Consider the following 72,089-nt stretch of genomic DNA (forward strand, 5'->3'; position numbering starts at 1 on the left):
CATGTACTTTTCCAGAATAGTCGATAGAACTGTATATAAACTCGTTCTTACCAAATAAAAAGAATAAGAGCGAGTATTGCCTTAGTCTCTTTATTCCAATCAAGTTCTTTTTATTACATGGTACCAGATCATACATATGTTGTATTTCTTCTCTAATCCTATTTCTTCTCTAACCATATGTTGAATTACCCAGAGAAATAACTTCAGAACAGAGAAATAACTTCAGAAACTGTGAATCAAAACAAAAATAAAAAAGAGAATAAGAGTGATTTCCTCATACTTCAAAACTCAGATAATCCTGAAATGCAACTGGTTAGTGCTCCTCTTATTGGAAAGAATTATCTTTCATGGAACAGATCTATGATGATTGCTCTAAGGGCCAAGGACAATCTTGGTTTTATTGATGGTACTTTCGAAATGCCACTCGCTGGATCACAAAACTTAGAGAAATGGAAGAAGGTAGACAATATAGTTACCACATGGATATTAAGCTCACTGTCAAAAGAGCTAATTGATGCATTTATATATGCACTATCTTCTCAAATACTCTGGGAAGAAATTAAGAAAATATTCGGACAGAGCAATGGACCCCTTCTTTATCAAATAAGTTCTCTTACTCAAGCTAATACCTTTATCATAATTTATTTTACCAAACTGAAAAAATTGTGGGAGAATTAACCTGTTTAAAGCCTTTACCTGATGTGAATGCGGTGTATCCAAATAGTTGGATGAGATTTGCAATGAGAATAAACTGATTCAATTCTTAATGGGTTTAAATGATAGTTATGATCATGTTAGAAATCAGATCTTACTTCTAGATCCTCTCCCAACTATTAATAATACTTACTCAATGGTAGTTAGAGTTGAAAAACAGAAGGAAAAATAGAAAGAAATACACAATGACACAATGAGAGACTTCAACTTGGTCATGATGATCAGAAACCAATCATATGTCGAAAGAATTAAAAGCAAGAAAAAGGAATGGGACAGAAAAGAAAATAGAACTTGTGATTATCATAAAAGCAAGGGTCACACAAGAGAAGCATGTTGTAACCTTCATGGGTATCTAGAATGGTTCACCGAGTTGAAACAGAAGAAGATGAAAGGAAAAGGAGTGATTGCTGCAAATGTGCAGGAAAACACGATGGAAGCTGATGGTAAAACTGATGGCAAACAAGAAGGCAGCCAAGTGAGTTGGGCAAATCTAATCTAGCAAGAGGTGGCAAAATACATGCAAAACCAAAATCCAGTCACAAATGAGGCAAGCTATGTTAATTTCTCTAGATTTGCAGGTAAGAATACTAGTGTTATCCTACTAGCAGACATAGTAAAAATTATGTATGGATAATAGACTTAGGTGCATTAACTCATATGTGCAGTGACCTATCTCTATTTCATACTATTTCTAAAATACCAAATAAAAGTATCATAATACTACCCAATGGAACATCCAAGCATGTTCACTATTTTAGAACCATCAAATTCTCATATAAAAGAATACTACAAATTGCCTTGTATGTTCCCCATTTTAAACATAACTTACTTAAAGTTGGTAGCCTCTCTAAATTATCTAAATTAACAGTAAAATTTTCTTTTGAAACCTGCTTTGTATAGGACCTAGTGACTGAAGAGGTACTGGCTGAAGGGAAACAGCAAGGGGGACTCTATATTCTAGTAAATAAAACTCTTATTAGCTATGGTATAGTTGCCAACTCTAGCACTAATTCTACCAAGTTAAATCCCATGTATGAAAGAAATGAAGTTTTTCATTTATACTCCTGTCAAAATTTCTATGAATTATGGCATTCAAGACTTGGTCATACATCACAGGCAAAATTAATTCGTATCTCAGCCATTTAACCAGAAATTAAGGAGAATCAAGTGTGTGAAATATGTCCACTTGCAAAACAACAAAGGCTAAGTTTTCATAAAAGTAAAATAATTACTGAAACTGTTTTTGAACTAATTCATATTGATTTATGGGGCCCGTATTTAACTCATTCAATTTTAAATGCAAAATACATTTTGACTATAATGGATGATTTTTCAAGAGTCACTTGGACATACCTTTTGCATGATAAATTTAATATGTATAACATACTTCATAATTTCATTAACATGATACAAACTCAGTTTCACAAAAATATCAAGGTAATAAGGTAGGTAATGGAACAGAGTTCATAAATAAACACTATGAAACTCTTTTTAAATCAAAAGGAATTTTGCATCAAATAACATATTCATACACTCTATAGCAAAATGACATTATGGAGAGAAAATATAAATATTTACTGCAAGTGGCAAGAGCTATAATATTTGAATCTAAGCTTCCAAAATTCTTTGGGCAAAAAGTATATTAACAGCCACTTACATTATAAATAGATTGCCAAGTTTTGTTTTAGATTGGAAAATCCCTTATGAAATTCTTTTTGGGCGGATGCCAACCTACAAACATTTAAAAGTCTTTAATTATTTATGTTTTATTATAAATACAAGGCATAAAAATGATAAGTTTGAACAAAGGGTTTTTAAATATGTTTTCATTGAGTATGCCTCAGGTTTCAGAGCATACAAATTATATGATTTACATCATAAGAAAATAATAATATTAAGAAATGTAATTTTTCATGAAACATGTTTTTCCTTTACAAGTGAGGACATCTCGACACTTGATACTACAGTGCCGTTACCTATCCTTGACATTTTCGACCTGCACCGACCTTTTTCCGATCTGAGTTCATCACCTATACTTGACAATTCTAACTTGCGCTGATCTCATTTTGACTCGAATAACAATTCATCACCTATCCGTAATAATTTCGACCTACACCGACCTCATTCCGACCTAAATAACAATTCATCACCTATCCTTGACATTTTTGACCTGCAATGACCTTCCCATTCCAGTCTGAATGATGATTTCTACATCCCTGAACCACTCTCTGAATACGTAAATAGCCTGAAAATTGAACCTGTTTTTCAAACAAATTCAGAAGAACCAAGATGATTATCTGGTGAATAATTCTTCACTTGATGAATCCTCAGTCAACACTTCAATAGAAGCTTATCCAAGCCAAGGTAATATCCAAGACTTGTCCAACTTATCTCTCACTTATAGTGAAACAGCCCAGCCCAAACTGACCTAAATAACTTTTGGACCCACTTTCCACTTGGCCCAAAATGGTTAATCCAAGTTATTTAGTAGTTTCGTGCTAACTATTATATACTTCTCGGAATTTCCGTATTCTGTCGATGTGGGATAGAATCCCAAGCAGGTAGTTGGCTTTCACACTCTTCCCTGCTAAATTTGCGACGTCTTCGTCGCAACTAAATCGAGTATAATTGCTAAACCAGGACCGAACCCTCGGGTATTGTGGTTCGCTAGTACTTCAGGCGGCTCCACCTCATCTCACATGGGTAGCCCTTTCCTCGCAGGCCCACTAGCTCCGCACAATTTTTCTGACTCAGGGTGGCTCTGATACCAATTGAAACAGTCCGGCCCAAACTGACCTAAATAACTTTTGGACCCACTTTCCACCTGGCCCAAAATGGTTAACCCAAGTTATTTAGTAGTTTCGTGCTAGCTATTATATATTGCTCGAAATTTCCGTATTACGTCGATGTGGGATAGAATCCCAAGCAGGCAGCTGGCTTTCACACTGAATACTAGTGAACCACAATACCCGAGAGTTCGGTCCTGGTTTAACAATTGTACTCGATTCAGTTGCAATGAGGACGTCACAAATTTAGCAGGGAGAGTGTGAAAGCCAGCTGCCTGCTTGGGATTATACGGAAATTTCAAGCAGCATATAATAGGTAGCACGAAACTATTAAATAACTTGGGTTAACCATTTTGGGTCAAGTGAAAAGTGGATCCAAAAGTTATTTGGGCTGGGCTGTTTCATATAGTCCTTCACACACATTATTTATGGCAAATGTGTCTATTATCCATACACCTATTTTTTACCATCAAGTTAGGAGGACAGTAACTGAGTTCAAGCCATGCAACAAGAGATAGAGGCACTAAAATGAAATCAAACATGGATGCTCACTATACTGCCCAAAGGCAAAAAGACAATTTAATCAAAATGAGTTTATAAAGTAAAGCACAAATAAGATGGGAGCATAAATAAATATAAAGTTAGACTAGTTGCCAAAGGCTATAATCAACTAGCCGGAATTGATTATCATAAAATTTTTCTCCAGTGATAAAAATGGTAACTATCAGACTTTTCCTAGACATTGCCACAAAATTTGAGTGGCTTGTCTATCAGTTAGATGTAAACAATACATATTTACATGAGTACTTAGATGAAGAAGTCTACATGTGTCCACCAAAAGGATATACAAAAGCTAAAGAGGGACAAGTGTGCAAGTTAATTAAAAGTCTCTATGGGTTGAAACAAGCGGGCATGTAATGGAACAAGGAACTCACAGTAAAGTTACAAGACTATGGATTCAAACAGTCCTCATCTGATTATTGTTTATTCATAAAACAAGCAGACAACTCTTATTGTCTATATTGTTGATCTATTGATTACATGTTCAAATGAACAACATATTTTGCATGCTAATCATTTCCTTCACCAACAATTCACAATTAGAGACCTAAAATATGCTAAATTTTTCCTAGGGATGGAGATAAGCTGGTCTCAATAAGGAATTTTTTAAATCAACGGAAGTACATTTTGGATATTCTTCAGGACACTAGTTTGACCAACTCGAAAGAAGCATCCTATCTACTACCAAGAAGCATCAAACTAGATAATGGATGAGGGGAGCTCATTGAAAACCCAGAAAAATACAGAAGACTAGTGGGGAGATTGTTATACCTTGGTCTTACCAGGTCTAATGTTACTTTTGCCATGTAGCAATTCAATCAGTTTATGCAATCTCTCAGAAAGTCTCATTGGAATGCGGCAGTTCAGATCCTTCGTTATTTAGAGGGGTGTCCATCGAAAAGTTTATTTTTTTTCTACTTTCAAAGGCATGCAACTCAGAGCTTTCTGTGACTTTAATTAGGTTTCCTGCCTTGTATCACGAAAATCCAACACAGGCTATTGTACATTTCTCAGATCATCATTGATTTCCTATAAAGCAAAGAAACAATACACAATTAGCAGATCTTTCACTGAAGCATAATACAGAAGTATCGCAACAACAGTATGTGAATTAAAATAGATAAGTTACCTTCTTCGAGATTTTGATTTACAAATATCTCTTCTTGTTCACCTCTTCTATGATAATCAAGCGGCCGAACACATTGCTGTAAATCATGTTTTTCATGAACATATAAAACACTTTGAAATTGACTACCATGTGGTCTGAGAACAACTCAAAAAAGGATTTATTTCTACCTTGCATATTCCTTCCCACACCATCTTGCCGACCTCCTTACTAAGCCTTCGACTTCCACTTTCTTTCATGAGCATCTGTTCAAGATAGGCCTTCGAAATCTGCCTCCATCTTGAGGGGGCCCTGATAGTACTTAACAGACCAGGTCGGACGACTTCTCCAGAGTAGACAAGGTCGAACGACCAATTTAGAGGACCAGGTCGGACGATTTCTCCAGTAGACCAAGTCGGACAACCATTTTAGATGTTTAGGTTCAGGTCTGATGACTTCTCCAGTAGACTAGGTCGGACGACTGTTACAAATGACTGGATTGGATGATCATTCTAGCAGACCAGGTCGAACGATTATTCCAGAAGACGTGCTAGTTACACAAAATAACGGAAGAATCTTTTTCTCTCTCTTAATTCACATATTTTCTACTGTAACAGTAGCTGTATATAATGGCATGCACCCTTCCAGAATAGTCGATAGAGTTGTATATAAATCCATTCTTACCAAATAAAAAAATGAGAGCGAGTATTGCCACAGCCTCTTTATTCTGATCAAGTTCTTTTTGTTACAAAATCTAACCCAAGAACCTTGCCCATCGTAATCCTAGACTAAGTAGATTTTCAAAAGGGAGAGAGTAGCGCCATCTCTTTTTGCTCTCTTTATCGACTCAAGTCTTTCTTAACGAAATGACATACGAGCGATAATCAAGACAATGGACAATATAGATTTAGAAAATTAAATACAACGAAGCACAAATTACACAAAAATAATAGAGAAGACATTAGACCATGAGGTATCATCCTAGAGGCTTTGCAACATCCGCAAAGGGAAATTTGATGTTGTTCTTTGGCGACCTGTCGAGGTAAACCATATTAATCATATTTAATAAATATCAAATAAGCTTTATTAACTTAATAATTTGTATTAATGCATAATGAATGGAGTTTTGTTGGTTTAGATTTTTTTTTAAACTTTATTTTATAAGTGATAGGTTGATTGTTTGGAAACAAGCCATTTGATTTTAGATTGATTTGTATTGGAATGATAATTCGGTCGGTTTGATTTAAAATCGAATCAAATTAAATAAATTAAAATTTTAAATTTAAATATTTATAAAAATTAAAATTATACCGATCTGATCTAATTCGATTTGATTTAATTAATTAAATTTTTTAATGATTTTTATTTTTTATCCGTTAATTTTAATATTTTGTTGTTCAATTGAAATATTTTAATTTTAAATAAAATGTAATCTCTCTATATTATTAAAATATTATAGTATGGTTAACAAATTCATTCAATATGGTTTTGTAAAATTTTTTAAATAAAATCAAATCAAATTAAAATAATTATATTTTTTAAAAATTAAAATAAAATAATATAAAATTAAATGAAAATTTTAAATTGATTTAATTTCATAATTATCGCGGTTGAAACCAAATACCACTCAATCCTATTACTTTTTGCACACGATGGGTAACAAGAAAAAATTTCTATCACCTGGATCATGGGAAAAGTTTTCTTAAATCTGGGTGATCAACCTCATTTAAGATTTTAATATATATATATATATATATATATCCTTACTGCTAGTTTAACCAGCGCTATATATATACTTTTACTACAGATTTAACCTCTGTAAAAATATATAATTTGAAAATTTTATATATATAAAAATTTACTATTTAATTTCTATAAAATAAGAATATTCATTAATTAACCTCTAATTTTAATTAACTCTAAACTTTTCATTCTTATATTCCTTAAACATTAATTTATATCAAACTATTTTATATTAATTTTACATTAAATATTTTTTTATTACAATCCTGAACCGTTTATTTTTAAATTCTCCAATTTTCAATTTATGTCGAAATATTTTATACCAGTTTTATATTAAATATTTTATCAATTTTAATAAAATAAATAATTTTAATATAAAATAATAAATTATTTTTTATAAAATTTATATAAATTTTTATTAAATTTATTACAATTTGCAAATACATAAAAATATATAAATTAATTTTTTAAAAAGAGAGATAAAATCTTTATTTTATTAATTTAGACCATCAAAATTTCAAAAATTTAATATTGATAAATTTTCAAATTAAAATTATTTAGTGAAATGCTTCGCTACCGCATTTACTTTTCTATGAACTTTTACTATTTTAACTTTCTAGTTTCTATCGATAAGATCACTGTAATTTCTCACCAAATTAGAAACTCTAAAAATTTCTGTATTCTAGTTTCTATTAATAAGATCATGGCAATACCTCACCAAATTAGCAACTCTAAAAATTTCTGTACCTCTGCTTACAAGTAAATTTAATGCGAATTGGAAATCCATTTGAACTTCAATCTTTTTCTGCCTTGAATCCCATAGTAATACTAAAGCATAAAGTATTTCCTATAACTCAACTTCCATCGCTCCATAATTGTCCAAAAATCATTGAAAGCCTAAAAATAATCTACCTTTATTGTTTCGAAAACAACATACACAACTTGCCCTTCCTGCCAACAATGACGCTCTACCATTGGAATTCACTATGACCCGGTCTATTTTCGATGGCCTCCACCCAACATATTATAAAAATCGGCCTGTCAATTCAAACCAGCCTGCATTAAAAACCTCCATACATGAACATATTTTTTTTGTCGAAACTGAATAAAGGACACATCAATAATATTTTGATCATTATTTTATTAAAATCCAACAAGTTTATTTCCACTTCTCGGCCAAATGGCTAGTGCGGCCAGAATCTTCCTACTTACTCTTGGTTTGTAATCGAGCAATGTAGCAAGTGTACTTATTAACGAGACAACTCTTTAATTTGATTTTAATTGTGCATTAGAAATAACGAGAAATTTAAAAAAAAAAGAGAAATTAAGAAAAAAAAATTTATTTATCGTTTGAATACCTTATAATAATAAAGGAGAAATATAATTTCTATCCCAATATAATTACTAAAGTGTCAAGTGATGCTATTTTGTTTTTATATTATATCAAGTGTATTTAAGTAATTTTAATATAAATAGTATTTATTTTTGTCCATTATCTCCATTTCTCTCCAAAATACAGAGAAACATTTAATCTTAAATGAAGAAAATTTGAGAAATTAAATTTTATCAATTTTTGATTTTGTAATTTACTTAAGAATATGTAGTTTATTCATTGCCTGCTCTTCCCTGTTGTTATTGTTGCCTTCTATTTCAGCTTCTTCACCAACACTTTTGTTTTTGTCAAAAAAGTTTGGTTGATCCTTTGTAGTAACAAGATTGCCATTCCCTTAGTCCCTACTGCATACAAATACAAAATATTTATTTTTTTAAAAAAAGTTATTTTTATTTAGAAGGAAGTGACACTATACTGTAAAAAATAAAAGATAAATGTTTAATTTTGAATATATTTATTTTATTAATAAAAAAATTAAATTTGTCCATAAATATTTAATAAAGTAAAAAATATTAAATTTATTTTTTTATTTAAATTTATCGCTGAACTATTATAAAAAGACAATGAAATGATTTTATTTTATATGAATAATAGTTGATGAATAAATTTTGATCGAAAAATAAAATTTAATATTTTTAATTTTTATTATATAATTCAAGAGTAAATTTAACTTTTTAATATCATTTTATTGCATTTTCAGTTTTTTTATCTAAATTACTATCTATGTTTCAATTTAAACTTAATTTACCAAAAATAAAAATTTTGAGCTAAATATTTTTATTTATTAATTTAGACCAAAGTTAAGAAGTTCAATTTCATGTTTTTTTTATTAACATTTTTTTTTCTTCATTTAGTTCAAACATTAAGAAAGCCGTTTTTTTAAATTTTCTTAATTTTTAAGCTAAAGTAACACTATATTTTAAAAAATGGCTATGATATAATCGGTTTATAGAGGGTTGATAAAAATTAATAATTTATTTTATTAATTTTTTTATAATTTAATTGGTAAATTTTATATTTTTAGTGAAACTTTTTCCATCAAATTGTAAAAGAAAAAATTAAAATGAGGTTGATTATACTTTCCAAATAAGTACAAGGATGAAATTGAGCATTAGCCCTTTTGCAAAAGTAAATTTTATATACCCAAAAGAAAATTTTAAAAAAAAAAAGGTTTTATTTTTGGCCTTTAGGGGAGAAGAGAAACCGGGAACCCGTAGCTTTCACTTGCAGGCATGGATGTGATTCCCCAATGGTGTATTTGCCTGGATTTTAATCACATCATTGACGTTCCTTTTTAACTAAAAAGCCCAACTCTTCTCCAAAATTTCCACCCAAATACACCACACATTCTGCAAAACGACACCATTTTTTCCATTTTTCCTCTCTGCATTCTGTAGCACAAGCTTTTATTTATTTATCGGAGAAAGTGTAGCACAAGCTCTCTGGAAAAAGAAAAACAAGTGAATTGGGTGCAAGGAAAATGAATGGGAAAACTATACAACAGAGTCTGGCTGCTTTGATAGAGAATAATAAAGCCGGGAAAACAAAAAGAGACCCAAACAGAAAAAAGAAAAAGGAGAAAGCAAGAGAAGAAAGCGAAATTTGAGAGTGAAAGAAGGAGAAAGAAGAAAGTGAAAGAGAGAAAAATAAAAATAAAAACAAATTAAAAATCCAAACCTTTGCTGTGTCTGTCTATCTTCTTTCACCACCTCCCTCTAGTGATGGCGTGGTTTGCTTTTACTTTTTTCTTTCGACAGGAATCTTTGAAAATCCAAAGCATCCCTCTAAAAATTTTAAAGAAAAAGAAGAAAATTTACCCATGAAATAAATCATCGCAATAAAAAATAATAATGAGAAAGGCAAGGAAATTGACGCAGCGGCCCACCCCATGCTGCGGTGTTTTACCCTTTGTTTTGCCGACTAGGTGTTTGGTTAAATTACTGATTGAGGTTTGCAAATCAATCATGGAATTTCATAATATGGTACCATTTAAAATGAAGGAAAATTTTTCACTTTCAATCTGTCTTGTCCAAATATAATAATAAAAATGCTAAACCAAATATCATCTTTATATGCTCTGTCTAATTTATATTCTTAAATAATACAAAAATATTATTTAAATAATTATAAAATATAATTTATAAAATTTTCTAACAAAAATTTTCTACATTTAGAAATTATAAATAATAAGAAATATTAAATGATGTGGAATCGTTTAAATAAGGACAGAAGAGTAACCTAGTGGGCCAAAATGGTTGATTGAGGGAGCGAGCGAGTGCCCCAAGAGCAATGGGAGAGGAGAGAACACAAAAGCAAAAGAAAAAAAAGAAAGACAGGGTCCAGCAAGCCACAGTGTGTGTTTTTCTTCCTTTTTGTTTCTTTTTTTCTTTTCTTAATTTTTTTAAAAAAATAAATTTCCCGTTGCTTCAGTCGTAATATAATTTTTTTTTCTTTCTCATTCCCTCACTTTCTCTCGCTTTCTCACTGTCCGTTGGTACCAAACAGTTTTTCGCTCTTTCTTCTCTCGATCTCTTGCTATCTTCTGAACGCTCTGCGCGCTTCCTTCTATCTCACACCCACTCAACTAATATGAGCAGAGTTCGCATTACATTTCACCTCCGGTTATGAATCCCACCACCGAACCATCACAACTTCAGCCGCCGCAGCCACCCCAGCCCCACCGTCCTTCCACCTCTTGTGACCGTCATCCAGACGAGCATTTCACCGGCTTCTGCCCCTTATGCCTTTGCGAGCGCCTCGCTGTGCTCGAGCCCTCTTCATCCTCCGCTTCCTCTTCCCGCAAACCTCCCATTCCTACCACCAGTACCGCCACCGCCGCCCTTAAAGCTATTTTTAAGCCTTCCGGTGGGAGTGGTAGCTCTAAGTCTTCTTTTTTTCCTGAGCTCCGCCGTACCAAGTCCTTCTCTGCCTCCAAAAACGAGGGTTTTTCTGGAGTGTTTGAGCCCCAGAGAAAATCTTGCGACGTTAGGGTTCGGAGCACTCTCTGGTCACTCTTTTATCAGGACGAGGACCGAAATCCTTCCAAAAGGGACTCCTTCAAAGGTCCTGAAATCGAGTTTGAGTCCAGAATTTCTTCCTCCAGCGTTCGAGGTCCCGTGTTTGAGTTTAAAGAAGAGGACGAAATCGAAACCGACACCGATAGTGAGAGTGCAGTTTTAGACGAGCCCATTTTAACTGCAAGAAACTCCAACGCCAACCCAATTGAAGAGATTATACACGAAGAAGAAGCTATTGTTATAGAGCCAGAGAAAGTGCATGAGGAGGAGTTCAAGCCCATGAAGGACCACATAGATCTCGATTCACAAACCAAAAAGCCTTCTGGAAGGGATTTTAAAGAGATTGCAGGTAGTTTCTGGTCTGCTGCTTCAGTTTTCAGCAAAAAATTGCAGAAATGGAGGCAAAAGCAGAAGCTCAAAAAGCGGAGGAATGGTGGGCCAGGATCGGCCACATTGCCCGTGGAAAAGCCGATTAGCCGGCAATGCAGGGAGACCCAGTCGGAAATTGCGGATTACGGGTTCGGCAGAAGATCTTGCGACACGGATCCGAGATTCTCGCTGGATGCAGGCAGGATTTCGTTTGATGATCCTCGCTACTCCTTCGATGAGCCCCGTGCTTCTTGGGATGGGTATTTGATTGGAAGAACGTTTCCGAGAATGCCCACCATGGTTTCTGTGGTTGAGGATGCTCCTGTTAATGTTGCTTTAAGGTCAGATACTCAAATCCCAGTTGAAGAACCACAGCCGATTCCCATGAATTCCATCCACGAGGATGAGACTGTTCCTGGTGGCTCTGCTCAAACCAGGGACTATTATTCTGATTCTTCGTCTAGGAGGAGGAGGAGCCTCGACAGGTCTAATTCTATTAGGAAAACTGCTGCAGCTGTGGTCGCTGAGATTGACGAGTTGAAGTCCGCTTCTGCTTCCAATGCCAAAGTGTCACCGACAACTGTGGATTACTTCCCTGGACCTAAGTTGGTGGTTCCAGACAGGGATTCATACTCCAATTCTTTAAGGGACGACTGCTCTGAGACTTTTGAAATGGGGTTCAGGGACCAAGCATCAATAGTGGGAAATGGTGAAAGGAAGGAGGCCAAGAAGTCCCGTAGATGGAGTAAAGCCTGGAATATTTGGGGGTTTATACACCGGCGAAGTGTCAACAAAGATGAGGATGAAGATAGGTATAGCAGAGCAAATGGGGTTGAGAGATCATTTTCAGAGTCTTGGCCAGAATTAAGAGGGGAACGTAATGGAGAAGTAAGAGGGGCTTTTAATCCAAAGCTCTTGAGGAGCAATAGTAGTGTGAGTTGGAGGAATTCCAATGGTTTTGGTGGTGGACAATTTGGTAGTGCAAGGAAGAGCAGTGTTGAGAGTAATGGGCATGGAAGAAAGAAGAGAGATGAGATTGTGTTGGAGAGGAACAGAAGTGCAAGGTATTCACCAAATAACATTGATAATGGACTGTTAAGATTCTACTTGACACCGCTGAGGAGTAGCCGGAGAGGCGGCTGGGGGAAGAGCAAGTCCAGTCATGCGCAGTCTATTGCAAGGAGCGTATTGCGATTGTACTGAATTGAATTGGTTGGGAGGTCCATAAAGGTGTTTCTTTGGTTTAATGTTGTTAATTTTGATGCATTTGTTGTGTAAGCACACATGCCTAATCTATTCTTCATGAGTTGGTTGGATTAAAAAAACAAAAAATCACTCCTAAATTTGTTGCCTTTCCTGTGAGTTGCATTTCTTCTTCTCAATCAACTATTCAAATAACAAGATTTTTGTGTTCTTTTCTTTCCTTTTTTCCCATTTTGTCACTCTTAACTATATTGTTGTTTAACAGCTGCATTTTTGCCTTTATGTTAATTTTGTCATGCTTCATTTCTTTCCTTACCAGAACAGGCTAGGACATAGAGAATGTGCATGCTTGGCTTTGGATTCAGTTGGGTTGGGTTCTATTTTCGTTCTTGTCCTACTCCTACAGGTCAAGGCTGCAAGGTTCTCAGCATTTTGCCCCAAATGATTATGTCACATTACATATCCTTTAGGACAAAAAGAAGTGTTGATGTGAGCTCATGTCCCCTTTGTTATTGGTCCCAAATTAATGGGCACAGGAGACTAATCACTTTCAACTAATGAAAACCCTTGTGGCGTTTTGTAACTAGAGATTTTTCTTGGAGCTTCAATGGTCATCTGACTCTTGCCAGACCATGATCGGTGAATATTATTTTCAGCTTATAGTACCTCAGTTGATGTTCTTTTCCTCTGAAGCTATGAACCCATTTGCTTATTGTTGAGCTTAGGGTCATTAACCTTCGCCGAGGAATAAAGATCTGAGATAAAATTTGGATGCCTCTGGTGAAGTGGGGGTCCGATTACTCGGGTAGCAGGAAGCATGCAAGCCTGCAGGGGATACATCAGGCTTGGACATGTACTTTTGTTGTCTGATATTTGGCTGAACGAAGGAAGAAATAATAGTAACATAAGCTACTGATGAGAAGATGAAATCCTTCTGTGCAGAGATCATAGTTCAGAAGGATAAGATCCTGTTTGCTGTTGTGTCGTTTGCTATGAAATCGTGAAATATAGCGTGGAAAAAAGTAGAGGTTCCTTTAGTCAAATGACATTTCTGAGTTGCATCCATGGGTGCTTTATAAGAAAAATTACTATTTAATTTTTATATTTTAATTATATTAACTATTTAATTTATTATTTTTTAAAATAGAGCAACTAAATAATAAATTTATTATTTTATTAGGTTTAAATAGTCAATAATTTAAAAAAACCAGACTAAATAGTAGTTTTATATAGGATTAAATAGTTAATGATTAAAAAATTATGTTTTAGTAAAACTAATTATTTAATAAAAAACATACTAAATAATCTTTATCTTTTTAAATAATTAACTAATAAGTTCTTCGCTTTATTTAAATTATAAGTATATACAAAATGATTAAAGTATCTTTATTTTTAATTAATCATTTTGTATATACTTATAGTTTAAATAGAGGGAAGAGCTTTTATATTTATATATATATATATATATATATATATATATATATATATTTTTCATAACTATTTAGCACAAGAAAAAAATATTAAAAAATATCATATAGTTTTATCAGTTCTTGCACTAGCATCGTAGGATTTATAATTTAATTTATATTTTATTAATAAACAGCGGCAATAATTATTACGGTTAGAAAATACTGACGTAATTATATTATGAGATATTATTTTAATAAAAATTAAATTATAAATTTTAAAATAAAAAATTAATAAAACTATATAGTATTTTTTTTATAAAAATATTAAGAAAAATATTAATTAATAATTATATTTTATTTATCATATCAAAATTTTTCAGATAATTTTTAAAATTATCGTTGTTAGCTAATGGCGCAATACGAATTGAATTCAATTAAAATCATATGATATATTTTTATTTTTTTTTTAATTTTAAAATAACAACTATTTAGTTTTTATAATTAATAGAAGAGGCTAAATAATTTATAATTTGAAAAAAAAAAGAGTATTTAGTATATTTTAAAAAATATAAACACTAAATAATTAATTTTATTAAAATATAAAAACTAAATAATAAATTTTATTTCTTCAAATTCAAGTTGGCTTATTTGAAGGGGTATTAACATTAAAAATTCAATTTTTTTGGTGATTTTATGTTTTAATTTAAATTTTTTTCTTGACATAATAAATTCAAAATTTAAAATTATTTTGTAATTTTATTGAATTTTAAATTCTAAATGAGTAAGTTTGTGTCATTTTGTAAACATGCTTTGTATTTTTTTAAAAATAATTGTCGATGGGAGATATGTAGGATGTTATCTTCTGTAACAAGTAATTCTTTATTAATCTTAATTAAAGTCGTGGAAACATGCAACGATTTTAGTTATTACAAAATAAGTGATACACGTTCACCCATTTGAATTATAAAGCGCGATACACACTCACTCATTTAGAATTCAAAATAGAATAAAATTATAAAATGTTTTTAAAATTTGATTATTAGATTAAAAAATTTTTTGATTAAATTGTAATAGTATAAGAAATTTTTAAATTTTAGTGCCAATACCCTTATTTGAAAATAAGAAGGCTTGTACTATTTCAAAAATCATTCGAATTGGATTGATCGGTATAATTTTCTTTTTTTTTATTTATGGAATATCAAATTTCATTGCTAAGAAGGTCTAAACTTGTTATAATATAAGAGACTAAAATCCCCAAAAAAGCTTACAAATACACTCACTAAGTTGAGCTAAAAATACACAAGATTCAAATAAAATCCAAGCCTGAGTGTCATGTTTAAAACAAAAGCCAAAGCCTATAACTCATTCTAATCCATGGACTCAACTAGCAACAAGATGGCCCAGTTTTCGATAGAACCATGGATCGGCCACAAAATTATCTCTATACTACTAAAAAACTAGAAAAGATTAACAACATCAAACATTACAGAAAAATTCAAAAAAAAGAAAAAAAACAATAGAAGCCCACTGAATAGGTATCTCTAACAATGGTCTTAAAAAATTAGATAAGTAGGTATCGACAGGAGAGATGCCCGTAGTGTTCTCAAGAGTTATCTCAATAAATTAAAACTAAAATACCTCTCGGATCCAATATCAATGCTCCTAGCTTCAACACATTCAAGAAAAATGCCAATTGATACTATTAAAAGTATCTACTACCAAACAAAATATCCTTATTTATATACAACTTCGCCTAGGGGTGGGAATGAAGAGACTACTCTTTACACTTGGAGGAAGGAAGGTCATGTTCTGTCAGGATAGAACTGTTGGATATTTAATAATTATTTCAAAAGAATCATAAATAATTCAAAATATTTTGAAATAAATTATAGATTTTAAGTTTGTTAAAAAGATTTTTTCCACTTTAAATTATCTTAATCTTTATTTTAACTAAACCAGATTTTTAGCTGATATTGTGGATATCTTAATTTTAACTGAATCATATTTTTAGCTGATATTGTGGATTTGAATAACGTTAAGTACTATAAATAGCCGTGCATTTACGTTATTCAGGATCACACAAAAAAACAATCATTTCTCTTTCTCTTTACTGATTTTTCTCTATTTATGGGTAATTAATAATTGCTGCTGTTCTTGCTCCTGGGTTACTTGTAATTCAGAAGGCTTGTTGAATCCTGGAGGATACGCAACCGTCAGCGAATTATCCCTAAGGACAGTGATTATTATCACGCCTCAAGCAAATATTCTACTCATCTTTCATTTAATTTCTATATCTTTTTCTACCATTTTACAACAATTTTAAGGATAATGGCTGAAATTACTTCTTCTGACAATACTTCCATTACTAGACCTATTGATCCTTCTGCCACTGGCATTCCAAGTGGTGTTCCTGCTGCTATGATACAACCTGCCATGACAATGTCCAAGCCATTCCCAGATGTCTCCAAAATTGAACAGTTCAATGGTGACAATTTCAAACGCTGGCAGGAACGTGTATTTTCAGTTCTTGATATGCATAGAGTTGCTTTTGCTCTCACCGATGCGAAACCTGCAGAAACTTCCAACAAACAATTGGAATTATGGATTCATGCTAATAAGGTATGTAGATACACTATTATTAGTACATTATCTAACGATCTCTTTGATATTTATTGCTCTTATAAAGAAGCAAAACAAATATGGGAGTCCATAATTGCCAAATATACTGCTGAGGATGTTGGCAAACAGAAATTTACTATTGGCAAATTTTACAAATGGGAGATGGTGGATGATAAAGATATAAAGGCACAAATCAATGAATACCACAAATTGATTGAGGACCTGAAATCGAAAAATATAACACTTCAAGAGGAGCTTGTTGCTAGTTTGCTAATTGAAAAATTACCGACTTCGTGGAGCAACTACAAGCAGCAACTCAAGCATAAACATAAGCAGCTGTCACTTTCTGAGCTTATCACTCATATCATCATAGAATATACAAACAAGAAAGAGATCAAGAAAGCTAAAGGAAGAGATATCGCTGCCAATGCCAACTTAATCCAAGACAAGCCACACTACCAAAACAAAAGGTATGAAAAGAAATATGATTATAAACCAAAAATTAATAATCCTACTTTTAAGAAAAAAGGTAGTTGTTTTGTATGTGGCAAACCAGACCATCATGCACCTCAATGCAGGAAAAGAATGGGGAGAAATGACAATCCTGCTAAACCAAAGGCAAATTTGGTGGAAGCAGATGACATAATTGCTGCAGTCATTTATCAAGCTAATCTTGTAGCTAATGTGAATGAATGGATCATAGACTCAGGTGCTACGAGGCACATTTATGCAAATAGAAGTGCTTTTTCATCCTACACTCAAGCTAGTGCAGGAGAAGATTATGTATTTCTTGGTGACTCAAGGACTACACAAATTCTTGAAAAAGGTAAAGTGCTTCTTCGTCTCACATCTGGCAAATTTTTGAAACTGAATGAGGTGCTACATGTCCCTAAAATTCGAACTAATATGATTTCTGTTGCTCTGCTTGGTAAAAATGGGGTGAAAGTTGCATTTGGATCTGACCAAGTAGTTATAACTAAAAATAATGTGTTTTAGGTAAGGGATATTGTAATAATGGACTGTTTATATTGAATGTTTCCAAGATTGTTAATGATGAAAATATTGATTCTTCTGCTTACTTGATTGATTCTTTTAAATTATGGCATGATAGGATGGGTCATGTAAGTTTACCTTATATTAAGAAGATGCATGCAATTGGACTTATATCTAATATTAATTATTCATGCTTAGATAAATGTGAAGTATGTGCTGAATCAAAACAAACAAAGAAAACTTGTGCTTCTATTTTTAGAGAAACTGAATTATTAAATTTAATTCATACTGACTTAGGAGATTTAAAACAAACTATGACTAGAGGTGGAAAAAGATACTATGTAACTTTTATTGATGATTTTTCTAGATATACTAAAGTATATTTATTAAGAAATAAAGATGAAACTTTTGACATGTTTCTTGCATATAAAAATGAAGTAGAAAATCAATTAAATAGAAAAATTAAAAGAATTAGATCAGATAGAGGAGGTGAATATGTCTTGCTTAATAATTATTGTGAAAAATATGGCATAATCCATGAAATTACCCCCACCATATTCACCTGAATCAAATGGGGTAGTAGAAAGAAAAAATAGAACTTTAAAGGAAATGATGAATTGTTTACTTGTTAGTTCTAATGCACCAGATAATCTATGGGGTGAAGCCATTTTATCTGCATGTCACTTACAAAATAGAATTTCTTATAAAAGATATAGTATTACACCTTATGAATTATGGAAGAGTTATCCTCATAACTTAAAATATTTAAAAGTGTGGGGATGTTTAGCCAAAGTTATGCTTCCTGAACCAAAGAAAAGGAAATTTGGTACAAAAACTTCTGATTGTTTATTTATTGGTTATGCTAATTGTAGTGCTGCATATAGATTTCTTGTGCTCAAAATTGATGTTTTGGATTGTAACACTATTATTGAAGCTAAAAATACTGAGTTTTTTGAAAATATTTTTTCTCTAAGAAATAAAGTTATTTCTAATGCATCTGTTAGTGAAAATATAAATGAAAGTGAAGTTGAAGAGTTAAGAAGATCAAAAAGACAAAGGAAAGAAAAATCATTTGGAAATGATTTTTATGCTTATCTTTTGGAAGATGATCCTTTAACCTTTTCAGATGCAATTTCTTCTTATAATGCATTATTTTGGAAAGAAGCTATTAAAGTTGAAATTGATTCTATTTTACAAAATAATACTTGGGAACTTGTTAATCTACCACATGGAGCAAAACCAATTGGTTGCAAATGGATTTTCAAAAAGAAATTAAATCTTGATGGTTCAATTGATAAATACAAAGTCAGACTTGTTGCAAAAGGTTTTACTCAAAAACAAAACATTGACTATTTTGATACTTATGCTCCTGTTACTAGAATTTCTTCAATTAGAATTTTAATTGCTTTGGCTTCTATTTACAAACTTTATATCCATCAGATGGATGTAAAAACTGCATTTTTAAATGGTGATTTAGAAGAAGATATTTATATGGTACAACCAGAAGGTTGTGTTGTTTTAGGTCAAGAAAATAAAGTTTGTAAATTGCTTAAGTCTTTATATGGTTTAAAACAAGTACCAAAACAATGGCATGAAAAATTTGATCAAGTTTTGTTAAGTAATGGTTTTTCTTCTATTGAGGTTGATAAATGTGTTTATACAAAACTTATTGGAAATGATTGTGTAATTATATGCTTATATGTGGATGATATGCTAATTTTTGGTTCGTGTCTTGATATAGTTCAAGAAACAAAACAATTTTTATCTTCTAAATTTGAAATGAAAGACATGGGAGAAGCTAAAGTAATTTTGGGTGTGAAAATTATACGAAATGATCATGGGTTAATGTTGACTCAAGAACATTATGTTGAAAAATTTCTAAAGAAATTTGAGAATTTTGATGTGAAACCTGTAAACACTCCATTTGATGCTAACAGTCAGTTAAAGAAAAATATTGGAGATGCTGTATCCCAGTCTAAATATGCTTAAATTATTGGAAGTTTAATTCATTTGATGAATTTTACTCGACCAGATATAGCTTACGCAGTGTGTAGACTGAGCAGATACACTCAAAGTCCTAACTATGATCATTGGAATGCTTTGATACGTTTAATGAAATATTTGAGAGGTACCATAAATTATGGTATTCTATATAGTGGATTTCCCGCTGTGCTAGAAGGGTATAGCGATGCAAATTGGATTTCAGACTCATATGAGATCAAATCCACTAGTGGTTATATTTTCACCCTAGGTGGTGGAGCAATATCGTGGAAATCAGCAAAACAAATTGTTATTGCTAGATCAACCATGGAATCAGAGTTTATTGCTCTAGATTTGATTGGTAATGAGGCCGAGTGGTTGAGAAACTTCTTGGCAGACATTCCATTAGGAATGAAACCAACACCTTCTGTGTCTATTCATTGTGATTGCTAAGCTGGAATAGCTATTGCAAAAAATAAAACATTTAATGGTAAAAATAGGCACATTCGGTTGAGACATAATGTGGTAAAGCAGCTGCTAAAAGATGGAGTTATATCTATTGATTATGTGAAGTCAGAAGTAAATTTGGCCGATCCTCTGACTAAACCTTTGGGAAAGAAATTAATAAACGAAATATCGAGGGGTATGGGACTACAGCCTGTTGGAGGAATTCAACAATGATGGTAACCCAACTTATATGATTGGTGATCCCATGAAATAGGTTCATATGGGTAATAACAAATCATTAATTGATTTATATTAAGCACTTTATAAAGTCCTACCTGTGGTGTTAGTGCTAAAACTGCAAAGAAAGTGAGGTTGAGTTAAAACTCTTAATTATTTCCATATCCTTTATAGGTGGTGTATAAGCTGCAGTATACACTTGATGGAATGAGCTATATGAGAGTGGAGTGGAGCCACTCCTATGAGATTGAAGGCAAATTTCTAAAGCTCTCATGAACTTCCAGGCACGCGCATGGCTTATTAGCGCAACACTGCGTCAAACAGCAGAATAGTGAAAGTACATTGATTGGTGAAAAGTTTAATTTACACTAAGAATTGTTTGGTTCATAGAAGTTTAAACTTCACCAAATATTCAGTAAATTATCTTTCTCTTAATCAAATTTTGGTTCATAATTCAAAAGACACCAAAATTAATACATTGTACTATACCCAGAAAATATTTTACTTAAATTTATGTTCCAATTCTTTTGAAATAAGTGGGGGACTGTTGGATATTTAACAATTATTTCAAAAGAATAATAAATAATTCAAAATATTTTGAAATAAGTTATAGATTTTAAGTTGGTTAAAAAGATTTTTTTCACTTTAAATTATCTTAATCTTTATCCTAACTAAACTAGATTTTTAGCTGATATTGCGGATATCTTAATCTTAACTGAATCATATTTTTAGCTGATATTGTATAAATAGCAGTACATTTACGTTATTCAGGATCACACAAAAAAATAATCATTTCTCTTTATCTTTAGTGATTTTTCTCTATTTCTGGGTAATTAATAATTGCTGTTGTTCTTGATCATGGGTTACTTGTAATTCAGAATGCTTGTTGAATCCCGGAGGATACGCAACCGTCAGCGAATTATCCTTAAGAACAGTGATTATTATCACGTCTCAAGCAAATATTCTACTCATTTTTCATTTAATTTTTATATCTTTTTCTACCATTTTACAACAAGAACAAGGGACAATTGCACAATCAATAAAAAAGCATACTTGCACTAAAAGAGAAAAGCAAGAATGAGAGGGAACAGTCTCTCTCTAGCTGAGACAGGAGAGAAATAATGCTGGGAGGACACAATTATTTCTTTGAAAGGCTTAGTAACCTAAATTCTCATAAGAACATTCATATCAACTTTTTTTTTTTTTTTTTACCAATGGATATAATTAACTTCCAAAACCTTTTCCAACAAGAAAACATGCAATTTAGGCTTTTTTTTTAGAAATAATTGTTATAAAAATATGTTTTTATATATTTTTTAAGTATTTAGGGCATTTTACAAATTATTTTTAGCAAACTATCTTTTTATTTTAAAAAATTAAAATATTTTGAAGTAAAATAGCTGTTTTCGAGACTTCCTGCACTTAAATTTTATTGAACTGTTTTTTCAATTGTAATTAAATAAAAAATAAGTGCTTTTTTAGAAAACAATTTTCTTAAAAATATATAATTTTCAAATAAACAGTTATTTTCTATAAAATAAATGGAGGTTTAAATCTTTATTCCTCTGTTTTTTTGCGCATCATAGACACAACAAAGGCTCTCTAATTATCGTAAACGTAAATTATTATTTTTTGAATTACGTTAACATATTTTTTTTATTATTTTCAAAATGCATTGATTCAATTTAAAAAAATTTATTATTTAGTATATATATAATAAAAAAAGACTCATCAGTTAATGAAAAATATATTAAAAAATATTTTAAAAATTTTAAAAAATTTATTAATTAATTATTTTTAGTTTTAAATATTAAATATTTTATTATTTAATTTTTGTAATATAAAAAAATTTATGAGGGCAAAGTTTCTCCCTGTGGTCCATTTGCGATTCGATACTCTTGTTTTTTCCTCTTCCTTAAATCTAACTTCTTCTTTCCCCTTTCCCATGAAAGATAATCTGCGTCAATTGACTATTGATGAATGAGAATATATTGGTATCCCTATTAAGAGTTCCAGAGATATTCCGATCGTCACTTATGATTTCTGTATGGTGGGAATATTTCTCACTACAATCCAATCAAATTTCAGAATATGCAGATAGATTTATGGCATTCTTTAGAGGGAGATGTTGTTATTCCTTATAAGTTTGATGAGGATATTGCAGCTGAATAAAAGATAATGCTAAAAAAAGGTCAAAAAATACTAAACATAACATTATTATAAGTTTTCTTTCCTCTCAACAGGATGCCTCTAACAACACTCCTGCGAATGTTAATTTGACAGGCAACAGTGAAGTGGCTCATCCCGTCAAAGGTCGGGATAGCCGAAAACAATGATTGTCCTGTATTGGAACTACCGAGGACTTGGCAATTCTCGAACAGTTAATGCATTGAAGGATTTGGTTACTAATTACAAGTCAGACATTTTATTTTTTATGGAAACAAAAACTCTTAGTTCTCGTATGAAATTTTTTCATAATTTTTTATATTTTGATGGTTGCTTCTCAGTCAATAAACAAGAATTGAGAGGAGATCTTTCGTTAATTTGGAAGAGTTCTGTGTCTATTTCTGTGGTTGACTTTTTTTTCAAATTTTATTGATTCAGTTGTTTCGGAAGGTAAGGTTCAATGGAGGTTTACTTGTAATTATAGATTTCTGAAATTGCAACAATACGTCAATTTTGGAATCTTATTCGAATTTTATCTCATAGAAGCTCTCTTCCGTGACTTTGTTCGGGAGACTTTAATGATTTATATTCGAGAAATGAGATAAAAATGAGAATTATTTTTGCCAAATTATCTTATATAGGAGTTTAGACAGGCACTTGAGAAGCATTTTTGTCAAATTATCTTATGCAGGGGTTTGATTTTGAATGATTGTAAATTTTTATTAAACTCTACAACTGATATTTCTGTTAGATAATTTATACTTTTCTTTCTAAGAAAATAATTATTTAATTATTCATTTTGTCTTTATTAAAATTGAAAAGACTATGTTTAAGGACAAAGAAAATTTTAATTTGATAAAATTAAAATTTAGAGATAAAAGAATTGAATTTTAAAAATCGAGAAACATTCTTATTATGCTCAAATTTAAATTCTGTAGAACACGAATTTAATATGAATGAGTTAAAAGTAAAAAAAAAAAAAAAGTTTGGTAATATTGATTTTGACAAAACTGAAAAATGAAAAGAAGTAATTCACTCTTATTATGCTCAAACACATCTAGCTGTTTCTTTTCTCTTCTCTCTTCTTTTCTCCCTTTTTCTGCGGGTTTTCCGTTTCTTTCTGCTGGAGTCTCAGTCGTCTTCTGCCCCGACCGGGCAGAGGCGGTTTTTCTTCCCCCAACCCGGAGAGTAGGTTCTCCCTCCTCATCTCCGGGTGGGGTTATATTTAAATAAGTTTTTATTTTGGTTGGAGATTTGTAGACCGTTGAGTGAGGGTTTTTTTGATCTGTATATCCTTGATTTGTTTGGTGTTTATTGTGGGTTATTTTTTTACCTGCAGGTCAACTTGTCGGAGACGATCGTTGATATTTTGCATGCAAAATCTGTGACCTGAGTTTGAGTAGAGGTAGGAGGTACACAAATATAGTCGGAGCTCTCTTCACGTTAGTCTGGACATCTGGGTCTCGATAGCCTTCTAGGCATGGCGATCTGAATGCCCGCCAACTTTCATGTCTGGTACCCTTGCTATCCTGTTGGGAATGGGTTTCTCTGGTTTCTCCTTAAACCAGTGCTCTCTTCTGCCTCCTTAAAGCAAATGCTCCACTTGGGTCTCTGAAGCCATTGCTGGTCTCTTCCTCAGCTGAGTTGCTTGATGAGGTTTCTGTGTCTTGTTGAAAGCACTAGCTTCTATTGTCATCCTCTTCCTCGGTGGTCTAATTCTTGCAACGCCTGAGATGATCAACACTGGCTGGATAGGAGGCGGCAGTGCTTCCTTAGCTACCAGCTCTAGGTTGTCTAAATCTGGACTTTGTAACTTGATGTATTTGAGGTTTTCACCTCTTCTTTAATGAACCTTATCTTTGATAAAAAAAAAAAAAAATTATCAAAACAGAAATGAAGCAAAGTAATGATATAGAAATATAAATTAAACTTATTGGATATCAAAAGGATATGAATGAGTTGGATATGATGCTTTAAGCTTTTCTGTACATATGCAAAAGCTCCATCATCAACCAAATTTGCTTCTAAAGTCAAAAGGTGACTATAAAAACATCCTAACATGATCCTTCATGGTGATAAAGAAAAGTGAGGGAAAAGAAAAAAAAGGCTTCAACCCCAATGAATACCCAGTTGGTCCCAGTAACCTTCGGTTAAAGTTATGCATGGAATTAAATAAATAATAATAAATTATTACAAGTCTATGAAATTTTATGAATTTTATTTCAATATCACTCAATTATTATATATTTTGTAAAAGAGTAAACTATTATTTTTAGTATTTTTTTTATAATTTTAACTAAATTAAAAAAATTATTAATAATTTTATTTATTTTATTTCAATATAACTCAATTACTATATATTTTGTAAAAGAGTAAACTATTATTTTTAGCAAAATTTTTATTTTTTTTATAATTTTAACTAAATTAAAAAAAATTGTTAATAATTTTATTTAGAAATCAATTAAGGGATTGGAGTATGCTTACGTTGCATGCTGAGTAAAAATATAATTTTTAAATTAAGGAGTCTACCCTATTAAAGATAAACTATATATTTAGTCAATTGTTTTACATAATTTTATAATTTTAACTAATTATTTTTTAATTTAATTAAAATTTTCATATTCACCCGAATCAAACCATAGTAATTTGGCAAAATAAAAACAGTTCAATTAAACCATTTGTTGATAGGATTACACAGTAAAAAATTAGTACCAACTTAGCCTAAAATTGCTAGATATTTATTTATAAATTGGCATAGTTTAATAGTGGGTAAAAATAAGACAAAAATTATCCTAACTAAAATAATTTATAACATGAGGCTTATCTTTTATGTAAATAGTCAATTTAAAAAAGAAGGTTTATTTACAAAATTAATTTGTAAGATCGTGAATTTTAATTTAGAGTGAAAAGAGAATTTATTTTAGTATGGTAATAAAATATTTCTGTCCTATTTTTTAGCATAAGATTATTATAAATTATTGAATTTATTGCATCAAATTATATTTAGATGGATGCATTAGTAAAAAATATATATATTACCTCATAGCATAGCTTATTCAAATGGAACTGAACAGTTACATCAGTTCATATTATATTTCTTTTAATCTTTTGGCTACAATCGACAAAAAATTAAAAAAAATTACTAAAATTGACAATTTACATAAAGATTTGGCTAAAATAAAAATTGCAGATAAGAATCCACTTTCAAATATTATTTTCTTTATTGACTCAGCATGCACATAAGTAAATTCTAACCTCTAATTGACCTATGAATAAAATAATAATCTTTTTAATTTGACTAAAATTTAAAAAAAATTAGTTAAAAGAAAAAAAAAATTACTACTTAGTCATTTATTTTTGAAAAATATACTAAAACATTATAGATGTTTTAAAAAGTCTATTAGTTAATTCATCCCTTAATTTTGTTATTAAATATTTTACTATTTAATTTATATGATTATGAAAAATTTATTAGTTGATCTCTCAAATTTTTAAAAAATATACTAATTAATCCCTTTATATCAGGGACATTTTAATTTTTTTTACAATACTTAATAGTTAAAACTAATAGAGAGATTAATTAGTAGACTCATGAATGTTGTAATGCATTTTACAAAATTAACAGATCAATTATTAAATTTCTCTAAATAGTAATTTTATCAATTGAAAAAGGGGTAAAAGTTTTGCTAAAAATGATAATTTACCTTTTATAAAATACAATTGTTTAGTTTTTCGTTAAAAAATTATTAGTTATATAGAATTATTTATATTATTTAGTTTTTATAATTTTAATTAAATACGTATTATTTAGTTCTTTTAATTTTAAATGTTTATAATATTCAATTTCTTTAATCAAAATAAAAATAAATTAATTAACGAAAAAAATTTAATTTTATAAAATATAAAAATATTGTAATTTAAATATACTAGTGAATTTCTAAGAATTCAAAGATCTAAGAGTATTTTTTTTCTCGATAAATAAATTTCATATGAGGTATTTGAGTTTAGCTAGAGTTATAATAATTTAATACGTATTTTTTTAAAATGAGTGAATGGCATATACATGCAAAAATCTAGGTTAATTTTGTTAACATTCCTATTCTGAACTTTATGAATTGTTAATTTGATTGATATTTCAATTTTGAAGTTTCTTTTAATGCGTTAATGAATTGAGGAAATTGTTAACTCGTTGAAAACATTCATGAGATTTGTCCAGGAATTGAAACTTTTTGTTCATGATGATTTTTCTTTACTGTAGTTTAGGGTTTGCATAATTGAGAGAGAGAGCTGGACATGTGAAAGGATCATGGAGGGTGAGAGAAAATTGGGTATGGAGAGAGGAAGAGCTTTATTACATGTATTCATATTGGAACTCTGAGCTGCTTTAGCCACAGACAGAGTCACAGAGTCATCTGTTTCAAGCACCACTCGTTGATAACCATGTCGCGTGATCCAGCTCAAAGCTTCCATGGCTGAAAAAGCCTTGCCCAAATGAGCAAGATTGGACGCCACACTGTGGCTTCACAGCTTAGATACCAACAGCAAGAATTACAGATCAGTACCATTGTCCCAACCAGCATCTATGCCATTTCAGCTAAGTAGCCATCAACATGCAGGAGGCTGCCACTTTGTCTCAGAACAGGGATGAAACTGCAGTAGACTGTGCCGTTTTGCTGTCAACCCAAGTGAATTATGCATGGAAGGGCCTTTGCAGAATTTCACAAGGAAGGTGGATTTTGCAGTCATGAGGTAAAGTCATTTCATGGTTAAAAATTGAAAATAATACTACTCAAATTTAATAAATAAATAAAATTATTATTAAATTAAATTAATTTACTCATTATTATATATATTTTTCTAAATTCAATTTCATTAATAATATTTCGCACCTTTAAACTAAAAAAAAAAATGTAAATATTATCTCATTAAATTTTGTGCTGGATCCGTCACTCATATTAACAGTTCAAATCAAATTGAATCTAAAGCTAATTGAAAGCGTTCTAGATCCAATGAAAAGTAATTTTGGACATGAAGAATTTCAGAAATTAAGTTTGGGGGTTAGATTGTAATTTAGTTTTCAAGAATCTAATATAAATGTAGTATTATTTTTTAATTTATATTTTTAACTTATTAAAAAAATAATTTAAATTTTTGTGAAAATTCATATTTTTATTTCATCTTTTTAATTTATCGAATAAAATAATTCAAATAAAAATTGTCAATAACTTTTTTTAACTGAATTAGCTAGAGATAATAAAATTTAAATAAATAATAATAAAAAAAAATAATGAATAAGGAAGATTAATTTTTTTAAAAAAATCGTTATCATCACAAAAACTACTATTTATTTTTTAAATTAAAAAATATAATTAATTAAAAAAACATGTGAAATAACATGCGGTAATATATACGTCTTAAAAATTTGATTTAATTATTTAAAATTAAAAATTTAAGATATAAAATGGATGAAAATATTTAAATTAATTAACTTTAAAAAAAGACAAAAAAATTAATCTTAAAAAATCAATTAAAATTACTGGAGTCTTATTTTTTGAATTCAAATATTAAATATTAAGTATTTTTAAAATTTAAAGGAACACTTTGTAAAAATCTGTCTGATCTAAATTCAGATTAATCTGAATTTTAGATATGAAGTATTTTTAAAATTTAAAGAAACACTTTATTCTATTAATAAATCTATCAGATCTAAATTCAGATCATATTAATTGAGTACGGTTTGTAAACAATTAAAAAATAAAAAATAAAAAGCCAAAAAGGGTCATTCTCTCTTCAGTATTTCTTCCATTATAGACCTTAGTAGGCCTTTTTGTGTTTTCGGGTTCTTCTCAACGTGGGCTTTGGTCCATACTAACCTTCCCCGAGTAGTAGTCCCATGCTCCCATGATACGAATTTCTTAATTTTTATTTTTGCAAAAGATAAAAGGCTCTAGAAAAACAATCTAGTCCAACCCATTAAAAAAAAAAAAAAGTTAATCCAAAACCTAAAAACTTTAAACAAAACCAGGTATACCAGCCTTCTAAAAATGGCAAAAAGACAAAATTATCATTAATTATTTAATTTTACCAAATTTTATATTTTAATTTAAATTTGTATTGAACTATCATAATTTTTTAATGATAGTTCACACTTTTAAATGATAAGTAATAATTTTATTTAAATTTTTAATAATAATTTAAAAGTAAATTTCAATCAAAAATATTTTTTTTTCCATTATATAATTTAGCCTTTTAACTTAAAAACCAGAGTTATCAAAATTAGAGTAATTTCATGTAAAATGCTTCATTTTAAAAGCATTGGTTTCACCATAACTTTTAGCCATTATGATGCTATGTTAAGCTAGCAATTTGCTTCTTCCAATAGTGAAATAACCGTAATAACTGCTTCAAATGCTACTAATGATGATGATCAGATAAATGATGTTTTCAAATGGTTGTCTCATTATTTTAAAATATGGCAAACAAGTCTTGCTGATTATATAGTAAGAGGTTTTTGATTGTTGAAATTGTTGCAAGAGTTCAATCATGTGTAATGTTGTTGGGTCTTAAATGCGATAATAACTGAGATGTTCCAAAATTTCTTTAACGTTGTAAGAGATTTTTTGCGAAAAGAATATCTTATTCATTCATGGAGACCATTATGAACCTCATCATAGAAGCTCTGCATATTGTTAGTAAGCATCTGTTTTAACAATATTGTTGGAGTTGCTCTCGAAAAAAACACCCTTTAAATATACTCTTTTCTTTTTTAACAACATCTAAAATGGTGAGTTTTTTAGAAAAAACTTTCTTTTGCCTCCAAATTCAATGTTAAACATGCTCCAAGTTGGGAGAATGAGTATTTAAAAATGTTAGCTTCCTAAATGCTGTGAAATCTTTGGGTATTTCTTTTGATGATTCTTGTGAAACAGTTAGCTCTATGTGCTAATCTGGTATGGTTGAGCAACAATTTAAAGATGAATCTGAAGAACAAATAGAGAAATTTAAAGAGTCTAAACTTCAAAAATCCAAATATTTGGATGCTGATTGCTGAGGCTTCACACATTGAACTTGTTTTAGAAAAAAGCTGGTGATGCCAAGCAACAAAGCCTTGAAGAATATATATCCAAGTTACCAAAAAGAGATTTCAGTGGAAATTGGAGATATTTCAATTTCCCATTTTCCTGCTGAATTGAAAAGTCTATCATTATAGTTTGATTGAATTTATATGATTGTGATGTTTCTAGAGATGTGAAAAAACAAACAGAATTCTTTGTTTCAACTTTTTTGCTCTTGTTTAAGAAGATAAAATTGTAGCATTGTTCCGCAATACTAACCGTTAATTGTTTTAGTGGTAAATAGTATTTAATGAGTGGTTAATCAAATATTACAAAAAATAATTTTTCGTAATTCATTTCCTCACCCACTAAATATTATTAAAACACTAAACACTACTTTTAAAATTATTATTAATTTACTTGTTAGTGTTTAGTGTTTTGACTAAATTAAAACATTAATATTTACAGTTGATGGATAAATTATGATAAGTTACTTCTTATAAAGTTTAGCTAACCACGACCAAAACAAATATCTACTACTAAACTAACTATCAGCTACTACAGCAGCAGTATTACAGAACAGACCCTTTGTTTTTGTGAGCAACAGAGGCCGGGAATGGATAAAGCATCAAAATGAATGAGGAAAAGAAAATAGCTTCATGTATCAAACCCTAATTGTAAGTTTTCATTTGGGGCTATTGTATCTTGCTATATTCATTGGAAAGTGTTATGGCCAAGTATTTTACAGCTTAAACTTCATTAGAATAGAGGGGAAAGAACTCACTTTTTTTCCTTCTCTGTTTCCTCTATACTTTCTAACTCTGATGACAGTTTCTGCTCGTAGGTGAACTGAGTGATCAAACCCACCAAAATTGCTCCAAGAACAGCAACTTTCCGCCAATCAGGGGCAGATGACATGAAAGAATCAGCAATAGCTATGACTATCACCGCCATTAGAGCAAGGTATATGCTCTTTCTGGTTTTGGATCCAGCTTTTGCTTTTGTAAGATCTTTAATCCTCTCTGTTTCCACCTTAGCTTTGGCTTTATCAGTAGGTTTTTTCTGGCCTAGATTCTTGAAGAACATTCCTTCATTCCTGTCGTTCACCATTTGACCTTCAAAATCTGCTACCTTATTATCATTCTCCTCAATTTCTCTTTTGTTTAATTCTGCAGATTCCTCAAAAGCTTGCATCTGGCTTTCTATGTTCTCCATTATCTGCCAAATAAAAAAGAGTCGGTGGATAATCAAAGAAGGATTCTTTATGCACTGTATAATAAAGGAATTGAACAGACCCTGGAACCAGCTTCATCGAGTCCTCTGAGAGCGTCTTCTCCAATTTTATCGAATTCAGCATTGGCTTCTTCGGCAAATTGAGTTAGATAAGCAGATCTCTCGTCTAAGTAATCAGTGAGACGAACTTTTTGTGCTTGAAGCATAGCAATTCTGGCGAGCAGCTCTTGCTTACGAGTATCACCTTCAGCTGGGGAGCCCTCAGAATCAGGATCATTGGACTTGCAAAGGCAGAGGATTGAATTCTTTAGAGTGGTTGGTCTTCCAGTGTAGAAAAGGGCTTGCTTTGTAGGGGCGAAGGAGGCGTTAATGGCTTTGAAGGCGATCATCTTTTTCTTGTCAAAAGAGAGAACAAGGGGTCGGAATTTTATATGGAGCTGTGATGGATTTTGAACCTTTCATTTGGTAGACGTTATCCGTTGCAAGCAACAAGTGTGGTCCTTTTCGAAAGCTAAGCCTATTTGAAGAATTTCAAATTAGCTTTAATCCAAAGGAAACGTTTCAGTTTCAATTTCAATTGGCTTAATTTGAAGCTTTTTAACTGGTTGAACTTCGACTAACAAACATTGGAGTTCTACTACACTTAAAATTTCTTAACATGACCAAGGATATTTACAAGCAAACGACCAAACTAAACATAAATATTGTCAACATAAACATCAACATGAAATTACTAATGGTCTGCACACTGAAGTCTACGAACCGTTCTGTATCAATTGGCGAGGCCTGTTGGCTTCTTGTAAGTATACCATTTTGCAATCCAGAGATATACAAAGAAGTTCAAGAGGCTGAGGATAGCTAGTAGCCAGTAGAAGTAATCAAGATGGCCTCTGTTCAAGTTGTCTGGAATCCAACCAAGCTTCCCATGCCTTGTTGTAACATTTGTCACTATGGTAACCAGCAGAGTGCTTAAGTAATTTCCTAATGCAACTGTTGTAAGAGAAAGCGCCGAACACAAACTCCTCATTGCATCAGGTGCCTGGTCATAGAAGAACTCCAACTGCCCAATGAATGTAAAAACTTCTGCACATCCAATGAGAAAGTACTGTGGTACTTGCCAGAAAATGGACATTGGAATGTACTTGAGATCATAGTAGTTATTCTTCTGGACATATTTGAGGCGAATAACCTCTAACACTCCGGCAGTGATCATGGAGAAAATGGATATGACGAGGCCAATGCCCATGCGCTGCAGCTGGGTGAAGCCTCGTTCATTACCAGTGAATTTCCTTGCATATGGTACAATGATTCGATCATATACAGGGGCCCAGAAGATAACACTAAGGGTGTCAAACAGGGAGAGGGACGCTGAAGGAATCTTGAAATGTGGACCCATATGTTGGTTCATGGTGTTGCCTTGTAAAACAAACATGGTGCTCATCTGACTATACACGGTGGCAAAAACTATTCCACTTGCCCACACTGGAAGCAACCTGACAATGGCCTTCAGCTCTTCAACTTGAGTTACTGTACAGAGTCTCCATGGGTCTGCTGAGCCCTTAATGCTGTCATCTTGAGTCTCCACAGCAGCCTTGTCAAAAAACCTGAAATTTGATAACTTTGTCTATGTCAGAATGAAAATATCAATCAGCCAGACTCTTGATTCAATTCCAAAATACTGTCCCACTTTCATCAATACTGCAGTGCAAATACGAGAGCTAACAACTTAAAAAAGATATGAATTGTTTTTTTTTTGGGACATTTCAAGAACATATCCTACAAGTACCTAACAACAGATATAATGATATATGGATTTGAATGTGAGACTCATCTTGCGTGCCTGCTTGCTTGCCTACTGTAAAAACATGTGTTGATCTAACAATGTACCAGTAAACTTTTTATTTTTAATTAAGGGAGAAGAATGTGGAAGGTTTGAACTTTTAACATCATGATTTAATATATATGTATGTATATATAGATACACACATTTGGAAATGAGTAAAAAGATCGCTGGAGAAAAGCATGAACAGTGATGAGCAAATGGCTATAGTGAACCTGTATATTAGATATAGGATAAGAAACTTTACGTAAGCTTGTCTGTGTGCTCAAGCTTGCGGCTTCCTTGGATATTACTTTCCTTATCTGCAGTCTCATAAAGAATGGAACTATCAGCAGGAACTTGAACATGCAATTTTCTGAAGGATGCAACTATAACCTGGAAAATCCTTGTGAAGGGGCTGCCTCCAGGCTTCTGAAGTCGGTATAATGTGCTTCCTGAGAAGAAAAACACAACTGCAATGGCCATTGCAACAGCTGGGACACCAAAACCCCAGCCCCAGCCAACATTCATTTGTATCCAGACCAAAACAGAAGAAGCTATAAGTGCACCAATATTGATCGAGAAGTAAAACCAATTAAAAAAGGAGCTCTTCTTTTTCTTTTCATTGTCATCAGCTTCATCAAATTGATCTGCCCCAAAAGATGAGACACATGGCTTGATTCCACCAGTCCCAAGAGCAATTAAGTAAAGTGCAACAAAGCATGCTGCACTTTGTGCTGTTGTTGGGTGGCAGGAATTCTTATCACATGCCGGCTTTATACCGGGGACAGAAGCAGAAATTGTTAGGAATGTCATTCCCTACAAGAAAAACAAGTGCTTATGATTTCAGCATCTCTGCAACAGCAAGATTTATAGGGAAAATTTTATTGCTTGGTTCAGTGTCTTTGATTAAATTTAAATGTTAAACCTTGTGAGAGAGGATAGAATGCAGAATATTTTTCTTGTACAAAACTCCAGATGGATTAAAAAAGAAATTAGAAAAGAAGAAAGATTCTTGCCAATTGCCATCTGTATGTAAAAACCAAGAGTTCTACAAAAGTAGAATTCTTCTATGTCAAAAAAAAAAAAAAAGAAGAAGAAGAAGGACAATTGCTATTTGGTGCCTTATTCCCCATGTTAGAAGTTATTTGTGAAAAATAAATTAAGACATTTTCCCTCTTTAAGTTTCGAAGGACTTCCTAGTATGGCCGAGAAGAAAGGAAGAGAAAGTACACACTTGACCTTGATACTAGTCGATAGTCAAGAAATTTATTAAACTTATGTCAATTTGGTTTTTATGTATTCTATAGGTGAGAAAATTGGCTTGAAGTATTACTTACAAAAATGTAGATAATTACAAAAATAGCAATTGTCCAATATCTTCCCAAATATGCATCGGCTAGAAAGGCTCCAATCAGTGGGGTAATATAGCAGGTTCCTGACCAATTGGTCACATTGTTTGATGCAGTGACATTTCCCTGGTTGAGACGGTCCTGAAGATAATTCACTAGATTTGTACTCATTCCATAGTATGCCAACCTCTCACAGCATTCATTCCCTGCAAGGAAATGTCATTGTGATAAACATCTCAGGCTTATAGTGGCACATAAGAGTCTGAATCAGATATACAGCCACTGAAGAATGCTACATATACATATCCTACCTATTTTTTACCACTTGTTCATACTATCAATGTGTTGGTGTTCAATATTATGGTTTTGTTTTTAGCACTACATGATAAAAATTCATAGGTAGACATGGATTATGACAAATAAAACCATTCCATGATATGGAGTTGGTTAAAAAATGCAAAAGCATGTAAAGTTCTTATTATATTAACCAAGAAAAGATAGTCACATAAATGTCATACCAAGAATAAATCGGCATGCCTTCCAGTTTCCTGTTCTCTTTCTATTTGCTGGTTTTCCACTAATATCTACGGTCCCATCCTTTGTATAGAGGTCTTCCTCTGCCATAATTTCCTTCAAGATATGCTCTATGCTGGATATTAGCACACTCAATTAATTTCAAAAGATAATCAGACAGATCCTCAACATGCAAAATTATGCAAGTAAAATACTTAAATCATTGTAGTTGTCCATACTCTAATAGATGGCAGGATTAGAATATACTACAGCAATTAATAATATGTTAGAGAATTATAGTTTCTTCTGTTGCTTTGTCTTCCCAAACAGAGAAGATAGATAGTCAATCTGCAAATTTATTTTCCACATATATATAATTTTTTTGGTTATAACAAGGGAGGCTCCGCAAAGCCTAAGAGCACACACTCCTTGGGTAGGCTATACTCACAATATCATGATATAAATAAAGCATTAGACTGCCCTGCTTTCTGAATTGCAGATCGCTCCTGTGCCCAGGTTTAGAAACAAAACCTCCTACCCAGGCCCCATGCTCATCGTGTATATATGCCATCTCAGTGTTTCAGTTTTCAGTTACCATTCTACTTTACATTTGAGCATAAACAGCTTCTTCCCATGATAAGTCAAATTTTGTGTCCACTTAACATGTCATCTTCTGTTCATATCAGCAGTGCATATGATTTTTGACATAATGGAACAAATAATGGGAATAAGGAAATATTATTAAAGCCTAGGCCGAGTAGTTTGGTTGGTCAAGAGGTATATGCTTGATCTGAGGTCTAACCACACACTAAACTTTAAATGCAAAAAAAAAGAGAGATATTATTAAAAAAGCTAATTTGTTTTTCAAAGTCAAGTAGGGACTTTGAAATGATATGACGGTCTTAAAAATGCAAGATGATAAAGACCTCCACCAATGTTCCATAACTTTCTTTCAATATAAACAGTCATTAGGAAGATCCACAACTAGAATTAAGTTGCTAAAAAGGCAAAAATTTAAAAAAGATTCAAAAAATTACTTTCATTTTTAAAGAAAAATTGATGGGAGAGGTTCCACTTGTATCCTAGTGCATCCCAAAAAGTAGATTCTAAGGCTTTTTCATTTTATAAGGAAAATAAAGTTTCTATTTTCTATATAAAATAAGAAAAAACAAGTGTGAAAACTCATTCACATGTCAATCATAAGAGAAAACACTTTTTTATTAAAAAAACCACGTCTTTCATCAATAAAAAAAAAAAAGCATATTAACCCAAATAATTCAAACATTTTCGTAAGTTCAAGCTTAAATCATAAACTTCCAATTTTTGACAATTAAACCGGACCGCTATGTTATAATTTTAACCATGAGTCCAAATTTATTTTGACAAAAATCTAACATTGGCTTTTTTTTAATTATTTTTTAATTATCTTTTTTATCTATTGGATAAAATAATCCTAACATTTTTATAACACATGCATATCCCAACTTTTCTTGTATATTGAACAAAATAATCCAAACTTTTTCGCAAATTCATATTTATGTCTCAACCTTCCAATTTTGAATAGTGAAATTTCAATTAGTAGCATCCTAGGCTAAGGCTCCGAAGTAAGTGAAAAAGTCAAATTAGATCGACTGTCGCATCCTTGTCTAAGGATTCAACATAAGTGAAAAAATCAAATTAATCGGCAGCTTTCTTTGTAGCTCTAGATGCGACAGAAAAAATAGAACCTAGATGCGACTGAAAGAATAAAACCTAAATAAACATGGTGGCAACAGAGAAAGAAGTAATGGATAAGAGAGGCTAATTTAGAAAAGAAAAAAAAAAAACAGTTTTTCTCCTCTGCAACATCTTTCTAGATGTTTTCATAATTGTATTCTCAAGATATAAGTGTGAATTTCTAGAAAAGTTTGAATTATTTTATTTAATAGGGATGTAAAGTAAATTCAAAAAATGTTTATAGATTATTTTTATCTAATAAATAAAAAATATAAATTAAAAATTAAAAATATAAATTAAAAAATAATAAAAATTCCGATGATGAGCAGCAACCTTAAATTTTGGTTAAAATTAATTTGATGTCTCGGTTAAAATTTGACTTCAGTTTAATTGTACAAAATTGAAAATTTAGAATATAGAGTGAATTAACGAAAATGTTTGATTATTTGGATTAATTGGCTAAAAAATAATTATAAAATTTTAGTTTGTAAGTAAGAAAAATTTGCAAAGAAATTACACTATATAAATTTTAATTAAAGAAAAAATTGCAAAAAAATTACACTATTTTATAAATTTTAATTAAATTTAAAAAAATCAGTTTACGGCAATACAAACTTATATTTTTCAGTATTTATAAACATTTTTTTCAAAAAAGTTTGCAGTTTTTCACTGTGTGAACAGCCTTGAGAATCGTAAGGCAAGTTTTTCCTATAAAAAAAATATAAGAGTGCTACCGATAATTTCTGGAATCCTGAAAAATCTCCATTCAAAAAAGGAAAAAAAAATCCTCAATTATCTTATCTGCTAGACGCCATAACAAAGAATATTAAAAAAATCATATTCAAACAAAACTTGCATCGAGCCAAAAACCTAATCAATGATGCATACAAACTATAAAAAATTTAAAAGAAAAAACTCATCATTCAGACCAAAAATCATTATTAACAACACCGATAGAGCTGAAAAAATCTCAGTAAAAGGTGAAATCCTCCGAAAATCGAGAGGATGAAGAACAGAGACTGATTAGCGAAAGATAATTGAATTTATTAAAAAAAAACTCAAAAATCACAAAAACAAAACGCATTATAAAGAGAAAGCAACGGAGATCAATCGGAGTGAAGTCTCCACATAGAATGCATGCGAAGCAGACAAGCAAAAGAAAAAATAGAAGAGAAGAGAAGAGAAGAGATACCTGTAAGTGTGGCGGAGAGAGAGAGAGAGAGAGAGAGAGGAGTGTGTTTGTTTGGTAATGGAGAGAGCGGTAGTGATAGAGAAATTCGGAAGGGAGAGTAAATAAACAGCCTAAAATAGGAATCACAGTCCGATTCCCACTCTTGCACGCCTGTACATGATGAGATGAGAGATAATGAGGAGACTTTCGCATCTTTATACTTGCCAGCGCTACTCTGATTTTGCAATTCTACCCCTCAACTTTTTACTATTTCTCTTTTCTGTTCTCTTCTGACGTCATCACTAGACGGAGACTTCAAGTCAGTGTATCGTCCCTTTCTTTTACATTTTTTCAACATGGAATTTTATATAGGCTTATTCGGTTAAGGGGAAAAAAAAATTTTCTCTGGATAATTTTAGTGGAGAAAACCCAGTATAAACAACGTGCGTTGAATGGAAAAAATTAATATTTTTAAGTAAAAAAATTGGAAAGTAAAATAAAATTATTTTTTATTTGAAAAGATGAAGACCGAATTATTTTTTTTACTTAATAAAAATTAAAATAAAATATGTATATTTTCACACATTTCTACATAAAGTCCCTCAATTTTTCATTATTTTTTCTTTAATTTAAAGAAAAAAATTGATTTTTATGATAGAGAAAAATAATTATTAATTAATTTATTAATTTTGAAATAAATTTTAAAATGTTTTTAAAATATTTATTAATTAATTTTTTTATTAATTTTAATTATTAAATATTTAAAATAATTTAAAATACTTTTAATATTTAAACCAGTTAATATATATCTTTATAAAATTGATGGATTAAATAATAAAAAAAATTTCATATTATATTTAATCAAATAATATTTTATTGTTCAAAATTAATAATATGGCTAAATAAAATTTTAAAATTAAAATATTTTAATATATTTTTAAAATTAAAAAGTCAATTAATAAAATTTTTTATATTATACTAATTAAATAAATAAATTTTTTAATTTAAAAAAATAAATAAATAATAAAAGTTAATTTCCTTTCTCTGTATTTTCCTTTCCTTTTCAAACAAAGTGAAAATCCTCCTCCGTTTATTTTTTACCACTCCTTCATTCCTTTCTATTTTTTACCACTTATATTCTTTATTTATTTTATTTTTAAAGAAAAATTTTTTATAATATTAAAAAATTTATTAATTAATCTCTTAATTTAAAAAATATAGTAAAATAAAATTTATTAATTAATTTTTTAATTAATTTTAACTATTAAATATTTTATTAATTATATATATAATATAAAAAAAATTAATTAATAAATTTTTTAATTTTATAAAAATATCTATTAATTTAATCCATCTCACATTTTTTTATTTTTTTATCATTTAACGATTAAAATTAATAAAATTATTAATTAATAAATTTTTTAAAATTTTAAAATATTTTAATAAATTTTTTAATATTACAATAATTAAATAATAAATTGACTATATATAAAATTACAAGAATTTAATTTTAATAAAATGTAATAGTATATTAATTTTTTTAAAATATATATAGTAAATTTGATTTAATTTAATAGTTAAAAATATATTAGCCCCACTATTTGAATGCCCGTAAAAAAATATATATTTTACTCTTTCTGGGAAAAAAAAATATCATTGATGTGGCACGCCAGCTCATGGATTCTAATTTCCCTAATTAAATGATTATTTTTGTATATTTATTTTTCTTATTATTATTATATGAGATGCTTATTTCTTTTTATGTACAAATCAATGAATAGCATTCAATATCACAACAACGTTGTCTTATATAGCTGCTGTGCTGTGTCTTCCATTTATATGCTGATTAGGCAAAGCCAGCACGACTTTTACCCAATATATTTCCTGTAAAATTTCCAGCTTATGCAATATAATTTAATAATGCATTTTAAACCACATCTATTATATTTCCATCTGTAAATTATATTAAAACTAATAATTGTGTCCCGAAATTAAAAAAAAAATTAATTGTAACGTATATGAACGAGAACAGTAAAGGATGAATTCTTGGAGAGTACTCATGCTACACTGTGCTCTTTTATTTTTGAAAAAAAAAGATAGTAAAGAATAGAATAATATAAATTAATAATTTAGAAAATAATGATGTGGTTGTGAATTTCATTTCTGGAAAGTTGCTCTCCTGTCAACCTCAAACCTGTGATTTCTTGGCAACTAACATGATGATGACCATGGAGCAAATTCATTAGCTAATGAAGCCACTGAATTTTTTTGCACATTTTGTTAATTCTCTTGCTAGCCTAAATTTTTAGAACGTGATTTAACTATCCAATATTGGTAGTTGTTACTATCAGCTGATACTTATTCTTGTAGCCAAAATAGTTTACTCACATTAGTGGTAAAATTTTATGCAAATCATATCATTCATCTTACTATTAAAATTTTTTGAAAAGATGACAAATTTTTATTTTTATCGTATTGAATTATTCTATTATGTTATTGATATACAATTTCAAAAATTTAATAATCATTTTGGTGAAGTCAATATAAATTTACTTTTATATATAACATGTCTTAATTCTAATAACTCATTCTCTGTATTTGATGTGACTATATTGAGAGAATTTTATTTTTGATATGCATATGAACGAAAAATTTAATGATGTGAAAGAAATTGGAACTCTTGTTTAAAATATGATAAATATATTGTATTTTCCTTGATATATACATTAATTAAATTGTTATTGCTCTTATCAGTTGTTATAGTCGAAAGAGTATTTTTTGCGATGCATATAATTTAATTTTTTTATTAAAAAAGTATTTGTAATTAATTAAAATTTTTTAATATTTAAATATTAAAAAATATAAAAATATTTTTTTATAAAATAAATGAATTCTAAAATCACTAAAAAAAATTATATATATATTGAATACAGTGTTAGCCTTATTATAAAACCAATGGATGATAATTGCAGATTCCAATCGATGATTAAGGCTTGCACGCTTGCCGTATTTAAAGCGTAGCTTCAAACTCGGAATCATAGGTTTTTTTTTTGCCTTTTTTCTTTTCCACCATCGTTTTCAAAATTGCACATGTATCAAGTGTTTTTTGGAACAAAGCCATTGAGAAATGGAGTTATGTGAGAGAGGATGGTGCTTTCTCACTTTCGATGTATTGCTTTCATAAAGGTCAAAGAAAGAATCAACAGAGTTACGACTTCTAATTATATATTTATTTTATACAATTAATTCTAATTAAATTTTAAAAAAAATCTATTATCAATAAATTAAAATGAAAAAAATAAAATATTAATGTATTGAATGGAAAATAAAAATTTTCTTTATTAATTAGAATTCAATTTTATTAGCAAATATTGTAAAGTTATTCATTTTGAATATTATAATACTTGAGAAATTGACAAAATTAAATCAAACCTTTTGTGGATTGACTTAAGTAATAATTGATGGGAAGGTTTGAAGAATTTTTGTGACATCAGCAATTTAAAAAAAAAAAGATTTATTTTAGATTCCAAAGTAAATCATTAATTTGTAGCTCAAAGCAATCAATAATTGTGAGTTAAGTCATGAAATTATTATGATAAAAAATAGATTCAAATGTTCAAAATGAGAAAGAGAAGGTTCCTTGCTAATAAAGAGTTTGCTTATTCCATCATTTCATCAACATGATTCAATTAAGAATAATTTCCCAATTATAACATTTAATTATGCAATTGGATCATTCACTTTTGATATAACTTAATTGATTTATCTATCAGAAATTTTAATGCCTCTTGCCTAGCATAATATTAGATAATAATTTGAAATTATCAGTATTTGGTTTAAAGTAAAAAAAAAATTAAATTAAATTAATTTAAAAATTTAGTTTGATTTTTTATTTATTTTAATTTTTAATTTTAAAATTTTCAGTTATTTCAATTTAACTCGATTTTGATTAAAAAAATCAAACTGAATCAATTAATGATAATAATATATTATTTTAATAATATAAAAATTAAATTATATTAAAATTAAAATATTTTAATAAAAATTTAAAATATAAAAATAAAATGTAAAAAATAAAAAATTTATTAAGCATTTAAATTTATTAAATCATACTAAATTAAAGTAAATTAAATTAGAGAGATTAATTTGATTTAATTTTTAAATAAAATTAATTTAATTAAATTTTTATAAATATTAAAATTTTAATTTTTAATTTATTTAATTTAATTTAATTTTGAACGTAATCGTTTACCTTAATAATGATAATGATGATGAAGACTTTTGTATTTAGTGAGATTCTAGTATCCTATTATGCTTATCATCAAAGTAACAAAAATAATTATTAATTAATTAATTAATTTGCCCAACTTTCATGTTCACATTGGGAACAGTAGGCACAAGTGGATTTGTATTTAGGTAAATTGCACGAATTTTAGTATAATTAAAATATTAATTTTTTAATTTTTCAATTCAAACATTTAAATTTTTATATATTTATTTTATTGGTCTATTTTTTTTAAATAACTGATATTATGGAAGATGAAAAGATGTTTTTTATTTTCATATAATTGTGATATTTTAAAATTAAATATGAATTGATAATTGAAATGTTTAAATTTAAAAAATTTAAAAGAATTTCAACTTTCAATTGTCGTTTATTATTATGTTTCAATCCTAGATAATATAAAAAAGTTAAAATCCTCATAATTACTGATAATCTGAGATCCAATAGAGTAGGGTTTTACAAGGGTTTTGTATTACAGAATGATGGTTAATACAGCTTTCTTAGACTTCCCTCAAAAACTTAGTTTGTCTGGGGAGGGTGCTCCCCTTTTATCCTTTTTGCTTTGCTCATGGTGAAGTGTAAAGGCCTCTCCGTGATTGGGACACGCGGCTCTGGCATGCAGATTTGGGTGTACGAGGGTATCAGCCGCCTGCTCCATGCGTAACGGCCTCTGATTCTCTCCATGCGTACATCCGTGCGGATCTGCCAGGCTGTCTGAGTTGGGTCTGGACACTGGGCTGGGCTGAGAGTCGGGCCAGATGCTGAGCCCAAGAGGAGAGGGCTTGCTTGGCGCGGGTCGGGCCGGCCTGAATGGAGGAGATGGGTGAGCCTGGCCTTTGAAGGCATACGGGTCAGGCTTGTCTCGCGTGTGTGGGCCTCTGCTTGATGGGCTTTTGGCTATAGTCGAGGCCCTGGTCCGGAGTTAAGAAATCCAGCGGTTATCAATTGCCCCTTCACCTTCTCGGCAGTTATTGCTCCGACTGTCGAGGGGGTGAATATCAAAAACCATTAATACCGCGTCTGTTCGTGTTCAGATGCCTCCATAAAGTTCTTTCATCTTTCTGGCGTTGCGCAGTCTTTGAGTCCCATCTGCCTTTTCCATCTCTGGCTTTTCTCTATTCTTTCTGTTCTCCGCTGTTTCTGCTTTTCTGTCATCATTATCTGGGCTTGTCTTTTCTTTCCTTTCCGAGGAACGTCTGGCTTGGCTAGCTTAGAGTCTAGTATAACTCTATTTTGTGCTTAGGCCTCAGACTTCAAGTATATATCAACGCCAGTTTTTCTTCGTTTTCAAACTCTCTGTTGGTACAAGGGTTGCCCTTGTTGCAATTTTCTGTCTGCTCCCTTCTTTCGGCGAGATCGTCCTGTTTCATCTGTGGAGGATCCATCTGACGCCTTCTTTAAGTGGCCGGAGGTAATCCTGAGTTTTTGTGTTATTTTGTTTTTCTCTGATAAGGATTCGTTCTGACTCGTATCTGTTTTTGAACTTTTTGCAGTGCCTGAGATAAAAATGGGTCAGTTCAAAAATTTTAAAGATTTAAGGTTACCTTCAGGGGGTCTGAACGAGGCTTTGGAGGTTCTGCTGCTAGGACAGTCGCTGGGTGAGGCTGTTCGGCAAGTTGCTGAAACGGTTTCACCCAGGTCGTCTGGCCGGCCTCCTCCTTTGCGTGTTGTTCGGGCTCCTGAGAGGTGCTGGCTCCATATATGTTTCAAGATGCTGAGGGTTCTAACTTGTTCCATTGCTCTTCAGAATATTTCGCTGATTTCCCTGAATGTGCATGGTTGTATCGAGCCTCACATTCGGGTGTAGGTTTGCAACATTCACTTGTTCCATTGCCCTTCAGAATGTCTATCTATGATGGAACAGTGAATGTTGTTCAATACCTGTATCCTGCGTGGCCTTGGTGTGAAGTATCAATATTATGCGGAACCAAGGTCCACCGCACCTCCTGCATCGCATTTGGGTAACCGAATGCCGACCTATGGGGGAAACGCTTTCTCTGAATCAACGTCAGGAGCTTCCTTACAGCGGCGAGACAGATCTTGGCCTTTCTGCCGAACTCACATATCGAGCTGGAGTATCCTCCGGACCGAAGACTTGAATACTGAGGTCGGATGTAGTCGACGAAGTACCCGGATATGTAAATCCATTAAGAATAGTCTTCCATTCTGTAATGTAGGTTCGGATATGTAAATCCTTAAAGGATAGTCTTCCATTCTGTAATGTACTTTTCTTTTAATGAAATTCCTATTTTTCGTTCATACTTGAGCTTGTTTCTTTCTTTGTTGTGGATGAAGTACTTGTATTGTCTTCTTTGTAGTTCTAACTAGCTGAACTTTGTTTCTTCCGAACTAAAATAATAATACTCGGGAACTTCCGCTTTTAGTCGACAAACCGAGTTCCGGACTGACCCAACTCATTGGGAGGTCGGCTTGCTCCCCCGAGATATGCTGTCCGACCTACGAGCTCGATCTTAAGATATAACTAACTGGGAGGTCGGTTAGCTTCTTCCGAGCTGTATTATCCGGCCTATGAGCTTGGCTTTAAAACTTACTCAACTGACTGGGAGGTCAGTTAACTCCACTGAGCTGTACTATCCGACCTACGAGCTCGGACTTATCTTGAGCTTTGTGCTTCTTTGGTTGATCGAGGTCTCAAGTTACGCTTTCCGAACTGGACTGACCGATCTGCGAGCCCTATTTTTCCGAGCCAAAATACTTAGTCGTGAGCTTCTGCTTTCGATTTTCTTCTCCCGAGCTAGAATACCGAGCTGTGAGTTCTGCTTTTAAGTTGAACTCTGAGCCTTTAGCTCTGTATGACTCCGAGGTGTCCTCAGCGCCCCGGTCTCTCAGTATTTATTTTAATAACAATCGCGTCAGAACTTATAATTTTCTAAATAATAAGCAAGTCTGACCTGGACTGTGCTCCTGTTCGCTCGTACTGTTGAGTCTCTTCACAACTTGCCCCTTTATCCCCTTTATTGATAAAGAGGTAAATCTTTGTGGGCTAAGTTACTTTGACTGACAAGTTGGGCTTCTTATGCGGCGCGTGGGCCCTTGAACCCTGGGCCATTATGATGGACTTGGCCCCTGTTGTGTGCAGAGAAGCCCAGCGGTCATCCTTTTGCCCCTCTTTTTGCCCCCTTTACCTTCCCACCGGTTAGCCAACCGTCGGGAGGGTAAACTTCGAGGGTAATTAATGATCGCGCTGCTCCAAGACAAAACTGTACAGATTAAAGTGCTGTTTCATTATTTGGCTGTCATTTCGAATTCCTTCTGCCTTTTGAGGAAAACAACTCCTTTCTGCTTTCTGTCTTCCTGCCATTCCTTCTGCGTTTTTACCTTATTTCATTCTCAGGTACGCTTCCTTGTTCTTCTATGGCGATTTCAGAACTCCCTGATGTTGTTAACATTGAGTCCCACATTACCCCTGCTAACATAACTAAATACATTTCTCGGAGGCTTTTGGATACTCCTCTGTATCTGATTCGGGCACCTCTCCCAAATGAGAGGATAGTCCTTCCTTATCCTCCTCCTCCGGGTTTGGTGGATCCTCAAGAGTATCGTAGTATAGTGTTCTTCTTGAAGCAGAGAGATTTTGGTTTACCGCTTCCTTTTACTCCTTTCTTTATTGAGGTTTTTGATTACTTCATGGTAACTCCTCGAATGTTATCCCCAAATTCCATTTTGTTCATGTCTTGTTTCGAGTCTATCTGCCTGGGGTGGGGTTTTGCACCCACGGCCTGTCTGTTTGTTACCTTTTTCCGCCTGGTAAAGGCGGCTCAAAACTTCTATTACTTTTCCCCCCGTAGGGGGCTGTCTCTCCTCACTGGCTACAAGGATTCTATAAAGGGATGGGTAGAGAATTTCCTTGTGGCCGAGCTGAAATCAGGTTCCGGCCGAGAGTGGGAGGTAGATTTAAGGTGGGGAGAGATCTATCCGGGTTGCAACGACCTACCCGAGTTGAGTATTATTGAGCAAGTAGGGTTGCTCCGGCTGACTTCCGTTGATCGGAAGTATGACGTCGAGAAGTGTTTGTACGTGTCTAATCGTAGGGACGTCCGGTCCATGGGTATAGCACTCTGCCCAGTTATTTGGTTTCTCCTTTGCTTGTAATATCAGGATGTATGCTAACTTTCATGATTTCGCATTTTCGCAGCTTCGGAAGTAAAAATGGACGAGGTCAAGTTTCCCAAGAACTTTGTCCTATCTCGGGACAATATTCATGCAATCGTCGACGCCTTTTCAGCTGGTCGTTCAGTATCTGAAGCTGCTGCGGAAGTGGTTCAAGCTACTTCCTCCAAGAAGGTTAGCCGATCTCCAGCCAAAGTTCCCTCTCAAGTTGCAAAGCCGAGCTCTCGCAGCTCCAAGTCATCCAGGCCATCTGGCCGTGGCGGACCGAGCTCGCCTTTGGAGTCTGCCGAAGGGTCTAGGTCTGCTCCAGCCTCCTCAGAGGCCGTGATAGAGGCTTCCTTGGTTATCACGGAGCAGACTTCTGTTGTTGAGCAGGTGGAGCGGGGTACTGCCCACTCTCCTGAGAAGGTATCTGGGGGTAAAGACAAGGAGGATTCCGGGACAGGACTGGAGATCGTCCTTATTGAGGACCGAACTCCAGAGGATCTCACCCAAGATGCCCCTGCCCCTGTGAGGACTGAACCTGAGGGTTCTGGGGTCGTTCCAGCAAAGACCGGGGACAAGCGCCCAGCTCCTCCGAGAACGTCTGTCCCATCTCCAGCTAGGAAGAAATCCAGGGCTACTACAGGGTCTTCCATGGCTCTTCCTCCCATTGGGAAAGGAAAAAGTGCTGCTGCCGAGCTTCCGTTACCTTCCTCTGGCAACGCTTTGAAAGCGTCGGACATTACCTCTGAGTCTCCAGCCAGTGCTGTTGCTGACCTGCTCAGAATGCAGATGTTCGGCGGGGTTACACAAGCTTCGGATCCCCGTCTTCTTGCCCTGACTGGTCTCTTAGCCAGTTCTACTGAGGAACAGGTATCTTTCCGATCTCGTTCTCGTGAAGAGCTCGGGAACACAATCAGGGAGATGCTACTGATGGTAAGTCATTTTTCCCTGTCTTTTCAGTTTGTTCTGTTTTGTTTTCTTGACTGTTGTTCTCCTGTGCCAGGTGACGGGTCTTGTCACGGAGGTGGATATCCGTGATCATTCCTTCCGGGAGTCTGTAGACCGCCGGATTGAGGAAGCGCGTAAAGAGGAGAATATATCTGCAACTAATGATGCGAGGGGGAATCTGGCTGCTGCTCGAGAACAAATCCAGACCCTCCAGGCGGAATTGAACTCTGCATTGGAGGCCCTTAAAAGGGCTGAGGAGGAAACAGCTGAGACAGCGAAGCACACCTCGTCTTTAGAAGATGAGCTGTCTCGGACTCGCAAAGTTCTCCAAGAGTCTGATGAGAGGGCAACGGCCTTGGAGGCTCGCTGCAAGGGAGTTTCGGAGCAACTATCCTCTATGGCGAATGCTCTTCAAGAGAGGAATGAGGCTTTGGGCCAAAAAGCGGAGGTCCAGCGCCAGTATGATGCCTTAAAGGCAGATTTTGATGGACTTCAAGCTCATATGAAGGAGGAGAGAACTCAGAAAGAGGCGGCCCTAGCTCGGGTGCAGGTCCTCGAGCAGGAGTTGAGTGCAAGTTCTGACCGTATCAGAGATCTGACTTCTTTGGCTGAAGAATTCAAACTTCGTCATGATCAACTTAACCAGGAAGTCAGGGCGTTGGAATGTAAAGCTCAGCTGGTACGCGAGCAATGCATAGCGGAGTATCAGGAGTCTGACGAGCTGAAGGAGAAAATCGTTCAGGCCGGTGAGTCGGCTGTTCAGGACTACAAGGACTCTTCTGAGTTTAAGGAGTTTGTAGCTGAGGCCTGTGAAGCGCATCTTGGTAAATATTTAGCTTCTGGTGAAATGAAGAGGGCTATTGTTAATGAAGCCCTTCGTTTTTACTCAACCGGCTATAATCGTGGTTTAAGAGAAGCTAGGTGGGCTCCTGATACCCCGTTGTCAGAGCTTCGCAAGCGTGAAGTAGATTCAGATGGCGAGCCAGTAATGTATGGAGAGGATGATTTACCTATGCCCCGGGGAGATTGCCGTGTTGGTGGCCGGTCAACTGTGTCTTCCTCGGATGACGCCGAGCTGGAAGAAGAGGACGTGGAAGTCCTTGGGTCGAAGGATGACGACCCTGTTGCTGAGGAGGAGAACCCCAACCTTGGGTCGGAAATTGCTCCTGCTGCTGATGTTGAGAGCTCTGATCCAAGGGATACTGAGCTTCCTGCAGATGTTACTGCAAATAGGGATAGTGTGGGCGAGGGAGTTTTAACTGATGTAAGTCCTTTAAGGACTATCTATCCTCCTACTTCGCCTGAGAGGTGAATTGTAATGATTTAATAAAATATCAATTTTTTGAACTGTCCTGGTTTTTCATATGCCTTGTAATGTATTCTTATAAGTGCTGTATTGACCTTTAGCTTTTAGCTAATAGTGTGATCAAATCTCGTACTTTGGTAAACTGACTTGGGCTTCGGATGTAGCCTTCTTCTTCTTTATTTATGCCTTAGACGGTTAAGTTTCTAGAGAATTTTGGTTTTTTCCTTGGCCTTCATGCCTTTGGGTTTTTGAGGATATATGTTTATCCGAGCTGGGAGCCCGGCCTTTTATCTTGGCTAAATTTTTAATCGTTAGTATGCATTTTGGGTTCGGCACTCTTTGGCCGTCGTGCCCTTTGCCTCTTTATGAGGTCGGAACATATTTACTGGCTGGGGTGCCCCGAACTTTTCCTCGAGGTCGGAACCTAATTTGTTTTTTTTTTTTTTTTTTTTTTTTTTTTTTTTTTTTTTTTTTTTTTTTTTTTTTTTTTTTTTAGTTTAGGGTTCTCCTTTTTTGTGAGGTCGGAACCGTATCTTCTGCGAGGTCGACAATATTATGCCCCGAGCTTTTTCAGGTCGGAACCCGCTTTTTACGAATTTGTCCCTGCGTATGATAGGGGAAATTTTCATTTTTCGGGAGGCTCTTAAATCCTTCACCGACCATTATTTTTCAGGAGATCTTACGAGATCCTGTTTGTTTTTTGCTCCGGGGTGATCCTGAGGATCCTGGTCTTTTTTTATTTTATCCGGGATATCTTGGGGATCCCGGTCTTGTTTGGTTACCCGGGAGATCTTGGGGATCCCGGTCTTGTTTGGTTACCCGGGAGATCTTGGGGATCCCGGTCTTGTTTGGTTACCCGGGAGATCTTGGGGATCCCGGTCTTTTTTATTTTATCCGGGAGATCTTGGGGATCCCGGTCTTGTTTGGTTACCCGGGAGATCTTGGGGATCCCGGTCTTGTTTGGTTACCCGGGAGATCTTGGGGATCCCGGTCTTTTTGTGGGAAAATATTATTCATAAAGATAATCACATTGTATAAACAATTTTGCTCATTTTTATCGAAATACAATGCTTTTCTTACAAATATTTCAAGGGAAGTACCTTTTTAGATGCTGGATGTTCCAAGCGTGGGGTTCAGGATTTCCTTGCGTATCTTCTATTCGGTATACTCCTGGCTTGACCACTTTCGTCACTCTGAAAGGTCCCTCCCAGGTTGGCGCTAATTTTCCTGCAGCTGCTCTTTTCCCTGTAGCTTCTAGGTTTCTTAAGGTCAGGTCGCCTACCTTCAAGCTTCTTTCTCTGACCTTTTGATTATAATACCTCGCTGCTCGTTGTTGATAGGCAGCAGTTCGGATTTGAGCTTCTTCCCTCACTTCTTCCAGAGCATCCAGGTTGCTTCTCAATTTGTCCCCATTAGTGTCCTCACTAACGAATTGGACTCGATGAGTGGGAATCCGCAACTCGACTGGGACTACGGCCTCTGTGCCATAAGCAAGTGCAAATGGAGTTTCCTTTGTGGGCGCTCTGGGAGTGGTCCGGAGTGTCCATAGGATGCTATTGAGTTCTTCTGCCCAATTCTCCTTTGCACCATCTAACCGCTTCTTCAACCCTTGGAGGATAGCTCTGTTGGTAACTTCTGTTTGACCATTGGTCTGGGGATGAGCTACGGAGGAAAACTTATGCCATATTCCCATGTTCGTCGTGAAGGCTTTGAAAGTGTTGCAATCAAATTGTCTACCATTGTCTGAGATAAGCACTCTGGGTATGCCAAATCTACAAACGATATGCCCCCATACGAAATCTATCATTTTACGAGCTGAGATGGTGGCTATAGCTTCTGCCTCTGGCCATTTAGAGAAGTATTCCACGGCCACCACTACAAATTTTCTTTGCCCCGTAGTCTTGGGGAAGGGTCCCAGGATATCGATTCCCCATTGTGAGAAAGGCCACGGACTGGATATGCTTGCCTGAGGAGTGGCAGGGGTCCTGATGGCATTAGCGAATCTTTGACATACGTCACATCTCCGAACAAACTCTTCTGCTTCTTTTTTGACCGTGGGCCAATAATATCCCTGTCTGAATATTTTGCTGGCTAACGTCCCTGCTCCCTCGTGGGCTCCGCATAGACCTCTATGAATCTCTTCCATTACCTTTGTGGCTTCTTCCGGACTCACACATCGGAGCCATGGGCTGGACTTTCCTTTTCTATACAAGGTTCCCCTTATTACTTGGTAGTTGGCCGCTCGAGCAGCTATCTTTCTGGCTTCGTCTTTATCCTCGGGGAGCTCGCCCTTCTCCAGGTACTTTAGATACGGGGTCATCCAGTTTGAGCTCTGTTCCACCTGCAGTACCGTGTTTGTTTTTTCAAATGCAGGGGTATGGACATGCTGTATGTACACTTCATCGGGGAGCTGCTCTAGCTCCTCTTTAGACAACCGACTTAGCAGGTCTGCCTCCTCGTTTTCTTCTCGAGGTATTCTTTGAAACCTGATGTTGATTCCTCGACTTGTGAACTCGGCTTCTAAAGTTTTTACCTTATCAAGGTAGCTTTGCATGATGGGGTCCCTGGCCTGATACACTCCCATCACTTGATTGATTACCAGCTGTGAATCACTATTTACTTCGAGGTCGGTTACCCCTATTTCCGAAGCTACCAACATCCCATTCACCAGGGCTTCATACTCGGCCACATTATTAGAAGCTTTGAATTCTAGCCGCAAGGCATAACACACTTTAAAGCCCTCCGGCCCCTTAAGCATTATTCCAGCACCGCTGCCCTCAGCGCCTGATGCTCCATCAACATACAACTTCCAGCTGAATTCTTGAGAAGGCTCTCCCTCTCCCCCTTTTTTCGACATGCTTGAGGCTGATTCTCCTTTCTCCTTGTTGAATGTACACTCCGCTATAAAGTCAGCCAGTGCTTGAGATTTTATCGCTGTCCGAGGTCGATACTCCAGACAATAAGGGCTGATTTCCACGGACCATGCCAACATCCGTCCTGAAGTTTCCGGTCTGTGTAGTATCTTCTTTAAGGGTTGATCCGTCATTACAACTCCTTGATGACCTTCCAGGTAAACTTTGAATTTCCGGACCGCTAACAACAGGGCGTAGGCTATCTTTTCGATATTCGAGTATCTGACCTCAGCATCTCTGAGCACCTTGCTAACATAGAAAACAGGTTTCTGCTCCCCTTCTTCCACCCTTACTAAAACCGCGCTGACGGCCTGTTCTGAGGCTGCCAGGTATATCAGGAGTTCTTCTCCTTTTAAGGGGCTACTAAGCACGTGGGGCGAGCTAAGATATTTCTTCAACTCTGCAAAGGCTTTTTGGCAGTCTTCTGTCCATTCAAAGTTTGGCATCTTTCTTAATTTCTTGAAGAATGGCAAGCATTTCTCTGCCGACCTCGACATGAATCGGTTGAGCGCCACTACTCTCCCGGTTAATCTTTGTACATCCCTTACGCAGGTCGGATCCGGCATACTTAGTATAGCTTCCACCTTCTCTGGATTAGGCTCGATCCCTTTTCCGCTCACCATATACCCCAGGAACTTCCCTCCCCTGATAAAAAAGGCACATTTTGCTGGATTCAACTTCATTCTATATTGATCCAGCACCCCAAATACCTCCCTTAAATCGGCAACGTGTTGCTGGAAAGTTGAACTCTTGACCACCATGTCATCCACATACACCTCCACGTTTCTGCCAATCTGGTTTTTAAAGATCTTATTCATCAATCTTTGATAAGTTGCCCCGGCGTTTCTCAACCCGAAGGGCATAGCTCTGTAGCAGTAAGTCCCATCTTCGGTTATAAATGAGGTTTTTTCCTCATCCGAGCTTTCCATCGGGATTTGATGATAACCGGACATAGCATCCAAAGAAGACATGTAATCAAAACCGGCCGTTGAGTCGACCATTTTATTAATATCGGGGAGGGGATAACAGTCTTTAGGGCAGGCCTTGTTTAGGTCGGTAAAATCTATACACATCCTGTATTTGCCATTAGCTTTTTTGACTAACACAGGATTTGCTAACCACTGCGGGTACATTACTTCCCTAACAAAACCTGCCTCCTCTAGCTTCTGCACTTCCTCCCGGGTGGCCTGTTGTTTTTCTCTTCCCACTACTCTCTTCCTTTGCTTCACCGGTTTAGCTTCAGGGAGGACATTCAGCCGGTGCGTCATTACCTTGGGATCAATTCCCGGCATATCAGAGGGCTTCCATGCGAAGGTCGGCGCGTGACTCCGGATTAAAACCATTACTTCATCTTTCAGTTCTTGGGTGAGGTTGGCATTGAGGCTGAAAACTTTGCTTGCTTCTACTTCTGACAGGGAGAAAGTCTCCAGTTCTCCAACTGGCTCTGTCCGGGCCTCCTTGGTCTCATCCCTGACCTCCAGAACTTCCGAGTCAAGTGCTTCTCCAATTGAGCTCGGCTCTGCCACTGTAGCCAGGTATACAGCCCTTGCTTCTTCTTGACAGCCCCTAACTACTCCCACTCCTCCTTCTGTTGGGAATTTGAGTGCCAGATATCGGATGCTAGTGACAGCCTCGAAATCGAACAACGCCGGCCTTCCCAGAATCACGTTGTAGCACAATGGGAGTTTGGCTACCACAAATACCTCGTGATGAGTGCGAGCTCTTGGCGCCTCTCCCAAGGTGACAGCCAGTTTCACCTTTCCCTCAACGAACACCGGCGCACCCCCGATTCCTTTGATAGGTGACTGGTCTCGAACTAGCTGTTCCTCCGGAATTCCCATCTGCTGGAAAACCCGGTACGGCAGTAGGTTAACCTTACTCCCGTCATCTATCAGGACCTTCTTTACTCGGAAATTATTGATGACAGCCTCAATGACTAGTGCGTCATCGTGAGGCATCTGAATGCCTTGTGCATCTTCCGGAGAGAAAGTAATGGTCATAGGAGAATGCTCCATGATCTGCATGACTTCACCCTGGCTGATTTCCCCTTCTCGATTTCTCTTCTTTCCTCGACGGCTCATCCGTCCTCCTGTTCCTCCAACAATCATATTAATGGTCCCGCTGGATCCATCGTTCACTGGCCCGGCTCCTGTTTTCCTCGGCATCTGGGTTGCCGGTCCGGGCTGAGGTCTCTGCCCCTCCGGTTTCTTAACGAAATTTTTGAGATGCCCCCTCTTTATTAACCTTTCAATCTCCGTAATCAGCTGGAAACAATTATTCGTATCATGACCATGCGTCCGGTGATACTGACAGTACTTGTCAGGGTTTCTTTGGTCTGCCTCCGACCTCAGGGGTCTTGGCCACTGGAGAAAATCCTTATCTTGAACTGCCATGAGCACTTCGGCTCTGGAGGCGTTAAGGGGAGTTGGCTTTTCAGGAACCCACGGAGGAAGCGTTCTTGGTTCAAGCGCTCGTGGAGGGGGAGGAGGCCTTTGTTCCCTTCTCTCCCAGGCCTGCTTATACGGCTCAGGCCTCTTCCCATGCTTCCTCTCATGTCTCTCCGGCCTTTTCTCCTCCGGGGCTTTTTCTTTTGTTGCCATCCCTTTGGCAAATCTGCTTGTCACTAAGGCATCATCCTGCCTTATGTATTTCTCCGCTCTCTTCATTAACTCGGCCAGTGAGGTCGGAGGTTTCCTGCTCAAAGAGCCGAAAAACTCGGCAGAGGTTGTTCCCTTCTGCATAGCCTCCACTGCCCTTCCTTCGTCTAGCTCGGGAATCTGCAGGGCCTCCGTGTTAAAACGAGCAACGTATTCTCTAAGCGATTCTCCTGCCTTCTGCCTCACTGTTTCTAGATAACTCGTCTTTCTATCTGCTGGCACCCCGGCTATGAACCGGCTGATGAAACGAGTGGCCAGATCTCCGAAGCTTTTGATGCTTCCGGCCTCCAGACTATTGAACCATGCTCGTGCTGGTCCCGAAAGCGTTGTTGGGAATACCTTACACATCAATGCATCCGATAGAGTTTGCAACTCCATGAACGTTTTATAGTTCATGACATGCTCCCTCGGGTTGCCAGCTCCGTCATAGGCAGCCATTGACGGCATCATGAATTTCTTGGGGACAGTCTCTTGCTGTACCACCTTCGAGAAAGGAGAAGAAGTAGGCAAGGAAGTTAGGCTTTGATCCTTCTTACCTAGCTCGGCTAAGAGCTGTTCTTTCAACTTTTGCAATTTTTGGTTCATCTTCTCGTCTCCCGAGCTACCTTCCTCTTCCTCTTCCACTTCCGTTCCCGTCTCCAGGGTTGTTTCAGCGGCATAGTTATCTGCCTCCTCATTTTCTATCATTTCTTTCGCCCTCCTCGCATGGATTCGGGCCTGTGGTTCTTCTCCTTCTCCGGCATCATGGCTGTTTGTTCGGAGGTGGTCAGAGGTGGGTCGGGGCTCATTGGTTCTGGGTTCCTCTACTACTGGGAGTGCATTCACTGGGGTGCTAAGACCCCTCTGTTGCATTATCTGCCCCAACCAGTGAGCAGTGGTTTGTAACTGGAGAGCCATGGTTTGAATGTCCTGGTTGGACAGGGTCATAGTGGGAGCATTCCCTGCCAAGCTTGGTGGTGGATTAGGGGGAACAAGTGTTTGGTTATTCATCGCTGTGGGGCTAGAAAAAGAAAACTGCTGCCCTTCTTGGGCAGAGCTCAGGTCATTTGGAATGTTAAGGTTACTTTCTTGGTGGTTTGCCATCGTGGATCTCAGTGGGTTTTGAAAGTGGAAACTCCGGTGATGAAAAGATCTCCTTCGTTTCCCACAGACGGCGCCAATTGATAATCTGAGATCCAATAGAGTAGGGTTTTACAAGGGTTTTGTATTACAGAATGATGGTTAATATAGCTTTCTTAGACTTCCCTCAAAAACTTAGTTTGTCTGGGGAGGGTGCTCCCCTTTTATCCTTTTTGCTTTGCTCATGGTGAAGTGTAAAGGCCTCTCCGTGATTGGGACACGCGGCTCTGGCATGCAGATTTGGGTGTACGAGGGTATCAGCCGCCTGCTCCATGCGTAACGGCCTCTGATTCTCTCCATGCGTACATCCGTGCGGATCTGCCAGGCTGTCTGAGTTGGGTCTGGACACTGGGCTGGGCTGAGAGTCGGGCCAGATGCTGAGCCCAAGAGGAGAGGGCTTGCTTGGCGCGGGTCGGGCCGGCCTGAATGGAGGAGATGGGTGAGCCTGGCCTTTGAAGGCATACGGGTCAGGCTTGTCTCGCGTGTGTGGGCCTCTGCTTGATGGGCTTTTGGCTATAGTCGAGGCCCTGGTCCGGAGTTAAGAAATCCAGCGGTTATCAATTACAATAAAAAAAATTGAAAAATCATATAAGTGGAAATATTGAGATTTTTTAAGGTATCTATGTTTTTTAAATTATAAATTTATTATTATTTAAAAATTTTTAATTTAATTATTTAATTAAATTAATATTTTATTTAAATTTAAATTGATTGACAAAATCTCTTAATATTTAAATTATAATTGATTAAATTTTATAAAAAAGAATTCTTTCAATATTTAAATTACTTGTATTCAAATTTTATTTTAAGTTAAAATATAATTTTAAAAAATAATTAGAGTATGTTATTATTTAAAAAAATTTAATATAATTATTTAATTATATTATTAGTCTATTTAAATTGATTGAAAATATTCTTCATCAAATTTTATTTTTTTATATTTAAATTCTATTTATTGAAATTTTATCATAAATTAAATTATTTTTTAAAAAAAATAAATTAAAAATAAATCATATATAAAAATATATAAAATAATTGGCGTGAATTGTTTTTTTTTAATAAAAAATGCTACGTGATTAGATAAATTTGTATTATTATTTTTAATCAATATAAAAAAAAATTTATTAATAGATCACAATGCATCAAACTTAAAAAAGGTATTTTTATTTATTAAAAAAAATTAAATTTTTAAAGAATTTCTATATAAAAGCTTTTGTTGATATTAGTTTATAAATTATAATAGTCAATACTTATGAAATTAATGTATTTAATATTTATTTTTAATTTGTCTATGATATATTATATTTATTTAGAATAGAATATATTTATAATATGAATAAAAGTGAGATAAATATTCATTATTATTTAAAAAATTTATTTTTTTAATTATGATAGTAAGTTATTGAATTTGAATGAATAATAATATTTAAGAATTTCAATTGGACTATTATTTAGTAATAATAATAATTTTAAAATTACTTTTTATTATCATGGAAAGTATTTTTAAAATATAATTTGATATTTAATAAGAATTGAAACGATAAACTATAAATTAATATAAATTAAATTAAATAATTATATTTATATTAATTTTTATTTTGATAAATGAATGAGATAAGTATATGAATTTAAAATTAAAATTAAAAATATTTTTAAAATATTTAAATAAATATTTATCGAATATTAGATAATATGTTGTTCTTTTAATTATAATAATTATATTTGAATATTCAAGTAAAAAATTAATATTTATTATAAATAAATGTTTAAATTTTAGTTATATACATTAATAAATAAAAATATCAAAATTAAGATAATACTATTGAAATAAATTTAACTTCGATAATACTAAAATATTAAATAAAAATTTTAAATTAAAAAAATAATCATAGAATAATAAATGACAACAATTCAAATTTTTAATGAAAATATTAAAATATTATTATAATTCTAATTATTTAATAAAATGTTTAAATTTATATTTTTTTGAACTGGAAAATTTATAAAATTAAAATTATATATATATATATGTATATATATTGCTATTAAAATTATTAACAATAATATTTAAAATATCATTTTAAAATGGATGATAATTCAATCAAATTTATAAGGTAAAAATTATAAATTATTAAAGTAATAATTTGATAATATAAAATCATTAGATAATGTTATAAATAATTTTATAATTAAAAGAAAATAAGAATATAAATAATTTGATAATATAAATTTTTAAATGTATATTTGGTAGAATCAAAAAAATAAAATCAAAGATTAATAAACAAAAATTTCTATTTATAGGTCCAAAATCCAAATTAGCATTCTTCATCATGCCAACTACAGTGTGCAAGAATTTTGTCCTGAAAATCTTGCACGTGAAAAGATTGTGCAATTCTCGAGTGACTGTACAGAAGATGCCAGTGTTTTGTTGTAAGTGTCCAGCCTCGCTACCGAACCCAAATTAACCAAACCCAGAAGGGCCGAAAGCCAGAAGAAATAGCAAAAGACGAACCATAGTTCAAATTAATTATTATGTATCCAGCCAGGCCTGCCATTTCTATTAGCACGGTGCGTGAATTGCGATGCTACAAAAAATCAGGGTTGTGCTTATGCTAACTGCTGATTTACACATACATTTTAATTAATAATTTATATAAAAAATATTTTTTATTAATAATTTTTATTTAAAAAATTAATATTTTTAAAAAATATTTAAATTTAAATTTTAAATGAAAAAATATAAAAAATTTATAATTATTATTATAAAATATATTTTTATATTAAATTAATTATTTATATTAACCAGTTTAAATAATAGATATTGTATACATAGAATTCGACTAGATCCGAATTTTGCTGCGGATTTTATTGGGCTCATCCATATGTTGAGCCGAACTATTGACCCAACAAATATAAAACAAGCTACCAGACTCTATCCCTCGACATGTTTGAACACAAAGCCCAAGGTTTGTTTGTTTGTGTTTTTTTTTTTTTTTTTTAAATTACTATTTATTAGACCATTAATTATTTAATTCTTCCCTTTTATTAATTGCCGGATTTAAATATTTATTATTTTATAATGAAATAATTATATTTTAAAATCACTAATATTAATTACAAATAAAAGCATTTCAGTTATGATATATATATAATTAATAGTAACTTAAATGGATAGAATGATTAATAGTTAACTGTTTAAAAAATATAAACTATTTATTGTATTTTTAAAAATATAAAAATTAAATAATTAATTTTATGAAATCACAAAAATTAAATAATAATTTTTTTCATTATTAACCCAGAATTAGAGTTTTCAATTTGATTTTTCTTGTATTTAAATTTTATTTTTGATATTTCGGTTCTAATTGAAATTTTAAGTTTTAAATTTAGTTATTAATATAAAATGTATAAACTTTGCTTAATATTATAAGACTAACTTTAATTTTAATAACATTAGAGTCCTTCTGTTATCTGTTATCATCAATTTGTTCGTAAATTTTGCACGGTAAGTATATTTGAATAAATATGAAATATTTTAAATTTTATTAATATAAAATATTTAATTTAATAATTATTAAACTATAATTTTTTTTTTCAGCAATCGAGTTTATATTCGCTTTCTTCTGACTTAAGAAAATGAGACACTACAAAATTGATTGTAGAACAAATTAGATGCATGGCATCAACCTATCAATCCTTCACATCATAGTGAAAATTTCCGAGAACAAGTGAATATTACGTGGCTGAAAGGGATTTGATGAGATGTTAATTAATTTCAGTTATGTGGAGAAGTGATGCAATGAAGCATCAAGTGTCAATTAGGGTGGATAATCTGCTAACCAATCTTAATCTTTCAAGGTGAGTTTAGTTTTGTGGTACAAAAAGGATTGTGTGGAGAGTGAAAGATCAAATAAATAATTAATTAATATGAGTATAAAATGGATAAAATTAAAGGAGAAAAAATTAATTAAATTGAATTAATTTAAAAGTTTAATTTAATTTATTATTTATTTTAGTTCGATTTAATTTTTTATAAATATTAAAAATTTAATTATTATTTTATTTAATTTAATTTTAAATTAAATTTATCGAATACCCATCTTATGTAATCCATTAATAGTATTAAACGGCTAAAAACTGAGAATTGAGATGGATAAATATAATAGATGTGAGTTGTAGAACTTACCCACCGTTTGTTTAATATTTGCTTTCAGACAAACTATGATGTCTTCTTCTTCTTGCTGTGTTACTGTCTCAAACATCAATTGAAAACCATTTCTCAACTATTTATTCTCTTTATCTGTAAGCATTCTATTGTCCTTAATACAACAATAGAAACCCTTATTAAATTATTTCCATTTGGATGCACTCAAGTTTTTTTTTTTTTTTTTTCCCTCCTACCTTTTGAAGGAAAAATGAAAAATAATATTACGTCATATTAAGTTTTATTTATCATGGACTATATGACGTCTGAATTTGACATTTTTCCAAAGTCAACTAAAGCAGCAAAATAGGAAATATAAATAAATAAATAAATAAAAACCTAAATTTAAAAAATATTACTGTTAATTATTTTAATAATTAATATATATTATATAGTAATTAATTACTCTTTCATTTTATAATTTTTATTTATATTTTTTATTATTTAAAAAAAAAAATTTTTCAGCAAATATTTATTTTATTTATAAAAATCAAACACTAAATCTCAATCAAACTATTTCTATTAATACTCGTTAATTATGAATTAAAATTATTAAGTAAAAGGGAAATCTAATTCATTATATGGTAATTATAATTAATTAAAACGTTTTCTTTATGCAGCTAACAGTGTTTTTTTTTAAATTTCAGGTGATAATTTAGGTTATATTATTTCTTATATTTTTAAAATAATGCATATTTATAATTTACCCATTAATTATAGAGATGTTTCAACAAGCAGAATTATAACATCAAAGAGAAACGTGTCCAAAATTAAAGCCAACAAAGTGGGTACCAAATTTAATCTTTTCCACCACAAACTCCAACCAACCAAATTCCACATTAAGGTTGTAATTAGTTGCAAATGGAAACACAAGGGCTTAAAAATTTTAGTTCTAAAACCCTGCATTGGTCCATAAGGAACAACAACTTTATGTAACATGTAAGAAATCCAATGAGATTTAGGCCTCAAAAATCAAAATCTTCTTCTTCAAGAATTCACTCACCCACCTAACTTAGAAAAACGACATGGTAGCAATTTCCCTCTAGCTATACCCTTTATAAACTTGAGGTAGCCAGTCGAAGATGAATGCAACCAAGCCCAGCTGAAAAGGAGAACAAGTAGCCAACGTTAAGAAAACAAAGGGAGAAAACAAAGCCAAATGGAGTATCAGTTTCGTTTTCTGCTTCTTGTTCTGTGCCTTCTTCTTCCAGCTTTGGTGGAATGCAGGATTCGTCGTTACAATTTTGATGTAAGTGTAGAAAATTAAATGCTACATGCACATTGATCACTGGGAGTTTTCCTTTAACATGCATGCATTTTCTTTTGCTTTCCCTAGAAAATGACTATATTTTGCATGGTGTAAGCAAAGTATTTCATGCATGTCTTTAGCAAAATTTATCTTTTAAAAAACACCCTGTATATTTTTAATATATTTAAATTTTTTAAAAAGTTAAATAAAATAAGACGTGTATTTTTTTTAAATAACAATTTCAAATTCGAGATTGAACGGAATATTTTTAAAATTCAAAAATTCTGAAAGTGAGCATTTTAACTCTCTTAATGAATTTATTTATGTAAATCTGAATTAGTCGAATAATGGATTAAATCCACAGAAATTGATTGGATAAAGTAAAAAAATCTTGCCAACTTTATCTAAGAAAGCTACACCAAGAATAAAAAGAAAAGAAGAGGGAAAATAAAAAGGACGTGAAGAGGACGATCTTAAATCACTAGCACACTACAGTGAAACAGTGACTTGTTAGTTAATTAGTTGCAACTGCATGTCTCTCTCTCTCTCTAATATTAAATTCATGAACTTGGTTAAATTTTTTTATATCTAGCTAACTCGATGAGTAACGTACACAGGTGGTGATGAAAAATACCACCAGACTATGCTCAAGCAAGCCGATTGTTACAGTGAACGGCCGGTTCCCAGGGCCCACTCTTTACGCCAGGGAAGATGATACAGTTCTTGTAAGAGTGGTGAACAAGGTCAAATACAATGTTTCCATCCACTGGTAAGATACAACAAAACAAAAATGGAATCATTTGAATCCATTAATTATGCTTCGTTCTAATTTGGTTTTATAATTTGCAGGCACGGCATTAGGCAACTGCGAACTGGGTGGGCTGATGGGCCAGCTTATATTACCCAATGCCCAATTCAGCCAGGCCAAAACTACGTCTACAATTTCACTATCACAGGACAAAGAGGCACCCTTCTTTGGCACGCACATATTCTCTGGCTCAGGTCCACTGTTCATGGTGGCATCGTTATCTTGCCTAAGCGTGGCGTCCCTTACCCATTCCCTGCTCCCCACAAGGAAGTGGTGGTTGTGTTAGGTGAGCTAAGAAATCAAAATTAATAAACTATTCTCTATTGAGAAAATTTATTAGTAGTATTGTGTAACTTGTGTTGGTGTGAATTTCAGCTGAATGGTGGAAATCAGATACTGAAGCAGTGATCAATGAAGCTCTGAAATCTGGATTAGCTCCAAATGTTTCTGATGCTCACACCATTAATGGACAACCTGGGGCTGTCTCAAACTGTCCCTCGCAGGGTATTTAGTTGTAGAATTATTGATAAATAGCTATGAAAATTAAACTGAGGTGGAAAATTTTCGTCTCATGCATGTAAAATTCTTGCAGGCGGCTTCAAGTTGCCGGTGGATAGTGGCAAGACCTACATGCTACGCTTGATCAATGCTGCGCTCAATGAAGAGCTCTTCTTCAAGATTGCAGGACACCAACTTACAGTTGTGGAGATTGATGCTACGTACGTTAAACCATTCAAGACCGACACCGTCTTGATTGCTCCCGGCCAGACTACCAACGTCCTAGTCACCGCCGATAAGAACACCGGCAAATACTTAGTTGCAGCCTCCCCTTTCATGGACGCTCCAATTGCAGTAGATAACAGAACTGCAACCGCCACTCTTCATTACTCCGGCACGCTTTCTAGCTCCCCTACAACTCTTGCAAACCCACCTCCCCAGAACGCCACCGCAGTAGCCAACAAGTTTATTAGTTCTCTCCGCAGCCTGAACTCAAAAAAATACCCCGCCAAAGTCCCATTAAACATTGATCACAGCCTTTTCTTTACCGTTGGGCTGGGCGTCAACCCATGTCCTACTTGCAAGGCAGGCAATGGTAGTAGAGTAGTCGCTAGCATCAACAATGTCACATTTGTTATGCCAACTACAGCTCTTCTTCAAGCTCATTTCTTTAATATTAATGGCGTTTTCACCACCGATTTTCCTGCTAATCCACCACATGTTTTCCACTTCACTGGAAAGGGACCAAGAAATTTGCAGACCTCTAGTGGAACTAAGGTTTACAGGCTGAAATACAACTCCACAGTTCAACTTGTCCTGCAAGACACTGGAATTATATCACCGGAAAACCACCCTGTCCACTTGCATGGATTCAACTTCTTCGAAGTTGGCAGAGGAGTTGGGAACTACAATTCAAAAACAGATCCTCAGAATTTCAATCTCGTCGATCCTCCAGAGAGGAACACAGTCGGGGTACCCAAGGGTGGATGGGCTGCCATCAGATTCCGAGCTGATAATCCAGGTAACTAAACTTCAGGGTATGAATCTATCTTCAAAAGAATCCAAGCACTTGGTGATTAACACTAATCAAAATCATTTTTTTTTATAGGAGTGTGGTTCATGCATTGTCATCTGGAAGTGCACACGACATGGGGACTTAAGATGGCGTTCTTGGTGGACAATGGGAAAGGCCCCAACGAGTCGCTATTACCACCCCCAAGCGATCTTCCAAAATGTTAAAAATTTTCTCGAGACTCCATACTTAGTCCAATTACTCGGAAGAAAAGAGAAAGAAAAAGAAAAAAGAAATGAGGGAGAGTTACAAAGATTTCCTATTTGTTTCTTGAGTAAATGGAAAATTTTTTTGCTCAAGCAAGTATAAATAAAATCAGAAGAGCATTTCATTTGTTATTAAAATATAATAGCAATTCTTTTGTTTTTGTTTTCTGTTTTCTCCTGAATTTTACATGTTAAAATGTTAAAATTGTTGCATTTAGCAGATCAATGTAACTACAAGATTTGCGTTTTTTGTAATTTTCTTTTATGAGTTTAAGTGAGACAAAATATCAATTTCGAAATTTATTATTTTATAAATAATTCTAATTTTACTAATTCTTCGTGTTCTTGCACTTTATATTTATCTTATATCTGGTAGAGGTCTTATTCTTTATCCAAATGGATAACCTTAAATATAATAATTCAATTTTACGGATTTTTAGGATGTCTGAATTGTTGAAAATTTAATAAAATAGATTTAGATATTTTTTTAAATGGATTTGAGTGGGTTTAAATTTGTTTACAGAGAAGCTCATTCATGTGTTTTGAATTCATATAACTGGATGGATGGAGACGAGTCTTTCTCTAAATCGAGATTTACTATTAACCGTTTGAGTATTGCTATTATTAATAAGTTAATTTTTTATTTTTTAAAAATTTATTAAAATATTTTTATTTTTTTATTAATAAAATAATATTTTCATCCATCATTAAAAATATAATAAAAAATTAAATTATCACATCCAACAATAACGTTTTAATTAATTTAAAAAAATATAATAACTTTTAATAAATTTTTAAAGAAGTAAGTATTGACTTATTAATAATTATAATATTTAGTGACTAAATAAAAAAATTTATTTGATAATAAAATTAAATTTTAAAAAAATTTTTATTATTTTTTATCTATTTTTAATAAAAAAAATGAAAAATTATTTTGTCAATGAAAAAAATAAAAATATAAATTTTTTTAAAAGAAATAAAACTCTTATATAAATTTAGTTTATTATAATTTAAACTATATAAATATAGATTTTATGTGATTTTTTATGAGGTGATCCATTTAAATCAATAATAATCAGAATCTAACTAAGTTTTTCTCTAAAAAGAAATTCTTAGATGGACAAAACATGTGGAGTGGGTTTAGAAATAAAATCGAGAGGAAGCAAATGATGCAACCCTTGGAGGGTGTTGGTAGCGTGGGGGACTCTCGCAAGGACGCACCTGCCCTTGTTTCCTTCCGCTGAAGTGTGTGTCCTTTGTCCTATTAAATAGACTATTATTTTATTTATTGATTAATGCCTAGTTAAGTGTAAAAGCATAGACTTTGTTTAATGTTATTAGTTGCTCAATATTAAATTAATCACTTCTTTTAAAGACAAAAAAAAAAACAGAAATCTTTCCATTTTGGGAAACCTCTGCCTGTTAATACTTATTCCAGTCATTATCATTCCCAAAACCCCATTTCAAACAGCTTTAAGACTTTCCTTTGCCTTTAAGACTTATTAAGTGGAAAACAATTACTTGAGAATTATTCAAATGTCTATTTTTTTTAAAAAAAAAAAAAGATTTCTGTGCATGATTGGTCTTTATTCAAAATTATAAAATTTTAATTTATATACAAAGAATTCAAATTTAATAATATTCTTTTTCCAAAAATTGTATTGTTTGGCAACTTTCAAACAATCATATTTCATAGTGGACTGAGTATTTTATTTTAGGAAATATTACAAAAATTATACTGTGAGTTTATCATTCTTAAATGGGTCTTAATTTTTAATTTATAAAAAAATATTAAAATTTCACATTATCAATAAAATTTTAAAAAATACTGTTTAATATTGTTAATAAATTATAATTTAATTCTTAACTTAAATATTAATCTCCGTATTTTTAATTTAATCTTCAAAACTTTATTTGATAAATAAAATAATTTTTTAATTGCCACTTTATATTTTTTATTAAAATTAATCACTATATTTTAATAAATAAATTTTTAAATATTATATAAAATAAAATTTCACATGACTAAATAGATAAATACCATTGTAAGAGTATCGATTCACTATCGTCAGAGTAGAGCAAAATTCACCTGAAAAACCGACAATAGTGACGACCTAACAAATTCGCAACAACAATAAAAAGGCAAAGAAGCGAACTTGCAATAAGAAAAAAGCAACGGCGATAAATCCATAATACAACAAGTGAAGAATAATTTTAATGATAAATTCACGACACAACAAGTTAAGAGTAATTTTGAAACATCAAAAGGGGTGACGAGACAGAAATAGAGCTTTCGCTAATCAACAAATTGAAGGAGCGGAAGTCATTGGACACAGTAGTATAATCCCAAAATGTCGGTATCTCATGTCAAGAATCATGCTCGAAAGCAAAACAAATGGTCCTCAAAAGTCCGGTCCAACAAATTAACAGCAAAAAAAAAAACATTCACAATGAAGGAAAACTGTGGATATGCTCGGGACAAAAAACTCCCCTGTTCCCCTTGTTCAAAAGGCAAAGGAAAAGCAAACCAAGCACACTAATAAGAAATAAGTGATGGAAAACACGTCAGAAACACTAGAACGAGTAACTAATAAAATTAAGGTATAACAACCTCTAAATTATTCGCATTTTATTAGATATATTTTAAATTTATTATATTTTAAATTAATTTTTTAAATTTATTTAAATTTAATCGTTAAATTTAACAAAAATAACACAATATCATATTAATTCGCACTAAAAATTAATATTTTAATATAATCTAAATAAATAATTATCAAAACAACCTCAAACTTTATCAATTTCAATTATTATATTCTCAATTTTCTTTTAACAAATATACTCTAATTAAGTTTTTATTTGTTTAATTTTTAATTTTAATTTCATTTATTTATAATTTTAAATGACATTTTTAAAAGCCAATAACTCATTTGTTAATTTTTTTTTTACTATCTATAAATGCAATTTTTTGCTTAATTATTAATTATAAGTATTATAATAATAATAATATTAATAGTAAATCAAAAATCACAATTTTTATCACCTGAAAATTAATTATCCTTGTTGTATATATTTAAATAGAATTAAAAGTAAACAATCAATTTAATTAATCGAAAATGGCAAAGTTAAATTTAATTTATAACTATATTTTGTATTTTGTGTGATGAATTTAACTATTTTAAATATATTAAATTGATGATAATTGACTTTAAATGAAATAATAAATATAACTAATTTTTTAAATCATGAGAATCATGATTTTTTATTTATTAGATTTAATGTTATCACTAAACAAAAGATTGCATTTATTCACATAGCAAATTAAAAAATGAGTTATTGAGTGTTAAAAATATATCATTTACAATTATAAATAAATTAAATTAAAATTAAAAATCAATCAAATTAAAAATTAATTTGCGATATATTTATTAAAAAGAAAGTTTAGAATTTAATTATTGAGATTTATAAAATTTAATTTTTTTTAATAATTATTAATTATATTAAAATATTAAATTTTGGTATTTTATGATGATAAGAAAATTTAGAATATAATTACTGAAATTTATAAAATTTTAAATTTTTTTAATAATTATTAATTATGTTAAAATATTAAACTTTGCTGGTAGATGTTGATATAGTATTTTTGTTAGATTTAAAATAAAATTTAATTGGAAAATATAATAATATGAAATGATTAATTTTAAATTTTATGATAGACTTAGATCGGATCTAATTTTTACTATCGATATCCGATAGAGACCTATAATAATTTTTCAAAAAAAAAATTTCAAAATACACGACTTTTAAAAGTGTGACGAAATCATAAAGTTTTATATAAAAATTCTATCGTAGGGTTAATTTTATATTTTAATTATTTTTTTAAATATTTTTATAATTTTGCATATTAAAATTTTATTTTTATTATAAATAATCTCCATTAACTATTAAAAACTCACCTTTTAATTTTTAAAAATTTTAATAAAATTTTTTATTTTTTAATCTGTTTTTCCTCTTATTTTATATTTAGACTTTTTCATTTTAGTTAAAGTCTAAATAGTTTTTTATTATATAAATAAATTTATATAATTAATTGAAAATATATTAATTAATTTTAAATTTTAAAATTTAAAATATATTCTTAAAATGGAGAATTTTTTTTTACTATCATTTCTAAGATGTGCATTCGGTTGGTTTGATTTAAAATCAAATCGAACCGAATAAAATGAAATTTTAATATTTATAAAAATCAAACTGAATCAATTTTTATTAGAAAACATATCGAATTGAATTGGTCTGATTTAATTCAATTCAGTTTGGTTTGATCGATTTCAATTTTTAATAAAATTTTTTATTTTTTACACTTTATTTTTAATTTTTTAAAATTTAATTAAAATATTTTAATTTTAATATAATTTAATTTCTTTATATTATTAAAAAAATATATTATTATGACTAAGTGGTTTGGTTCAATTTTTTTAATTTTTTTCTGATCAAAATCAAACCGAACCGAAATAACTAAAATTTTTAAAATTAAAAATCGAATCGAATCGAACCGAAATGAATAAAAAACTGAATCGAAATAAATAAAAAACCAAATCAAAATTTTAAATTAATTTCATTTAATTAATTTTTTTAATTTAAATCAAATATTGCTAACCCTAATTGTTTCTCGAATCAAAAGCCAAAACACTTTCTTTTCCTTTCCTCTTAAGTTTAAACCACTCTTGTCTATTTCTAAATTTTTTTTTATAAATTATTAGGACAAATGATGGTAACCTTGAATTCATTGATTAAATAAAATATAATAAAATTACATTAAAAAACATCCACAACCACAAACACCCACCTTAAATAAACCCTTTTTAGTTATCAATAATGTTTTGTTTTTATTGTAATATTTATAATATGCCAGGGTGTTGAAAAGTCTTCTCCAACAGCCCCTTTGTCATTGGACAAATTATTTTTTTACTTTTAAACATTAATTATAATAAAATTTATAGAAAATATATATTATAATTTAACATTAATTAATTATAATTTAACACACTTTTTCATATTTAACTGATAATATATTTATAAAAAATTTTAATATCGTATTAAATTCAAAATAAATTTAATTTACATTAAAAAAAATACTTATACTCTCATATAAAAAATATATATATTTTTTTTATATCGACGTGAGATTTACCATATAAAAAATAATTGAAAATTCTCTTTATACAAAATGATGAAACATTAGCATCACTCAAAATATTTGTGGGCTACGAGATGGTGCATGTTATAAAAGATTTATGGTATTGAGAATTTTATGTGTTATATGTATTTCTGTGTAGAATACATTTATATAATATATATCAGTGGTTGAGTTGGATACAGATTATATGAATAACAAATATTATCTCAACCAATTATAAACTTTATCATAACTCTAAATCTTATCACAACTTTAACCTTATCATGACTCTAAACCTTATCACACCCGCTCAATTCGTGCGTTGTAGGGACAGGACGAATTGTTAAATGTTGCATTAGAGTTTGATGCCGCATTTTGAATAATGGTTTAGTCAGAATGTCAACTAATTGATCTTTAGAGCAAATAAACTGTACTTTGACTTCATTCTTTTGTACCTTATCACGAACGAAATGAAAATCGACTTTCAAGTGCTTCATCCGAGCATGGAAAATAGGATTGATAGAAAGATATGTTGTGCCAATATTATCACACCACAAGTTGGGAGTTTTGGTGGAATGGAAAGTAATGTCACGCAACATTGACTGAATCCAAGTTAATTCAGTGACAACAAGACCAATAGCTCGATATTCAGCCTCTGTTGATGAACGAGCAACTGTTTGTTGTTTCTTGGAATTCCAAGATATGAGATTTGTGCCCATGAAAATAGCATAACCTGTGGTAGACTTGCGATCATCAATGTCACTCGCACAATCAGCATCATTATATATATTCAAATCTGTGTTTACCGATTTGGAGATGTAAAGACCATGACCAACAGTGTGCTTGAGATACCTCAATATACGCTTAACCGAACACCAATTATCCTCAGTAGGTGCATGAAGAAATTGAGAAACCTTGTGAACTAAATAACAGACCTCGGGTCGGGTTAAACTCAAGTATTGCAATCCACCTACTATACTCCGATATAACGTGGGATCACTCATTGAGCGGCTTTGTATAGCAGACATCTTATCTTTTGAAGTTGCCGGTGTGGAGATTCCCTTGCAGTCTCCCATTTGTGCTTTGTGAAGCAAGTCAAGTATATACTTTTATTGAGTTAACAAAAGTCCATCAGCGGTCCAAGTTGCCTCCATACCAAAGAAATACTCCAATGTGCCCAAATCTTTCAACATGAACTCAGATTTGAGAGAGGAAATAATATGATTCAAAGTATGACTGCATGTACCGGTCATGATAATATCGTCCACATACACAAGGATAAACAACTTGATATTGTTCTTGACATAGCAAAATAGAGAGGAATCGGCAGGAGAGACTCGAAACCCTTGATTGATTAAGGCCGAGAACAGACATTTATACCACTGACGTGGAGCTTGATGAAGACCGTATAGTGAACGGCGTAGACGACAAACATGATCTAGTTTAGATGTATCAGTGAAACCTGGAGGCTGCTCCATGTAAACTTCATCATCCAAATCTCCATGCAGAAAAGCATTAGAAACATCTAATTGCTTCACTAACCAACCATTTGAGATGGCTAAGGACAAAATTATTCGAATAGTAGTTGGTTTGACAACCGGTGAAAAGGTTTCAAAGTAATCAATGCCGGGACGTTGATGATATCCTTTAGCAACAAGGCGAGCCTTATATCTATCAATACTGCCATCATATTTCTGTTTAACTCTGAACACCCATTTACAACCAACTATATTCTGTGCCTTGTCCCGAGGGACGAATTCGCAAGTTCCGGCTTGAATTAAAGCATTAAGCTCTTGAATCATGGCATCACGCCAATTTGGATCTTTGACAGCTTGAGTATAGTAACTAGGTACTGAGAAAGAAGCAGTCACATTATTTAACTTTGGAGACCATGGAGTTTGCGGTTTGACCTTGCCCGTTTGCTGTCTAGTCACCATGGAATGTGTCTTAACTTGCAAAGGAACATGACAAAAATTGTTCAGCTCGATTTGGTTAGTATTTAGTGATACGGTGCGATCAGGTGATGGGCTTGGTATGTGAGCCTGACTTGTGTCAGTTGTGGTGTCGTTTTGGGTAAGGGCTGGAGTAATGGAAGCAGTGTCATTTTGATGTCTAGGAGAGGTTTGTAAGTTGTGTTTTGGAGCTGCTCCTAGGATACCAGGTTGTGTATTTGACAAAGGTGGAATGGGTGGTAATGGAATGGACGTAGGACTCACTTCAGCCACTAAGGTAGTGCCATTATCATCCAACTTCTTAAAAGGAAACTCCTGCTCAAAAAACAAGACATGGCGTGAGATAAAAAGACGACCAGAAGAAATTTCAGGACTCACTTCAGCTACTGAGGTAGTGCCATTATCATCCAACTTCTTAAAAGAAAACTTCTGCTCAAAAAACAAGACATGGCGTGAGATAAAAAGACGACCAGAAAAAATTTCAAGATAAGTATATCCTTTATGAAGTTTACTATAGCCAAGAAAAATATAACAAGAAGACTTAGGAGCAAGTTTGTGAGATGAATAAGGTTTCAACCAAGGATAACACAATGAACCAAACACACGCAATTCATCATAAGTAGGTTTCTCATGAAATAAAATTTCATAGGGAGTGCGTTTGTTATTGGATGAAGAGGGCAATCCATTTATTGTGTAGGTAGCAGTATTGAAGGCATAAGTCCAGTAATTGTAAGGAACTGAAGCATGATGTAATAGAGATCGGCCTAACTCAACAATATGCCTATGCTTTCGTTCTGCACATCCATTTTGTTCAGGAGTGTGAGGACAAGAAACCCTTTGTGAAATCCCATGTTGTTTCAAGTAATTGGACAAAAACCGAAATTCTCCCCCCCAATCCGATTGAAAGTTTTTGATAGGCAGTCCAAAATATTTTTCCACTAAACACCGAAATTGAACAAAGACAGATAAGACATCAGATTTTTATTTAAGAAAATATAACCAGCAGTACTTACTAAAATGATCATAGAAAATCACATAATAACGAAAACCATCAACAGAAACAACAGGGGCAGGACCCCAAACGTCAGAACAAATGAGTTCAAGAGGCTGTTTAGCACGATAAAGAGAATCAACAAATAGTAATTTATGTGACTTACTCACATTGCAAGCATGACAATTATGAAATTTATTACTATAAACAAAAGAAATATTATTAGATCTAAGAATATCATAAACAACTCGAAAATTTGCATGTCCTAGCCGCTCATGCCATAATGAAACTGTTGCTGGGAAAGCTTTGGGAGAGAATGACCGAACTTGCTGCAAAGGAAAGAGATAAAGGCCATTGTCACTCGGGCCTTGGTATAATACCTGCTTCGTGGGAATATCCTTCACAAAATATTTGTCAGGGAAAAATTCAATTGAAGTGTTATTTTGTAAGGTAAAAGCAGAAACTGACATTAAATTGTTAGTGATAGCAGGTGAATAAAGGACATTATTCAAACGAAAATTATGACCATTAATAGAAGCAATTGAAGAACCACGAGATAAGACAGGAAGTGTTTTATCATTGGCAATTGTGAGAGCGGTGGCATCATTGACAGGAATAGGATGAGCTATAGTTTCCTGATTAACTGCTAGATGATAATTTGCACCGGAGTCCACAGTCCAAGCCTGAAGAGGTTCAATTTGAGTTTTGGCTACATTAGCTTGAGGATTGGTGCGAGGTGAGGGACATTGTCTTGAAACATGTCCTGTTCCATTGCAATTAAAACATGTTAAAATAGAAGTACTACGACCAGAAGCATAACTAGACTGCCCAGAACCGCGTCCTTGGTATAATGACTGTCCACTACGCCCACGGTAACCACAGCCACGCTCTCTACTGCCTCGCCCAGAATTTGCATAGTGAGCAGTAGCAGGAACGACAAAATTAAGAGTGAGAGAATCAAACTTCAATTGGGATTCTTCACTGAGTAG

At 32.8% G+C, this 72,089-nt stretch overlaps 5 protein-coding genes across 5 annotated transcripts; 3 read left to right on the forward strand and 2 right to left on the reverse strand.

The window, feature by feature from the left end:
* Window positions 1–10,588: 10,588 nt before the first annotated feature.
* Window positions 10,589–13,115, forward strand: LOC110622110 (protein OCTOPUS). The gene has a single exon (XM_021766501.2). It carries the CDS (start codon window positions 10,927–10,929, stop codon window positions 12,889–12,891), a length of 1,965 nt encoding a protein of 654 aa, XP_021622193.1. The 5' UTR covers window positions 10,589–10,926; the 3' UTR covers window positions 12,892–13,115.
* A 17,316-nt stretch (window positions 13,116–30,431) lies between these two features.
* LOC110623004 lies at window positions 30,432–31,565 on the reverse strand. Its single transcript, XM_021767806.2, has 2 exons — window positions 31,093–31,565; window positions 30,432–31,015 (listed from the first exon to the last, which is right to left on the reverse strand). Exons 1-2 carry the CDS (start codon window positions 31,417–31,419, stop codon window positions 30,578–30,580), a joined length of 765 nt encoding a protein of 254 aa, XP_021623498.1. The 5' UTR covers window positions 31,420–31,565; the 3' UTR covers window positions 30,432–30,577.
* A 76-nt stretch (window positions 31,566–31,641) lies between these two features.
* LOC110623002 (protein NRT1/ PTR FAMILY 8.1) lies at window positions 31,642–37,793 on the reverse strand. Its single transcript, XM_021767804.2, has 5 exons — window positions 37,623–37,793; window positions 34,720–34,850; window positions 34,190–34,407; window positions 33,118–33,668; window positions 31,642–32,634 (listed from the first exon to the last, which is right to left on the reverse strand). The coding sequence occupies exons 2-5, from the start codon at window positions 34,823–34,825 to the stop codon at window positions 31,803–31,805; spliced, it is 1,707 nt and encodes a 568-aa protein (XP_021623496.1). The 5' UTR covers window positions 34,826–34,850; window positions 37,623–37,793; the 3' UTR covers window positions 31,642–31,802.
* An 8,263-nt stretch (window positions 37,794–46,056) lies between these two features.
* LOC122724642 (myosin-4-like) lies at window positions 46,057–48,262 on the forward strand. Its single transcript, XM_043960179.1, has 2 exons — window positions 46,057–46,935; window positions 47,006–48,262. Exons 1-2 carry the CDS (start codon window positions 46,057–46,059, stop codon window positions 48,260–48,262), a joined length of 2,136 nt encoding a protein of 711 aa, XP_043816114.1.
* Window positions 48,263–60,247: 11,985 nt separating this feature from the next.
* Window positions 60,248–63,130, forward strand: LOC110623003 (laccase-4). Its single transcript, XM_021767805.2, has 6 exons — window positions 60,248–60,397; window positions 61,015–61,166; window positions 61,247–61,491; window positions 61,581–61,709; window positions 61,798–62,724; window positions 62,812–63,130. Exons 1-6 carry the CDS (start codon window positions 60,308–60,310, stop codon window positions 62,940–62,942), a joined length of 1,674 nt encoding a protein of 557 aa, XP_021623497.1. The 5' UTR covers window positions 60,248–60,307; the 3' UTR covers window positions 62,943–63,130.
* Window positions 63,131–72,089: the final 8,959 nt, after the last annotated feature.

This window comes from Manihot esculenta, chromosome 9 (assembly GCF_001659605.2).
Source record: "Manihot esculenta cultivar AM560-2 chromosome 9, M.esculenta_v8, whole genome shotgun sequence".
Classification (NCBI taxonomy): Eukaryota; Viridiplantae; Streptophyta; class Magnoliopsida; order Malpighiales; family Euphorbiaceae; genus Manihot; species Manihot esculenta.

Coding starts and splice junctions, on each gene's coding strand:
- LOC110622110 (XM_021766501.2), top strand. CDS start 10,927: ATGAATCCCACCACCGAACCATCACAACTTCAGCCGCCGCAGCCACCC.
- LOC110623004 (XM_021767806.2), bottom strand. CDS start 31,419: ATGATCGCCTTCAAAGCCATTAACGCCTCCTTCGCCCCTACAAAGCAA. Junction 31,016..31,092: donor TCGATGAAGCTGGTTCCAGG/GTCTGTTCAATT, acceptor TTTATTTGGCAG/ATAATGGAGAACATAGAAAG.
- LOC110623002 (XM_021767804.2), bottom strand. CDS start 34,825: ATGGCAGAGGAAGACCTCTATACAAAGGATGGGACCGTAGATATTAGT. Junction 34,408..34,719: donor GGCATGCCGATTTATTCTTG/GTATGACATTTA, acceptor ATTTCCTTGCAG/GGAATGAATGCTGTGAGAGG. Junction 33,669..34,189: donor TTGTAATTATCTACATTTTT/GTAAGTAATACT, acceptor TTTTTCTTGTAG/GGAATGACATTCCTAACAAT.
- LOC122724642 (XM_043960179.1), top strand. CDS start 46,057: ATGGACGAGGTCAAGTTTCCCAAGAACTTTGTCCTATCTCGGGACAAT. Junction 46,936..47,005: donor TCAGGGAGATGCTACTGATG/GTAAGTCATTTT, acceptor CTCCTGTGCCAG/GTGACGGGTCTTGTCACGGA.
- LOC110623003 (XM_021767805.2), top strand. CDS start 60,308: ATGGAGTATCAGTTTCGTTTTCTGCTTCTTGTTCTGTGCCTTCTTCTT. Junction 61,492..61,580: donor GGAAGTGGTGGTTGTGTTAG/GTGAGCTAAGAA, acceptor TGTGAATTTCAG/CTGAATGGTGGAAATCAGAT. Junction 62,725..62,811: donor ATTCCGAGCTGATAATCCAG/GTAACTAAACTT, acceptor TTTTTTTTATAG/GAGTGTGGTTCATGCATTGT.